General features: G+C 36.8%; 1 protein-coding gene across 1 annotated transcript; it reads left to right on the top strand.

Moving 5' to 3' along the window:
• Positions 1 to 23,127: 23,127 nt before the first annotated feature.
• On the top strand, positions 23,128 to 24,003 carry LOC149261236 (uncharacterized). Its single transcript, XM_089368231.1, has one exon. The coding sequence runs from the start codon at positions 23,128 to 23,130 to the stop codon at positions 24,001 to 24,003; it is 876 nt and encodes a 291-aa protein (XP_089224357.1).
• Positions 24,004 to 72,089: the final 48,086 nt, after the last annotated feature.

Raw genomic sequence — 72,089 nt, forward strand, 5'->3', positions numbered from 1 at the left:
GATAAAGCCCAAAACCAGCAATGCAACGTGAAAAACCCAATGCCCTCTTGCGATATCTCAAATTTTCCCCTTAAAATCTCTGAGATTTAACTGAGTTTTCAATGGCGCATTTAGCGAAACAGTTTAATGACACATTGTTGTAGGTGCATATTTCTTGGATTTAACATCAAAATAAGAATACACAGTAATATCAAATGACATACAACGCAAACTATGAATGAGTTGATGATCTAAAACTTTATATCAAAATTATGAGATACACTTAAGTTTTCTTTGCACAACTTAGGGACGTTTATTGGGATCACTGGTATAAATTTATTGTTTTCCAACTATAATTGGACCACAAAATTATATTTCATATTTACCAGTGTTTCGGTAGTTTCTTTGTTATCTTAGGTTCCTTGTAGCGTGATAAATAAATATTTGGGTGAGGTTCTTCAGTTGATGCCTTGGTCGGCAGTCTCAAAAATATAATGTAAATTTAAGAAGACGGATCCATCTCAATACTGACTGTTACGCAACTTCAAGCTTAGACGTCACGCAAACTATCTTCCCACGGACCCGCAACAACCTACACCCTGCGAAATTCGACCTCAAAAGAACCGGAATTCAAGACCGCCGCACATAAACTTTCAGGAAAGCCAGAAACTTTCAGAATTTAGGGAGAGCAGGACATAAACTTCTCAGGAAATCCAAAATTCTAAGAAAATAAGCAAAAAAACGCCATGCTTCACGAGCGACGTTTCAAAACTCTTAGAATACATGGCAAAGGTAATATTTATCAAAAGAAACTACAAACACGATTTGCATGCGGACCCAGAAAACCAAAGTTGACAAATGCCCTCCACAATTCGAACGCGGATTCATATCAAGAAACCTCGAAAAATCAGAACTAATTTCTAATGCTATTCGAATCGCACACCAAGGCAGAAGTAAATTAAGGCTCCGATACCAACTGTTAGACATTCTACAATTTTAACAATGATTCTGCATGCGGAATAAACTCAAAGAATCATTAAACCTTATTGCCCAGGGATACGAGTTACCTCCAGCCATTGGTGATGTATTGATGCAGTCCACAAGCTTCTCCTTTAGCACTCCAGCTTCTGTCCAAGCAAAAGAACACAAAATTCTGAAGGCACTTCCGAGCTCTGCTATCTCAGCTAGATGGTGTAGCATTGAAGGGGGTTAAGATATGAGCTTGGGGACCAACAGATAAACATATAGCTAAGCTTCCATCAAGCTTCTAAAAGCTATGTGTTAGAAAAACCACAAATCAAGGTAGAGATGAGATCAAAGTAATGGACCACTTTAGTAGCTCCCAATTATTAATTTAGTAATTGCAGTTGATTTTCTTAACTTAAGGAAACTACTGCAGTTGGTTTCCATAAGTTAAGAAAAGCTGCAACTCCATAAATCAAGGTAGCTTTTGTGTAAAATTAATGGAGCTTAACACAGACAAATGCATCCTCACGCTTTTTTTCATCCCAATTGGCTTCCACACAAGGTCTCTCCATAGGAAGAGAGGAGCGATAGTTCACAACAGCGAATAGTTCACAAATTGCAATGTAATTTTTTATCTCACTGAACACTACATAAATGGAGTATGGGGACAAATTTGCTTCTTCTGAGTCTTCGAAGGATGATACTATTGCTATCAAGCGATGGGACATATTGGTGATATCAAATCCCGTATGTATCCTTATTGATGTATTAATATACCCGTGCCATCAAACCGGTGCAATCTTCATTACAGGGGCATGAAAGCATCCCGACGCCTTTTTTAATCCCAATTGGCTTCCACACAGAAGAGAGCAATGGCTAAACATCGAATGGTTTACAAATTGCCATTTAACTGTAATAAATAACCTCTGACTAAACGCTGGATAGAATAAATAAATATAGTATATTACACAATTGTTTCTAGCTTTGACGTTATAGTTTCAGTTTCGCAAATATATTAAGTACTATGCACTAAGCTAATGAAATCTAGTGGCAAATATATTAAGTACCATGCACTAAGTTAATGATTGGTTCAATGTTTTTCATCTTGTCTATTGAATATCACTTTATGACCTACTTGTATCAAAGAAAGTTGGTTATGATTAGATTCATTGTGTTTACATTATCAACCCAATAAACACACTAATCTGTTTATAGATATCAACACAATGGATTGATAACATGTTCCATACTAGCTTGATCTTCAGTGTCAATAAATAGCACATTAAATAATTAAGTTGGTCATGTGGCATATTAGTGTGATCTTCAGTCTAATGGCATTTGAAGTTGGTCATGTGGCATATTAGTGTGATCTTAAGTCTAATGGCATTTGAAGTTGGTTATGTTGCATATTAGTGTGATCTTTAGTTTCATTAACTGACACATTAAATTGGCCATAGATAACAACATCTTGAGTCTCAAAGGTACATTTAGTTGGTCATAAATCACATATTAATGTGATTAAACAACTTAATAAATTGGTCCACACGAAGTTATTTGGAAGTAAAGCAAGAGACAAAAGAAAAATAGAAGTCACCTAATAAAACTCTTTTTATGGATGCTACTATCGCATATATGATCCTCAATGATTCATTCTTCTACCACATTAGACACCCGGATCCCCAATTGAAATAATCAATTAACATAGTGTCTTCTTAGGTTGACCCCTTCACACCAAATCTTCTTAATGAAATGCCACACCCACTAATACATCCACTAGTTTAAGGTTTCATGCCAAAGGAAGCTCTCAACTACCACAATTTTCTCGCAAATAACTCATTCCTCCAATTTCTAGAAAAGCCTCCCAGTTTAAAGAAAAAGTTGAACCACCATAATATTATTTCACACCCACCATAGGTTTTTGGGTTTCATGGTCATCATAGCCATTTCATTAGAAAATAGAAAATTAATCATTGTTTGCATTCCTTTTTTGTTGTTGTTGTTGTATATATATGTGCATGTGTTTATTTATTTAATTATATAAATTAAATATATTGTGTGTTTTCATGACATGTTACTATTAAGCTAGGTGGTGAAATGTGGGTTGGATCAAGTTGCAATTCAATATGATACAACAAATGATTATATTGTACATTTTATAATAAAACGCGGTACCATGAAGCATAACTGAATGATGTAGGAGCATCCAACTGAAAAAGGCAACAGCTGGGATTTTTTGTTTGTTTGTTTGTTTGTTTTTTTGTTTTGTTTTTTTGGTTTTGTTTTGTTTTGTTTTTTGTTTTGTTTTGTTTTGTTTTGTTTTTTGTTTTGTTTTGTTTTGTTTTGTTTTTTTTTGTTTTCTTTTTTGCTGGAAAGAAAGAAAAACAATTTGAGTTTTTTTTTTTTTTTTTTTTAAATTAAGGCTAACTTAGCCATTGTTCTTTAAAAATTAGGCAAGCAAGTCAAGATAGGATTAGTTAGGAGCATGTTTAAAGAAACTGTTAGATAACTGAAAGGTAACTGAGGAACAGTTCCTTAACTGTAAAGAAACGGCTAGTAATGCATTGAAAAAGAAAAACCAGGGCCTGATTGAGGGGTTGCCATCCAGAGAGAAGAGAGAACTCAGGATTTGTAAATTATAATTGTCTTGAATATCTATAAAAGCAAATGAATCTAGTACCTGTCATTAAGGAAGCAAGACAATTTTTTATTTTCTTGTGCATAAATGTTTCAGACATTGTACTGAAAGTAAAACAGTGAAATAACTCATTAAGAAGCCGAATGGCATCAACAAGAATATTGTGACAGAAGGCATCTCAAACCAGGAACCAGACAAAGGCAAAACCAACATGTACAATACATTTTTTCTTTCCTCAACAAAAAAAAAAACAGGTACTTTTATATTCAGCATTCAAGCATTCCTGTACATTCATTGTGTTTCCCATTTAACAGTTCATTGTACAAAATATATAACCCAAAAACCGTGGAGGGTTCCGAAACCCATGAAAACCAAAAACTACAATTCATAGGTCCAGACTAGTCAAACAACGAGGGCATGAAAACCCCAGAAACCACACACATACATGGAGGAATCGAAACCGCAAGGGTTATACCCAACTAAAGACAGAGTAAGCAACAGAGCAAGCAAAATAAAGATATAGCCACGGAAAGACCCTACCCAGGTTTTCCCTAAGCTTGCAAAAACTCCCAAGGATGAGGCCGTGGAGCAGTGTTCCCCTGGAATGACCTGCACACCACCACAAAACAGGGCAGTAGTCAAGTAGGGCCACGAGACCAACAATACAGTGAAACAAATTAACCAAAAGGGAGTGAGGATTTACCTGGAGAAGGTCTGATTCCGCGATGATGGACGAGAGCCGAGACTCGCAACAGAGGGTTTCTCCCAATAGAAATGCCATGAGAGAGTTTTTCCTGCTCACCAAGGAGCTAGAAGGTTAGAGACTTAAAAACGAAAGGAGGAAATGAAACTGTTTCAAGAAATTTTCTTGAGAATGAGTTTGCTGAGCCATCCTGTGTAGTAGCAAGGCGAGAACCTGTGTTTGCAGAGCCAAATCATCACCAGACCCAACATCAAGAAAACAATCATCGCAAAACAGAGAAGAGACAAAGTATGAGCTGGGTGATAGAGATAAATCGACTTGCAGGTGGGAAATCGACCTGAAACCCTGCAAGAACCAGTGAAGTAAACCACCACAGGGATTAAGCAAAGGCACGACGCTAACAAACCACCACAGGGAACAAGCAAGGCACATCACTAACAAACCACCATATGGGACAAGCAAGGAACAATGCTTACCAACCATCACAAGAACCAGACGAAAGCACCGAGCACCCATAGAGCTGAACCAGACCACGAAAATGCAAGAATGAATTCCAAATACCCTCAGTAAGTGTGATAGACCGTGTTTACAAACTCAAGGCCAGTACAAAGGGCAAGCCGAAAAACATAAATTGTATTAAAACCTCACACCAAAACCCTGCCACTGTTTTAAATTCGAAAAACAATAAGAGTTAAATGGTTGCTGCTACTTGTCCCTCCTCGGGATCGCCACCAATTTTTGGTATCAAAGCAGTTTGTTCCTTTCTCTCAGTAAAGATGGAGGTAGGAAGAAGGGGTCGAGGATGAGCCATCAGAAGAGTAGTAGATGACGGGTTACGAGAAGAAATTAGGACTTTAACTACACGTTTTGCAACAATGGAAGAAAGAAGGCGTAGATATCCAGAAGGTGGGGATGACAGTGAGGAGGAAAACACAGCCACTACGGATGGGTCAGATGAAGAAGGACTAGAGATTAAACTATTGAGGTCAGTTTTTTTGGCTAGTAGCAAGACAAGACTGAAGCTCTCTAATTATGATGGCAGTTTGTCCACAGAGGCATTGTTAGACTCGATAAGTGAATTAGGTAAATATTTTGAATATGAAGAAATCAGCGAAGACAAGAGGATCAGGTTTGCTTTCACCAAGTTGAAGGGACATGCAGCACTATGGTGGGATAGTGTACAGGAAGAAAGGAGGAGATTGAACAAACCATTGATTAAAAAATGGGACAAGATGATTGCTAGAATGAAGAGCAAATTTCTGCCTAAATATTATCAAATTGCCCTTTATAGACAAGTACAGAACCTGAGGCAAAGAATGATGACCGTAAAGGAATATATTGAAGAATTTTATAAAGTAAACCTGAGAGATAGCTATGTTGAAGATACCCCTGAGAAAACAGTGAGGTTTGTAAATGGTCTAAAAATGGAGATCCTAGACGAAATTAGTATTCTTTCCCCTAAGACCATAGAGGAAGCCTATCAGAGTGCTTTGAAGGCGGAGGAAAAGATTGCTAGGAAACAGAATGCTAGAAGAGGACGTGGTTTTGGCAGAGGTTGGGGATAGACCTTTGGCAGAGGTAGGACTGCCAACAAAATGAAGAGGGCAGTAGTTCGAATACTTCGGGACAAACTGAAAGGGAAGGTAACACCAAAGGAGGAAGGTCATACCAACGAGGAAGAGGTAATGGCAGAGGCAAAGGAAATGCCTATCAGTGTTACAAGTGTCACAAGTGGGGACACGAGTCCTTTGAATGTCCTGAAAATGAACAAAATGGGTAGAGGGGAGCATATGTCACTTAGCCTGATGAAGCCTTGGTGTTGAACATGGTATTATTGAAACCAGCGAAGGAAGTAGCTGATCAAACACAGAGGAAAGCATTTTTCCGAACTATATGCAAGTCGCATGGGAAATCCTGCAAAGTAATCATAGACAGTGGAGGTACTGATAATCTGGTAGCTACTGAAATAGTGGGGAAATAGGGTTTGAAGAAGTTGAAGCACCCAACTCCATATAGGGTGTCTTTGTTGCAGAAAGGTCAAAAACTGTTGGTCGATGAGCAGTGCGAAGTATAGTTTCATATTGGCAAGTACAAGGACAAGGTGACTTGAAATATCATGCCTATGGGCGTGTGACATATTCTGTTGGGCAGACCATGGAAGTATGATAGGAAGGTCATCCATGACAGGGAAACAAATTGTTACAAGTTCGTTAAATATGGGATAAAGCATACACTAGTGCCCATGAAGGAAGAGGATGTTGTAGAAAGCAGTGGGACAAAAGCATTACTGTTAGGTGGAAAAGAGTTTTTGTGATAGATGGAGGATGATGAGGTAAAATATGCAGTTTTGCAAAGGCCAAAACCAATATTGATCCATACTGAAGTCACTGACTTACTTAAAGAGATATAGGACATGATGCAGGAATTTAGTGATATTGTAGTAGACGATTTATCAGACAAATTGCCACCAAAACGGAGCATTAGTCACCATATTGATTTTATTCTAGGAGCCAATTTGCCAAACAAGGCTGCTTACCGGATGAGTCCGAAGGACAATGAAGAAATCAGGAAGCAGGTGCAGGAGTTGTTGGATAAAGGATTGATTTGGGAAAGTTTAAGCCCTTGTGCAGTTTCGACCGTTTTAGCTCCCAAGAAAGGAGGTGAGTGGCGAATGTGCACCGATTCCCGGGCAATTAACAAGATCACTATTAGGTACAGGTTTCCTTTACCTCGGATGGATGATATGATGTATTGCTTGAGTGGAGAAGCATACTTTTCAAAGATAGACCTGAAAAGCGGCTACCACCAAATCGAGATTCGAGAAGGTGATGAGTGGAAGACGACTTTCAAGAGTAATGAAGGCTTATATGAATGGCTGGTTATGCCATTTGGATTGAGAAATTCCCCCAACACGTTCATGCATTTGATGAACGAGATGCTGAAGGAATTCATTGGTAAATTTGTGATTGTATATCTGGATGATATACTTATATTCAACAAGACGAAGGAAGAGCATTTTCGACATGTGAGGTATGTATTGGAAAAATTGCAACAAAATAAATTACTGATAAATTTGAAGAAATGTTCTTTTTTCAAGAAAGAGTTAATTTATTTGGGATTTGTGATTTCCGAGAATGAACTAAAAATGGATCCGGAAAAGGTTGCAGCCATAGTTAGCTGGCCGTCTCCCAAAAGTTTGTTTGAGGTATGGAGTTTTCATGGATTGGCGAGTTTTTATCGGAAGTTTATTAAAAATTTCAGTGGGATTTGTGCACCCATGGTGGACACCATTAAGAAGGAAAATCAGCCTTTTCATTGGACAAAAACAACAGAGAAGAGTTTTCAGCTGCTCAAAAGAAAGATTACTGAAAAACCAATTTTGAGATTACTGGACTTTAACAAACTTTTTCAAGTTCGTTGTGATGCCAGTGGAATAGCCATTGGTGCAGTACTCAGCCAAGAAGACAAGCTAGTAGCCCGCTTCAGTGAGAAACTAAATGAAAGTAGGTAGAAGTACACGTCTTATGATAAGGAATTTTATGCAGTGGTTCAAGCGCTAAAGCATTGGAGACATTATCTACTAGCCAATGAATTTTTCTTATTTTCAGACAATTCTGCATTATAGTATATTATGCAGTAGCATAAGCTAAACCATAAACATGCGAAGTGGTTAGAGTACCTACAGAGTTTTACATTTGTGTTGAAACACATCAGCGGTGAAGCCAACAAAGTGGTAGATGCATTAAGCAGGAGGAATTTGATCCTATAGGAAAGTATGCTACAAGTATTAGGATTCGGACATCTTAAGGACTTGTATGAAACAGATGCATATTTTAAGGAAGCCTATGAAGCTTGCCAAAATCCATTGTTGAGAGATAACAGTTCATGGCTGGACTATAATATGCAGGAAGGGTTTCTGTTCAAAGCAGGGCAGTTGTGTATTCCAGAACGTTCTATGAGAGAGAATTTAATCCAGGAAAAGCATAATGGAGGTTTAGACGGGCATTTTGGCATAGACAAGACCTTGGATCAGTTGAGCCACTTTACCTGTTGGTCGAAGATGTGTAGAGATGTAAAGAGGTTTGTGACTAGATGCAAAGTGTGTTAGCTTGCAAAGGGAATAGCTAGAACACAGGGTTGTATACGCCCTTACCTATTCCGAACACACCATGGGACTCAGTCAGTTTAGACTTTGTCTTAGGTCTGCCGAAGATACAACGAGGATTCGATTCCATCATGGTGGTGGTGGATCATTTCACCAAAATGGCACATTTCATTCTATGCAGGAAAACCAGTGATTCCACACACGTAGCACTTTTGTTCTTCACAGAGATAGTTAGAATACGTGGCTTGCCGAAATCTATTATTTTGGACCGAGACATAAAGTTTACATGTCATTTTTGGTGGAACTTATGGAAAAAATTAGACACCAAACTGAAGTTCAGCTCAGCTTATCATCCGAAGACTGATGACCAAATCAAAGTGGTGAACTAAAGTCTGGGAAATATATTAAGGAGTTTGGTTGGAGAAAATTCTCGACAGTGGGATCATGTGCTTGCACAAGCGAAATTTGCTTATAACGATTCGCCCAATAGAAGCACGAGCAGTAGTCCTTTCCAGATCCTATACGGAATGCACCCATGTGGAGTACATGAGTTGCAGGATTTAAGTCAGTTGGAGCATAGGAGTGCTGATGGCAAAGATTTCACAAGGGCAATCAACGATCTTCATGAACAGGTGAGATTAAAATTACAAGATAGTAGTCAAAGATACAAACAAAAAGCAGATTTGAAAAGGAGGGAGGTACAATTCAACGTAGGAGACCTGGTATTAGCACACTTATGCAAGGAGAGGTTTCCTAAAGGTGAATGCAAGAAGTTAAAATGGAAGAAAATTAGGCCTTGTAGGATTCTTTGGAAGTTTTCTGCAAATACTTATGAATTGCAATTACCCCCAGGTATAGGAATTTCACCCATTTTTAATGTGGTAGATCTATACCCCTACATTGCATCAAATGAAGAAGACGATTCGAAAAGACAAACATGGGACACCCATAATGAGAATGATTCGTGGATTAAACAAATGCCCCCAACAAATCCTTTAGAGATCGAATAGATCCTAGACACCCAGGTGACTAGACGGACTTGAAGGAAAGAATATTTGAGGTACCTAGTCAAGTGGAACGGTCATCCTATTGAAGATAGTTCTTGGTTAGATGTTGGCAAGATTCAAAGCACCGAGTACTCCATTGAAGAGTTCATGGACAAGAGCCGTGAGTTTAATTTACCCCGAGAGCTTGATGCAGGAGCATCCGACTGAAAAAGGCGACAACTAGGAAATGTTTTATTTTTTATTTTGTTGGAAAGAAAGAAAAACATTTTGAGTTTCTATTTTATTTAAATTAAGGATGACTCATCCACTTTTCTTTAAAAATTATGCAAGCAAGTCAAGATACGATTAGTTAGGAGCATGTTTAAAGAAACTGTTAGATAACTGAAAGGTAACTGAGGTTCAGTTCCTCAACTGTAAAGAAAGTGCTAGTAATGCATTGAAAAAGAAAAACCAAGGCCTGATTGAGGGGCTGCCATCCAGAGAGAAGATAGAACTTAGGATTTGTAAATTACAATTGTCTTGAATATCTATAAAAGTAAATGAATCTAGTACCTGTCATTAAGGAAGCAAGACATCTTTTTATTTTCTTGTGCATAAATTTTTTAGACATTGTATTGAAAGAAAAACAGTGAAATAACTCATTAAGAAGCTGAATGGAATCGACAAGAATCTTGTGACAGAAGGCATCTCAGACCAGGAACCAGACAAAGGCAAAACCAACATATATAATACATTTTTTCTTTCCTCAACAAAAAAAAACCAGGTACTTTTATATTCAACATTCAAGCATTCCTGTACATTCATTTTGTTTCCCGTTTAACAGTTCATTGTACAAAATATATAACCCAAAAATCGTGGAGGGTTCCGAAACCCATGAAAACCGAAAACTACAATTCACAGGCCCAGGCTAGTCAAACAATGAGGGCACGAAAACCCCTGAAACCACACACATACACGGAGGAATCGAAACCGCAAGGGTTATACCCAACTAAAGACGGAGTAAGCAACAGAGCAAGAAAAAGAAAGATACAACCAAGGAAAGACTCTACCCAGGTTTTCCCTAAGTTTGCGAAAACTCCCAAGGACGAGGCCATGGAGCAGCGTTCCCCTAGAATGACTTGCACACCACCACAGAACAGGGCAACAGTCAAGTAGGGCCATGAGACCAACAATACAGTGAAACAGATTAACCAGAAAGGAGCAAGGATTTACCTGGAGAATGTCTGATTCTGCGATGGTGGATGACAGTAGAGACTCACAACAAATGGTTTCTCCCAATAAAAATACCATGAGAGAATTTTGCCTGTTCACCAAGGAGCTAGAGAGTTAGAGACTTAAAAACGAAAGGAGGAAATGAAATCAAAACAAGAAAATTACCTAAGAACGAGTTCACTGATCCATCCAGTGCAGTATCAAGGTGAGAACCTGTGTTTGCAGAGCCAAATCAGCACCAGACCCAATATCAAGAAAACAATCATCGCAAAACAGAGCAGAGAAAAAGTATGAGCCGGGTGAAAGAGATAAATCGACTTGCAGGTGGGAAATCGACCTGAAACCCTCCAAGAACCCGCGACGTAAACCACCACAGGGAGTAAGCAAAGACACGACGCTAATAAACCACCACAGGGAACAAGCAAGGCACAACACTAACAAACTACCATACAGGACAAGTAAGGCACAACGCTTACCAACCATCACAAGCACCAAGCGAAAGCATCGAGCACCCATAGAGTCGAACCAAACCATGACAATGCAAGAATAATTCCAAATACCCTCGGCAGGTGTGATATACCGTGTTTGCAAACCCGAGTCCAGTACGAAGGGCAGGCCGAAAAACATAAATCACATTAAAACCTCACACCAAAACCCTGCCACTGTTTTAAATTCGAAAAACGATAAGAGTTAAACGGTTGCTGCTACGTGTCCCTCCTTGGGATCGCCACCACTGATACATCCATGGATATTGCAAAAATAAATTAAACATAAAAAATCATAATTATGAACATGATAAAGAAATCTAAATGAATACACTGCTTAATTAACTCAATTACATATAAGACATAAGAAATGCTACTAATTTATATTCATATACTCATTATCTATTTGTATATGCTTATCCTTGATCTATATTAGTAGTTTAAGTTGGTCATTTATAACTACATTAGTTACATTTGCTCAAATTTCCTATTATTTAGCTTATAGAAAATGTCGTGCTTTACTTTTTTGGTTACATAAGCACAAACTTATCATTAAGGTATGCACCAATTACATGTAATGACAACTAGCCTAACCGATAGGGATATGTGGAAATTTGTAGGGCCCTTTATCTCTCATCTACTTCTTTTACCAGAACGGCTACATATTGGTTTGCTTTCTCATGTTATATAATTGTCTTGCAAACATTAATATGGGTGTTATTCTTCTACAACCCTATCCATGTATTTCACATTAATATGGGCATTATTCTCCTACAATATTATCTTATATTTCACAACCACTTCCTAATCCTAATCTTAGGAAACCCCATTATAACAATATTAATTTATGAATTTACTTGAATCTCTCTCTCTCTCTCTCTCTCTCTCTCTCTCTCTCTCTCTCTATATATATATATATATATATAGCTAAATTTCTATAGAGGAGAATTCCATGAATTCTTTTTAGATGCCCTATTTAGCCTTGAATTCATACTTTGTTGTTAAGAAGCCTCCATGTTGGGAATATATACCCAAGAGAATCATCAAATTATAACAAATATAAAATATATAATAATCATTAATAATAACAATAATAATAATAATAGTAGTAGTTAAATAAACTAAGAGATACAACTATTTTTCATTAGGACTAGTCAATGCTTAGATGTATATCATCATAAGGTTTGATGTAACACCATGTAACCATTACCAATTATATATGGTTTATGTTATATGCATTTTAACCATGTTTTGTTATCATGTTGGATATTTCATACATGAACAATTGTTCATTGCATTGGTATCAAAACTCTTTCTAAGGAACTTCTATTGATTATGGTCTTTGGTAATAATTATTGAAATTCATTTAATTCAAGATCCTTAACCACAAACTAACCTTCAACCATTTTAAATTTAGATTTTTGGTTGAAGAAATATTATCTATGGTACAAATATTTGAAAATAAAATGAGAATCATGCTAATATAAATCAAAACTACCATTGAGGATTAAATCAAACAACATTACAATGTTCTCGTTAATATATTGTGCAAATAAGACAAAGAAAAGGGGATCACATATTCTAAGTAAAAGCTTGTACAACTATTTTTTAATTGTGACTATCACATGTGCCACAACTATGAAGGTTTCATGCTCAAAAAGGAATCTATAAGGTTTTCATAGATGTCTGGATATTGGGATCTTGATGGATCCTAGTGCCCACTTTCGTCACTTGACATATTTTGGATTCTTGTTTGCTGCACTTGATAGATCCATATTATGCATTATCAACATATCTTGGTGCTTGGATTCTCCAAGACTTAAGAGATATTAGTTATCTACTTCCATCACTTAACATATCCCACTAGTAGTCCTTCCAAACTTATGCCCCTTTCTCTAGCAGATAATCATGGCTCTTGTCATACCATATGACTAGGTTCTATGGAAAAACACTCCAATCCAAAAATTTATAAACTTAGCCCCAAATTTTCTAAGTTAATTGTAGGCTTCTGATTGATTTTATTAGTATATTTTAGGGATTGATTTTTGATCTCAATAAGGAAAAAAATTTCCAAAATGACTTTTTATCGTACAAAAACCATCACTAGCCTATGAAGGCATCCAAAAATCCTTGACTCAACCATTTACTAGTACTTAATTTAATGGAGTCAAAATATTTAATTGTTCATAGTTTGCTCCACCCTCTCCTAAACCAAATAAAACAGGCTTGTAGCCCCAATATAATACCAATTAAAAGCCAACATCAGTGCCTACCTTCACAAGGAACATAATCTTTCTAAGGTACAAATATCAAAATACCTACAAATATTCTTAACCTAGAATAGGGATACCTTTCAATAGTTCAACCATACAATAGTCCAAACAAGGATACAATACAATTTTTCAATCCCACAACTAGCTTAGTAAAGGAAAAGCACAACCACCACTAGCCCACCTCTAACATTTCAAGAGAATTTCCACCATTTAAGATCTCTTCAATGAGCTCTTTAACACCTTACATTCAATGTTCTCTAAAGGGTATTTCCTCAAAATATCCACTTTAAAGTCAAGGATTTCAATCTTAGGTCTAGGTCCACATCATCAATAGGACCCTTTGATAATAAAAAATAGATTTAGATATTCTTTAGCCTATCTATAGTAAACCAAGCTCCCAGTTTGAGATTCACTAAGATTCCTTCACAACCAACCAACCATCTTGTTTGTCCAAGAAGTTGAGGGTATAACATCCCTTGTATTATTAGTCATAACATCTTACTTGACAAAAGGTATATTAGAATGATAAAAATTCAAATAATCAATACTAAGTATCTCTTAGTCCCATGCTCAAAATCATGAAAAACACATCATAAAATCAAATTAAGATCACCAAGTAGGCATATAAATATTACATAGTCATCACAACAAATTTACCACTTCATACCAAGATCCTACATCACATAGACCAAAATTCGATTCAACAGCTAAGCACATAAATATACACAGTTTATCAAAATCATTTATATTTCCAAGAATATGATTTATGCCACAAATTTACAGTAAGAAAAGGGAACTTATCTAATCAATATTGAATGATGCCTACAACTGACAAAGAGTGAGCCATCTTCCACCCCGCCATCGGCTCAATTGTTTATTATATCCTTTGAAACTGACCATCCTTGAGCTAGACCGTGAAGCCATGAGGGAATTTCTCACTTATTCATTATAGGGTGGAGTCATGAAAGGAAATCTCCTTCATCCAAATAGAAATTATTATATTGTATTGTAACCTATAGACACACAACCTGTTATGAAACTAGCTCAAGAAAAGATAGAAAAGATAAATCCACGCCTTAGAATTCAGCCTCTTCAAGGGGGCAACCTCCTTTACATTACATAAATGAACAATTCTTGGATGATACAAATGACAAAACCTCCTTTCTATATATAGGAGTCTAAGGAGTCACAATATAATCCAGCCGACCTAACAATAATAATATAAAGCCACAAAAATAACAATAGAGGGATTCTAAGGGGCACATAAATAACAATATGGGGGTAATAGGGGCACAACAATATAAATAAGGGGCATAACTACAATAGTAATGGGGTAATCACTAGTATTATAGGGACCCAACATGCCCCTCTCCTTCAAAAAAGTGTTGTCCTCAACGCTTGAGCAGTTCTGGATACTTCTGCATAAAATTCTCATCCTCCCATGTGGAATATTCAGCGGATAAGTTCTTCCACTTGATAAGATACTCTGAAATTGATCGATTTCGTAGCTGTCGAGTTCTTGTTTCTGTGACTGCTTCCAGTTCCAATATAATTTTTCCTTCCTCATCAAGTTATGGCAATATTGTTTGAACTGGGAGCTTGTCGCCTATAACATTCTTTAAACATGAAACATGGAAAACTGGGTGCAATCGAGAAGCTGCAGGAAGCTCCAATTTGTATGCCATAGTACCAATCTTTTCCAACACCTTGTACGGACCATAATACTTTGGTGATAATTTATTATCCTTCTTAGCTTGCTTTAGGGACATTTGCTTATATGGTTGTAGCCGTAGGAATACCCAATCACCTACATCAAAACTTCTTTCACTGCGATGTTGATCTGCTTGTTGTTTCATTCTATTTTGTGCCAACATGAGGTTATCCTTTAAGAGTTGGAGGACTTGTTGTTGATGTTCGATGTGGTGTTCCACTGCCCGAACCTTAGAATTTTCTCTTAAATATGATGTGATTGATGGTGGTTGGTACCCATAAAGTGCCATAAATGGGGTCATTTTTGTTGCTGTATGGAAGGAAGTGTTATACCACCATTCAGCCAGAGGCAACCATTTGACCCATTGTGTCTGTTTATCAGATACAAAGCAACGAAGATATCCTTCCAAACATTTGTTTACTATCTCGGTTTTCCCATCAGATTGAGGATGATAAGATGAGCTATGAGCTAACTGAGTACCAAGACAAGAAAATAATTCTGTCCAAAAATTTCCAGTGAAAATGGGATCTCTGTCACTTACAATAATCTTTGGGTTTCCATGTAGCTTTTGAACTGTTTCCATAAATGCAGTAGAAACTGTACTGGCTTTAAATGGATGTGATAATGCACAAAAGTGTGCATACTTGGTAAGTCTGTCAACTACCACCATGATGACACTCGTTCCCTCAGACTTGGGTAAACCTGTGATAAAATCCATTGAAACCTCCTCCCAACGTTGGCTTGGAATGGATAAAGGTTGTAATAGACCCGGTGTCTTAATCGTTTCAACTTTATTTTGTTGGCAAACCAAACATTCCACCACAAACTTTTGAATATCTGATTTAAGGCCATCCCAAAAAAATTCCTTCTTAACCCTGTGGTAAGTTTTTAAAAATCCCGAGTGCCCTCCTAAGGGAGAAGTGTGCAATTCCATAAGAATCTTTTGTTTTAGCTTGGAATTCTTACAGAGGTATAAGCGATCTTTGTACCATAACGAATCATTTTTCCAGCTAAATGTATTAGAATTACTGGAATCTTGTTGTAGCTTTTGAATAAGTGCCCACACTTCTTCGTCATTCTTCCATTCCTCCTTTGCTTCGTTTATCCAATCTGGTTGGATAATAGAGATGGCACACAACAATCCTTCCATATCCTCATCCTTTCTTGAGAGTGCATCTACCACCACATTTTTCTTCCCTTTTTTGTAGATGATTTCAAAGTCATAACCCAACATCTTTGTGACCCACTTTTGTTGCTCTTCAGAGGATAATCTTTGTTCTAAAAAGTATTTAAGGCTATCATGATCCGTTTTTACCTTGAAGTGTCTTCCCATTAGGTAGGGTCGCCATTTCTTAAGTGCATGGAGTATTGCCAACATTTCCTTCTCATAAATAGCTTTGCTTAAAAACTTTCCCTTGATTGGACGACTTTCAAAAGCAATGGGTCTTTCATCTTGCATTAAAACAGCACCAATTCCATTTCCTGAAGCATCACATTCCACAATAAAGGTTTTTGTGAAGTCCGGTGTAGCTAAGACCGGTGCTTTGCACATTGCCTCTTTAAGATGTTTAAAGGCCTTTGTTGCTTCCGGAGTCCATGAAAATGAATATTTCTTCAATAATGTTGTTAGAGGTGCTGCTATTCTCCCATAATTCTTAACGAACTTGCGATAATACCCTGTCAACCCAAGAAATCCTCGCAGATGCTTTATGGATGTGGGAATTTTCCATTCCTTAATGGCTTTAATTTTGCTAGGGTCTATCTTAACTCCTTCATGAGATACAATATGACCCAAATATTCCACCTCCTGGACTCCAAAGAAACATTTGGATCTTTTTGCATATAATTGTTTCTCCTCCAATAGTTGTAGCACCTTGTCAACATGTTCAACATGCTCCTTCCAAGACTTGTTGTAGATTAGTATATCATCAAAAAATACTAACACAAATTTTCTAAGGAATGGTTTGAAAATTGAATTCATCAAACCTTGAAATGTTGAAGGTGCATTGGTAAGGCCAAAAGGCATGACCAAAAATTCATAATGACCCTCATGAGTTCTAAATGCCGTTTTCGGAATGTCTTCAATCTTCATTCTGATTTGATGATATCTCGAACGAAGATCCAACTTGGTGAAGTAAATTGATCCATGCAATTCATCCAGTAATTCATCAATGACAGGAATGGGGAACTTATCTTTAATAGTGAGCTTGTTGAGCTCCCTATAATCTGGACACATGCGCCATGATCCATCCTTCTTGTGCACCAATACTACTGGAGCTGAGAAAGAACTTTGACTCGGTTGAATTATACCAGCCTCTAGCATTTCTGCAACCATATGTTCAATTTCACTTTTTTGGACATATGGATATCTGTACGGCCTGATGTTTGGAGGAACACTTCCTGGAATCAGATGAATAGCATGATCATGATCACGCATAGGTGGGAGACCTTTGGGAGTCTCAAATACCTTGGAATGATTGTCCAGGACTTTTTGGAGATCTGGAGAAATAGATGATTCCAATGTGGAAACATCTAGCGAACATAATTGTGCAATGACACCTCTTTGCTCCTTTTTTAGAAGCTTTGTCATGCCATTAGAGCTGATTATCTTTCCTGGTTTCCCTGCAATACCCCTTAATTCAACTTCCTTTCCTTCCACAGAAAATTTCATGAAAAGTTCTTGAAAATTAAAAGCTATTGTACCCAAGGATTGTAGCCATTGGACTCCTAGTACAACATCAGCACCTCCCATTGGAATGGAAAGCATTGGGCTAGTCAATACATATTCTCCCATGGATAGCTTGATATTATGGCACTTTCCAGAAAAAATTATTGTTCCTCCATTTGCAATCATCACTTGACACTCTGGTGCTGGATATAGGAAGCAATTCAATTCTTTTGCTACCCTACAATGAATAAAATTGTGGGTGCTTCCTGAATCAATCAACACTATTACCTTTTTCTTCTTGATTTGTCCTTCTATCTTGATGGTTTGAGGAGTGGTAATTCCCGCCAATGCATTACAAGATATGGTCGGATTTATTTGTTCTTCATATAGGCTTTGTTCCACGCCTTAGAATTCAACCTCTTCGAGGGGGCAACCTCCTTTACATTACATAAATGAACAATTCTTGGATGATACAAATGACAAAACCTCCTTTATATATATAGGAGTCTAAGGAGTCACAATATAATCCAGCCGACCTAACAATAATAATATAAAGCCACATAATAAACAATAGAGGGATTCTAAGGGGCACATAAATAACAATATGGGGGTAATAGGGGCACAACAATATAAATAAGGGGTATAACTACAATAGTAATGTGGTAATCACTAGTATTATAGGGACCCAACACAACCTACTATCATTCACCATGTTTCCATTATGGGATTTCACAACAGAAATGGAGTCCTCTTATTCAGACGTTCCTCAATACTTCCCCCTTTTCAGTTCTTTTTGTGGTTGTATAATAAAAATTCCTTAGAAATATCTAGCCTCTACTTCATGTTAAAGACTTTAACACTAAACTATCTCACCAAATCAAGTGATTCATAGTTAAACACAAGTTTTTTTGTCTCACAAGGTTTTTTTCTACCTTTTATTAAGAGCCACAATCTTTGAACCCTTTTGTGGTCGAGTTTCTATTTCCATGGGTTTCTCTAGTTCACAATTTTCCTTTCCCTACAAGAGCCTCCTCCACCCTTGCTCCTATATGTACACCTTATTCTCTCTTTGTCTCTCAACCAACCACCCTTACTTTTTAATGCTTTTCCCTTTCACTTTCCTTCATAAGTTTCATCTTTTTTTATGGATTTTGTGTCATATTTTCCAATTGTAGTTAGATTAGAAACTTTTTTCAGACCCTATAAGTATTTTAATTGCATTATTCCCATACCTTGAATAAGACAGTTTGGGTACAATATAAATATTTTCATAAATATGGAAGTTACTGCCACATCCTCCCCATTAGATATTTTCTTTGGAACATTGACAGTTGATCCAGAACCTCTGATTTACCAGAATTACACAAGATATTTTCTTCACGTGATGTTGGTAGAATTGCATGAAAGAGCATGTAAAAACCATTTATGCAAACACTTAAATGAGAAACAACATAAAGGAGACCATAAATAAAATGCACACAATGTTTGGTAATGGAGTTCGTCCAATGTGGTCTACCTCTCTGGGCCCTGTTTCAGTAATGGGAGGCCGCTTCATTCATCTCATAAAAAAGAAAGGAAAGTTACTACATGGAAAAATACATAATTATACCTCCATTCCTGGGACTGATTTGAAATTTGACTGCTCAAATGACAACAATCACAACAATAACAAGTTCCTCTCGTCCTCCTGAGACTTTTGACTCTAAACATGACCTACTCCTAAAAGGCACATTCTTGTCTCGAACTTTGTGCCCAACAATTAATGAAGAAGGTGAGTTGCTGCCATGAACTATGAAATATAATGCTCGGATACAAAAACTGACTGCACCAATGAAATCCTTGCAAATTTCTAAGCAAAATGCGTATAAACTCAACTATATTCCACCACCATCATCTCTGGACCCCTATAGAATATTCAAGATTCCACAAAAATGAGAATATACTTAAAATAATCCATTAAAATATTCTTTAATATATGATTTAAGAATATTCCTAGAATATTCTTGAGATTCATGTTTGTATTGGCTTGCATGCACCCTCCTCTCTCATGTGTTCTCCCTGGTTCCCCTCGAACCATCTGAATAGCAATTTATAGAAAAAGTGTGAGAGTGGATAAGATAAATTGTGTGTTTGGCATAATGGTAGCAACAATCATATTAAGATATTTGTTGTTGGGGAGGTTTTAGGTTCAAAACCCACGAACTCCCAATTTTGGATTTAATATATTTTTAAAGCCTAATTTTGGTTTTAATATAGTTTTCAAACCATATAATATATGGTAAATGTATGTCCACATTGGTTACAATTTAGAATCCTACATATATCTCCAAAACCTCTGAAGCTCACATACCAATGAATTATCGAGAACCTAGTAACTTTTAGGCTCAACAATATTATCAATTCCGGTTTGTGGTCGAGGAGCGACAGGAGCAGGAGCGACGGGAGCGGGAGTGACTCGGGACGACGGGAGCGCCATAACCGGGTCCAACCAGCATTCGCCTCACAAGGATCGAGCAATCAACAGCATCCGCCTCACAGGCCCATTGAGTGGTCCACTAACACGCCAATTAGCTGCCACCGGAGAGAAGTTAGCCAACCAGCAGTCTGCAGTCACCGATTCCAGGCTCAATGAGCGGCTGACCACTGGAATCCCCCTCTAGCCACGTTCTAGCCCTCCTTCAGCTACAGAGCTAGCACGTAGCAGGAGATGCCACCGTTCTCACCGTTCTCTCTCCTTTTCGCACACCTCGCCCTCATGCTCAACACAGACAGGACACATGTCGGCATGCATGCCTACTCCTACGTCGATTGAAATCTTATAAATCGTTGGTTTAATCCTCCCCGGGAGTTTTTTTCTCGGCCTCGTTCCGTATCGTCCCCTCTCCTGCAGTGGGGGACTCTGCAAATCGACGATGAACTGGTTTTTCTACCCGTGTTCTCTAGCGCTCTTGGACGTGGTCATGGTCGCTCGCGCCCGCTGTCCAGGTCTGTAATCTCCCTCCTCTCCATGTTTCTTTCTCGTACTTTATTCTAGAATTATTGCTATTCTGAGTGCATCATCATTCTGCTGAACTTTCCATTTTCTGGTTTTTTTCCTGGAGCGTTATGATGATAAAAGCACTCTTGCACAAATTTAGGAACCTCATAGTTTTCTACAAGCCGTGTAAAGATGTCAGATTTAGGATAGGTGAATGGTGGTGCATCCTTCATTTCTATTGCTGCTGTTTTGCATGTAATGAATCTTCTGCTCTGTAGTTTGTTCTTCTCAGAGGTCATGGTTTCGAGCTCTCACAGAGTTCTGTAATGTTTTTCCGCTTCCTCCCTGCCGGAAACGATGGTCGGAATTCACTCGGCGTCGATTTACCCGGCGTTTGAATTTTCAAACGATTGTGGGAATCGATAATTTGATCCTCACATGCCTGGAACTGTTCTTGAATTCAATTCCATATCTCTGCCATATCCTATAGATGCTGATCTGGAGGCCTGATGACGAACCTTCTTCTTCACATCTGACATTCTCAGCTGATCATCACCTGCCCATGTACTTGCATTTATTCCTATAGGCGTTTCTTGTGCTTTATTCACCTACTCTTGATCATTCTATATCTTTCCTCAGGTGTCAGTACAACCCTCATCCTCCCTTTACAATAAAGGGTCTCTGTACCACCCTCTTCTGTTCTTCTATCCTCATACGTGCCAAATCCAAGGAAAGATTTTTGGCTACGCATGGAGGGTGGTTCTGACTCGACTGCCACCAAGGCCCTCATAAAAGCCGCTATGGAGGCTGAATTGGCATGGGAGCATGCCATCTCACATGACGGTTGGCAAGATACTTTGGCTGAGGTGGCCGTCAAACCGGCTCATTGCAAAAGTGATTGGAGACCAGCCCCCTCTAATAGAAAAGGCATGTCGAAGCAAAAGGATAATCCTCCTCATATCTGGTATAATAAGTCGCACATCCCAGCAAAGACTTCTGCCCCGCCAACAACAATCAAAATTGACAGCACCCACCTTACAGAAAGGATTGAAAGCCTCCAAAACCTTGCCCTCATTGGCAGATGGCACTTCCCTGCCATGAATGATGCAGACATGCGACAATGGATAGCCATTCACTGGAAGCCTGTTATAGGTTATATCCCTGTTATTTCTAATCTTATGAAAGAATGGTATTGCTTTCACTTCCTTGCTGCAGGTGATGCCGATGCCATTCTGAAGAAACCTTGGGTGTTTAAAAGAAGTTTCCTTACACTCTACAGATGGTATATCGGGTTCGACCCACTGAAAAATACTCCTTCCAACAATCTCATATGGGCTAAGCTCCCAAATCTTCCTTTAGAACTATGGTCTAAGGAATCTCTTGAGGAGATTGGCAACGCCCTGGGCCGATTCATCTATGTTGATCCCTGGGTTTTGGGTGAAAAGGATAAAAGGATTGCCTGGGTCCTCATAGAAAAATTCTACAAAGGGGGTTTCCCAGAATATATTGAAATTGACTGGAGGGACCAGATAATAAAACAGAGGTTGGATTTCCGTGGCATTCCTTTTAGATGTGCTGCATGTCATAAGATAGGCCATCTGATCAAAAACTCTCCTAAGCATAAGCGCTTTAAACACAGGTTCCTCCGTCAAAAGGTTCATAGTTTCCCTCCTTCGGCCAACTTATCTTCCACTGACCTATTGGACGACCATCTTCCCGATCCTTCTATCCCTAGGACCTCCTCACAGGACCCTCCTATTTTTTCTATGCCTGGTAGCTTCCCAGACAGCCCCCGGCTTTCCACTGCCGCCCTATCCCTGAACCTCGTAACGATGCTGCGATCCCTTCCCCTGCTCCCCTGAATGCTACTGATTTCTCTTTTGGATCAATTCCCATCCCCATCTCTTCTTCCCCCCCTTCACCTGATAAAAATCCTCCCTCCCTGTCTAAAGGAAAAGCCCCTTGTCCTTCCGTCACCCCTGTTAACTCCCCCATCTCTTCGCCTATCAATCAGTCTGATAGCGATCTGGACTTCCTCCTTAGCAGAAAATCTCTTGAACTTGAACCCCTAACTATTCATAAACCTAGGCTACAGGCTATTCCCATCATCAGTCCGGAATCGGGGAAGAATATTACTGTCCGGAAAAAGTCCCGCGGAGGCAGCAGACACTTCAGAGGGAGAACCACTGTCACCGATAGTGGAGTCAGGAATCTTTCTTTAACTGAAGTCCCTATTTATGGTCTTCCGGATCCTCAGCCTCTTAGAGCACAGGTGGCTGGCGAGTCATCTAAATGACTCACATCATATCCTTGAATATCAGGGGCCTTGGCGTTGACCCCAAATTTCTAACGCTGAAGCGCTTTTTCCATCTCTCTAGACCTGGGATCATTCTCATCCAAGAAACAATGCATAGCTGCGAGGCATCTGTCTCATATTTCAGGAAGTTGTTACCATCTTGGTATATGGTAGCTACTGAGGCAAATGGGCTTTCGGGAGGTCTCGCGACTCTCTGGGATCCTGCTCGGATTAGAGCTAAAGCATACAAATGCTTTGCGGGGATTATCATTTCTGCTTCCATCAAGGGAAAAGACTCTCCTATCAATATCCTTAATATCTATGTGCCTTATAAAAACAGAGCTCCATTCTGGGGGAGACTTTTTACCTCAGAGATTCTTGATATAGATCAATTAATCATTGCCGGTGACTTAAACTTTACTCTGAGCTCTGACGAATGCTGGGGGAAATGCAGGAAATCAGACTCACTTGCAGACTGCATAAAGAACTATCTCCTAAACAAGAATTTGGTGGACGTTGTCCCTGGAGAAATGAAGCCTACCTGGTCGAATGGCAGGTCTGATAAGGCATACATCGCAAAACGGATTGATCACTTTCTGGTGCATATCAGCCTTATAGACAAATTTGGCATGCCTCGATCTTCTGTGGAGAATGTTTTAGTGTCAGACCATAGACCTATAATGCTATCTTGGATTGAGAAGGGGTTTCAAAAAGGATATCCATTTAAGTTCAATCGATCTCTCCTACAGGATCCAGCCTTCAATGAGCTCATTGTAAAAGCTTGGAAAGAGATGTCTTCTCAATCTGCTTCTTCGCCTTTCCTTACCTTTCGTGACAAAATGGCAATTATAAAGAGGTCCGTAAAGAATTGGGAGACGCGGAAAAATGCTGATGATTTCTATTCAACAGGAATTGGATCTCATTCTGAAAAATGCAGATTCTACCTCCCTCTCCTTTTCTATGAAATGCAGAATTCACGACCTTGAAAGGAAAAAATTCGAGCTCCTCAAACAAGAAGAAACATTCTGGCGGCTTAAAAGCAGAGCTACTTGGCTTCAGGAAGGCGACAAAAATACCAAGTTTTTCCACAAGTATGCAAGTGCCCGACGTGACAAAAATCACATTTGGAATATAAAAAATGAAGTCGGAGATTCCTTTGTATCTCAGCAAGACATCACTAGGGAGGCTGTTAACTATTTTAGGAAGCAGTACAACAGAAGGCATGATGCTGCTTTCCGCGACATTCTGTGGGGTATAGAGCTGACCCCCCAAATGTTCAACGATGCCGACAATGAGATGTTGTATAAGCCTGTGACAGAAGAGGAACTTCATGGGATCCTGAAATCTTTCAAGAAACACAAAGAGATAAAAGGGGATGCTCCCCTCAGTCAATTTCTGAATGAAGCTAAAAAGAAAAACAAAAGAGAATATGTTATGAAACTAGCTCAAGAAAAGATAGAAAAGATAGATCAATGCCTTAGAATTCAGCCTCTTCGAGGGAGCAACCTCCTTTACATTACATAAATGAACAATTCTTCGATGATACAAATGAAAAGACCTCCTTTCTATATATAGGAGTCTAAGGGGTCATAACATAATTAGAGCCGACATAACAATAATAATGTAAGGGCACAATAATAACAATAGTGGGCTTCTTATGGGGCACAATAGTAACAATATGGGCACTACATGGGTACATCAATATAATAAGTGGGTTGTACTAATAATAATAAGGGGTTACACTAATAGTATAGGGGGCTAACATACCCCTCTCCTTCAGAAAGTGTTGTCCTCAACGCTTGAGTAGTTCTTGATGCTTCTGTATAAAATTCTTGTCCTCCCATGTGGAATCTTCAGCGGGTAAGTTCTTCCACTTGATGAGATACTCTGAAATTGATCGATTTCGTAGCTGTCAGGTTCTTATTTCTGTGACTGCTCCAGGTTCCAATATGATTTTTCCTACCTCTTCAATTTCTGGCAATATTGTTTGAATTGGGATCTTTTGCAACTTTTGAATAAGTGGCCATACTTCTTCGTCCATATTCCATTCATACTTTGCTTCTTTTATCCAATCCAGTTGGATAATAGAAATAGCACAAAACAATGCTTCCATATCCTCATCCTTGAAGAGTCTTCCAATTTGGTAAGGTCGCCATTTTTTAAGTGCATGTAGTATTGCCAACATTTCCTTCTCATAAATAGCTTGCTTGAGATGTAGCAGTAAAAATACCCAATCAAAACATTTTTCACTACAATTTTGATCTACCTTTTGTTTCGTTTGATTTTGCACTGAAGTGGCGTTATCCTTTAAAATTTGGAGAACTTGTTGTTGATGCTTGGTGTGATCTTTCACTGCTTGAACCTTTTTCTTCTTGATATGTCCTTCTATCTCTAGAGTTTGAGGAGTGGTAATTTCTTCCAATCCTTTACAAGATATGTTCGGATTCATTTCTTGATGCTCGATGTGATCTTTCACTTCTTGAACATTTTTCTTTTTGATATGTCCTTCTATCTTGATAGTTTGAGGCGTAGTAATTTCGACCAATGAATTACAAGGTATGGTTGGATTCATTTCTTCTTTCTTGGTGTGATCTTTCACTTCTTGCACCTTTTTCTTCTTGATATGTCCTTCTATCTTGAGAGTTTGAGGAGTGGTAATTCTTGCCAATGCTTTACAAGATATGGTCTGATTCATTTCTTCTTTTTCTGGGGTGGGGTCCTGGTGTATATCTTCTTCTTTTGATGTTTCTTGATCCTTTTCTTCCTCCTCTTCATATTCTATATAAAATAATTTCTTCTCAGCACACTTATGACCTTTAGTGCATTTGCTATCACAATTGTAACAAAGCCCTTTTTCTCTTTTTTCTTCCAATTGTTGTGGTGTAACCCTTGTAGGTTGTGGAAGGCTAGGAGAAACAACACTTCCATATTTATAGTTGTGAGGGGTAGACTTCCTTGTTGCTATAATTTTACTTTCCAATATGTCACAAATCCCTTTTACTCTTTCCAATTGTTGTGGTGTTTCTCTAAAGAAGGTGTTGCTCTTCGTATCCTCATAATGTGCTATCATTTCCTCCGTGAGAATTGACCATGTAACAAGTTGTTTACGAGAACAAAGCCCTTTATACCATAAAAATTGATCTGGTTCTAAATATGAAGATGCAATACATACCTTTTTTAACAGTGGTACACCATGTAGATCAAAATATTGCTCCATCTGAAGTATCCAATTTACCAGATCCTTGCATCAAACTTCCTCATCTTGATTTTTCTTGATTCTAGGACCTCGATCTTGAAACGACTGTAACTCTGTAATTTCCAATCATCTAGTTCTGAATTTGTGACATATAGTAGCTCTCTGTGTCATCTTTCCAATTCCACCAGTCTGATCCAAATTGGATTCTCCAAGAAAGAGTTATGCACAATCTCCCAAGATGACCTGATTATAGACCTTTCTAGAAGAGTGAACTTGTATGAAGTACCACGTGTAAAATTTTTGATCTTTGGTTTTAAAAAAGATATACAAGAAACTAAATTCTGACCTCTTTCTATACCTTCTTACGAAATTTCAATCTGATTCCCACAGAGAAAGTTATGACGATTTTCCCCAGGTCACCTGTTTTGAATGTAATTCAGGAGTCTACAAAAGACCAACTTCCTCAGATCATATCTCCGCAAATATCACGCGAAAAGCTCTGAAATTCGGACCCAATGTTCAGCGTAATTTCTTCTCAAATGGGTTTTTGTTGTGACTTCTGAAACGTCACAGAAAAAAAGTTATAGCGAAAATTCCACGATGACCTGTTTGGAGCAGCGAAACCCTAGAATGCAAAGCTCCGATACCAAATGTTATGAAACCAGCTCAAGAAAAGATAGAAAAGATAGATCAACGCCTTAGAATTCAGCCTCTTCGAGGGAGAAACCTCCTTTACATTACATAAATGAAAAATTCTTCGATGATACAAATGAAAAGACCTCCTTTCTATATATAGGAGTCTAAGGGGTCATAACATAATTAAAGCCGACATAACAATAATAATGTAAGGGCACAATAATAACAATAGTGGGCTTCTTATGGGGCACAATAGTAACAATATGAGCACTATATGGGTACATCAATATAATAAGGGGGTTGTACTAATAATAATAAGGGGCTACACTAATAGTATAGGGGGCTAACAGAATATGTTAGAAGAAAGGAATCTAGTGAACTTGCAAAACAACTAGAGATGGTAAATGAGAACCAAAGAGAAATGTAGAAACAAGGAAACAAAAGGAAAATTATATAAAAAATAATGATCCCAAACAAAAACTAAGGAGAAGAAAAAGGATTTATAAGCGTTTATATGAGAAGAAAATTCGAGGACCTCCAGAGATCATCGATATGGATGAATGAGACAATGTTGAGATGGAGGTGATAGCAGAACCTCCATCTTATCAAAGTCCAACAAGAAAGACTCTTGAGATCAATATTTCTCAACAATAGGTCTATAATTACTTAGAGAATCTAGAACAAAGGATGCAACAAAAGGTAAATTCTCCTATAGAAACTGAGTTTTATGAATATCCTTTACATTCTGATGTTCCTATGACCGATCCTAGTACTTCTCATAAAGACCAAAACACTGTTGATGCCTTAAAACAAAAGTTTATGAATTGGAGTTGTTGAATAGACATATAAAAAATGAAAATGAAGTTTTGAAAGCTCCGAATGAGAACATGTTGCTAAGGATGTGTTACTGGTATAAAAAGAGCCAAAAACTTAAGGCAAATAACAAGGGTCTTAGACAGAAAGTTAACTAGTTACAAGGAAAGCTTTTGATGAGGAAGCCCTAGTGGTCGCTGAATGTACAGAGTAAAAGGACATCAAAAAACTTGGATGTTTTGATCCAAGCATCAAAGATGGTTCACTGACAGGAAATCCATTCAGTTTTTCAATTTTGTGCATGAGGACTTCAAACATATTCAACGTAGCAGGATGTTGGATCCCTAAATTGTCCTCATTTTGACACCCTTTTTCCCTTTCTTTTCACTTATTCCATATATTTTTTTGCTATATCTACAAGTTGTAAGGTCATCTAGGGCAATAACATAAGATACCATCCATTCATAATTCATAATTTGTTATTTCTTTGTGAAATTTATTAAAATATTGCTTTAGCTATCGAAATGTACTTTTTCCATAGCTAATCAGAATTTCTACACTTAAGTCTAAGGTTGAGCAGATTCTCAAGAATTTGGAGACAAACAGGATACATGGATAAGTGCCAAATGTCTAATGCAAGGATATCCACTTATCATGCTTACTTGAAAGATCATAAAATTTGAGAATTTGATTTGTCAAAGCAAAAGTAAAGCATAGTCTGTTTGCATGACAGGCTTCAAGGGAATCAATTTCATCATAAATTAAGTGTGGAATCAAGCGAGCGAGAGTCAAGCTTTGAAGATGATGATGTGTTGATATCTGTTGATCGAGAACCTTCATGATTTTCTCTCCTGGTAGCAAATCATGAAGAATATTATTTCTGTTTAATTAGGAAACTTAAGTGTCGACTGAGGAACTTGCCTCTCGGCGTTTTTTTCTTAGAAACTATTGGCTAAAGAATAGTATAAAATGCATCGATCTAAAGCAAAGATAATCAAGTTTTTACCTCTATAATTATTATTAATTTATGAGGCTTTATTCTAGAAAATGCAATTATTCCGTTCCTATACAAATGCATTGGTGATCTAATTTATTTATTTGAGTTTTCACGCCTCGCGCTCACTAGGAGGACCCCTTAACAAGTTGTGAGATAGTCTAGTAGTGTTTGATTTCATTCTTCTTTGGTCATTCTTTTAAATTGGTTTTCAATTACTTATATGCCTTTTAGTTTGGTTGATGTTATGTTTTCATGAATAGTTTATTCATTATCACTTTGATTGCAACAGGTTGAGCGCTCAACATTAAATATAAAAACACCAAAAACATTTCTTTTATTAGTTTGTTTCTTTAAATTCCTTGCTTAGTCTGAGATTTAATGTAGTGTTTGGATTGGTTATCATTAAAGATGCACACAATAGTAATATGTAAAGACTTTTAGTTTAGATCACTGATTTTTAATTCAATTATATCCTTTGAAGTTAGTTTCAATTCTGCTTTATAGTTAGATTTTCTTATGCGTTCTTAGAATATAATTGATTTCAAAGCACTTAAGGTAGTTTCATTTCAAGTTAAGTAGAATAGATTTATTTCAAGTTGAATATCACAAACTTTCAATTATGTTCAATAGAATAGCCTTCAATTTAGATCAATAACATAAATTCTCAATCCCTTCAATAGTTTAACTTTTCAATTCCTGCCCATAGAATAGTTTGATGTGATTACTTGCATTCCAGCATAAGTTGTTTTCAATTTTATCTCAATTCAAAAGGTCTTATAGAAAAACATGTATGTACACTTAATAATAATTAGTCTTGAATAAATTAAGATTTACAACTCACATTTAGTTTTCATATTTTGATTAAAAGCAAAATCCTAGCATATATTGTGCACATACACTTCACAAGTAAAAAAACCCTGTTCGATAATTTAATGAAGTAATAATAAAAAATTAAATTACCCAACACTCTTCCCCAGGTACTGAGGAACCTCAAACAAAATCAATTCAGAAACTTGCAAAAAGATATGACTTTTCATTAATTTAGAAAACTATCATTACATAAAATGGAAATGTAAAAGCTAAAAATATGCAAAGTAACAATATGGCTCTCTTCTCCAAAAAAAGTAGGCATCCTTTATAGGATTTTATCTTTTATAAAAAATGTGAGGAGAAACCTCCTCAATACGAGGCCTATATTTACCTACAAAATCTCTAGAATCATGGTGATTGTCCCCCTAGGGTTTGTTGCACAACCAATTTTCCTTTAATTGTTGATAGCTTCATTTTTCTAGTGATCTTGTAGGTTTATATTGACATTTGATGGGATAGGGCCCCTCCCTTCATGATAGGCTACTAGTGGAACACTTATGACTTAAAAAAAATTTCCACAATAGGATGCCAAGGCTTCCAAAGATCACAAAATTCAGAAGTATGGTTAAATCCCTTCGTCGCCCATTTTAACATAAGGAAGAACATGTAAAGTAGCAAAATGCAAAATAATCAAGGTTAGAAGCACATGTATTACTAGGTGACAAAGATTATATACGGGCATTTAAAAGTGTAGTTCAAGGGACCATTAAATATGTTGGCACTGATATGTTGGGCATTGTTTACCGAGGCCACAAATTCGCCTAGAAAGTTATTTTTGCTAGAATCTAGCAATTTATTTTTTTCAAAAAATATGATCATAGGAGTGTTTGAATTATTTTTTTGATAGTGGAAATGGATTCAAAATCATCAAAACTCCATGGGCACCCAAAATCCTGAAGTTTGACAACTGCAACCTAGATTTCCCAAAAAGATTGCCAGATTTTGGCAAAAATCATGCCATAATTTCCACTATTTTCTCGGTGAATTTGTGGCCTTGATAGAATACTCTCTTTTATGTTTTTGTGGATCAACATTCACAAATAATGCGGGATAACATACAATAGAGGAGTATTTTATGGTCATAAAAGTGATTCTATAATTCCATAAGATAAACATATCCCATGGTTGTTTGACACATGGTCACCCACTTATCAACCAATGTTCAAAGGGATAACATACATTTAAGAGCACCTGCGATTTTATAATTGCAGGCACAATTCAAATATGGCCTAATACAAAATTATTTGACCCAAACAACAACCAATGTGGGATAACATATGAAGATAGGAGATTTCATAGTCTTAAAAATAATTTAATGACACCAAAAAATAGATAGATTTCATTGTTTTTTGAGACATGATGACCTACAAAACATGTACCCTCAAGGAGGAAGGGAATACCAACCAAGCAATCATATTCACCTTTTATCTAATCAACTAACATAGTAGCAAACACGACTACCTTCTAATTGCCCCCATTCATATAACGATCATAATATGTTAAAACTTACACATTATTACAAATAAATGTTAACAACCAATATAAAAAAAATAAAAAATTATAATTGCATCAATAATTATAAAACTAGTTATTATTCTACAGATATACACCCACAACCCATAAAGTATTAGATAAACCATGAGATTCAAGGTTCGAATCCCACAGGTGAAGCCAAGGTTCAAATCCTTGTGAGTCAAGCCTACTTAAGAAAAACACATACATCCACATAATCAATGATGAAAGAAATCAATGTCCCAAAAGCATTTATACTCACCTTACACGAAAACAATGATTATATTAGAAAACATCACTCCTTTATAAATGTGCTATATTATAAAGTTGTAAAATAAAGACAATCATTGATAAAGTATTTTATCATATTATAAAGTTCTAAATTAGAAAACATCTTTAAAACAATTAAGGTGGAATCCATAAGTGCATGGATATAATAAATCCTCTTTTAAAGTTTAAAACTAGTGCTATATAGTAGCTAGTACCCATCACTTAGTTTAAATATAGTTAAATTAAAGTAAATATATTGAATTCAAGTTAGTTTAAAGATTGACTTCAGTTAATTTAGGTTTTACTGATTGGTAAATTGAGGTATTTAGAACCACTTACTGCTAATTGTAGTTCTACATTGTGAAGGTGGATAATCAATTTATGGTTTGAATTAATTTTCACTTAATTATTAATGAATTTATCTCATTTTATTTGTTTATGAATAAATTGTTTTAATTCAAGTAATACAATTATAAACTTGTTAACTAACAATATTTATTTGAATTTGTTAATTAATAATATTTATTATAAAAGTAATCTCAATATTATAAAATAACTAAGTTACATTTTAATTAATTAACGGTTAATAAGATTTCATTTTTTTATTATTAGTCTTTGGTAGGGCAAGACTCTAATAATCTATTTGCTAAGATTTGAACCAATTATATTGGAGATAAATAATTTTAAATATTAATAAAATTCAATCCATAATGTTAAATAATGGAGAAGATACAAATTATTTTGGTAAAAAACCAAAGTAATACCCAGTCAAAAGAAAGATTGGATGTCTAATACATGCTTAGGGCAGATATAATAATGTTAATTTAGATCTTATTCAAAGATTTGTATACAATACAATATTAGTATTAGCTTGTTATTAGCAATATAACTTGGTTGTATTTTTTAATTTTAATTATTTAAAGCAAAATTAATAGCATTGTCCAATTTAACTATTAACTGAACATGCAATAGTTAACATAATTTCTTTTATGTGATTTCTACTGAAAGACTTTACTTAATAAATAATAACCATTATTGTGCTTTATGTTCATTGAATGAAGTTATTTATGTTAATCTCTTATATTAGCAAATGATTACCTACTTCTTTTTTTAACATGGTTGGTTATTTTTATATTATAAAATGAACAGAAGAAGGACTAAGTCCTATTACATTCCAGTTGCAAAAGGTCTTTACTAGAGGAACAAAAGGGGAACGCAGTCCCTACCTCTTCATGTGAGACCTTGTTTCTAAAGTACTGAAAATTAAAAACACATATTGTCTGACAAACTACCCAAGCAACAAGCAAAATTTACAAAGCATTGATGGAAGAAAGCATGACGATCACCAAAATTGGTTCACAGAGTCCTCTTGTTGCTGTCCCTTCTTTTTACTGTATCTGGAGGAAGCTTCACCCTGCTCGCTTTGGTTCAGAGAGTTGATGTAGTCAACTGCATCCTCAAGATGCTTGCATTTGTCCTTCAACTCTTCAATATTTGCTCTTTGTTTTTCAATTTCATTTTGTTTGTAGTTATTTATGCTCTTCATATCTGAACAAAGATCTTTGAGTGTTTGAATAAATCGACCTATCATGAATCTGTTGGCACGACACATTGCACAACTCTCGTTCTTTTCCACTTTTTCTAAGGGGTTGCAAGACATCTTTGCTGGCCTGTCAACTATATTACTCTTTTGTTCTCGGTTTTTGGACTGATAGCGTCTGTGCTTTATTTTATGATGGCCTTCTAGTAGATTTCTTTGGTCTCTCTTCTTTTCTTTTGAAGAGTTCCTTTCAGTATTCCAATAAGACTGCTTTCTCTTGCTGATACTGGGGACTTTGCTGATCTGCTTCTGAGGAATGGGCAAGCAAGGAGTAATAGGCTCAGGCCTTATAAACTAAAAATTACAAATGTAAGGGATGCTAAGGGGGCACGTGAAGTTTGAGAGAACTGACCAAAAGTAAAACGCAGTGGCTACTCTAAATTTTTGCAAGGGACCGAGAGCGCAGTTATGAAGGATGATAGAGGTTGGAGCCGAAATAGGGAGATCACACTGTTTGAGAAAACAATGGTGCAATATTCTATTAGGATGAGCCTGGATCTGATCAGGATCAGGAAGATCAATGGGCTAAAAAGAAAGAGTTATGGGAGGAGTGGATTGAAAAAAGGTGAGAAACAGAGCCTCTGAAAATAGGGGCCTGTAGACTCTTAACACAATGACAACCTTGCAATTAGTATCAGCTTGCATAACAGAACAATTTCTACAGTGATTATTTCCTTTGATAATTTTATCAGCTTGCTTACCTTTGCTCACCTCCTGCGTTTTGAGATTGATCCTTAGGTTGCTGACCACTCTTGGCACGCCTCCTACCCGAGCCTTAGAATCCAAGCACTCTTTTTTTCTTGAAGTTCGATGCTCTCTAACTTCTATTTCCCAGTGCTATCTCTGATAATGGAGGTTCCTATGCTTGTGATTCTTTTTATAGACTTGTCTAAGCATGCTGAGCTCATGACTCATCTCGGCCTTCTCGTGTATATCCCCCTGACTACCGCGCTTGCCCGAATTTCTATTCAGATCAGAGTGACCACTGTCATGACTGATATGACCTTTAGCTACTATGTTCTGTTCATGGAGATGATTTTTGCTCTAGTTCCAGTCGCAATGCATCCTTTTCTTCATTATGAGGATTTTCTTCACTATACGAGAAGGATTAACTAAGATTTTTCTGCCTATTATGTGCAGGTGTATCTCCTGCTTCTTATTTGTATTTTGATTCCTTGATTCAATTGATTTGATGTGATTAACTATACTTTGAGACTTAGACCATTCCTCCTGAGGGGACAAATTAAGGGATTGCTTGTTCATAAATGTCTTGGTTTTCTTTCACCATTCCGACTCTCCTGTCCACTGCCTTGTTGGGCAGTGAGTCAGCCTCCTTATTTTGGGTTTTGAGGACATTTTTAAAGACAACATTCCCCAAATTCTTTATGTTGTCCAAAATTCGTTGTCTAATTTTATTTAATGCTACATTTTTGAGGTCTTTGCCTGCTTCCATTGTTGCTATTATAATTGCTGAGTCGCCAATTATTATAGGATCTTTTAACTGATATTTTTTGAGGATATTGGTACCCATTAACAAACTGTATGCCTCTGCCCTGTTGTTTGTCATTGTTCCTAGCCCCCATTCATATGTTGCTATTGTCTCCCCTTTCGGATCTAGAATTAATCCACTTGCCCCTGCTCTTCCTGGGTTGTTCTTTGAAGCTCCATCGAAGAAGAGAATATGTTTTCTTTGAATTTTGATCCATTCCTCCATCTCCATGTCGTTCCCACGAAGCTTCCAATCTCTGATTTTTCCTCCTACCTTCTTTAGGGATTGGCTCCTCGCAGAGCCTTCAATGAGCGCTTTGCAATACGAATCCTTTTCTTCTTGCTGCAAACTGTTTAGATCCATACTTGGTACTCCATTTGCACTTATCATTTCCGAAATTTGACCCCATGTCTTAGCTAGAATGGTCCCTATATTTGGCTTTTGGCCTTTGAAGATACACTTATTCCTGGCAAGCCAAAGATGCCAGTAAAGAGTGGAGGGAAGGCACTTCCAGATTTGACTTATGACATTTTTTTTTCTTTGCATATGGGTAACTTTGCTCCCAATTTTTGTTTAGAGTTGTTAGTTGCTCTATTGTGTTAATGCTCATTTCTAGAGGACTGATAATTTGCTTCCAGTATTGTCTTGCAATAATGCAATTCAGGAATAAGTGTTGAATACTTTCTTCTTCTCTTTGGCACATGACGCATATGGAGGGGCCTTGGAAGTATTTTTTCCTTAAATTTTCCGCTATAAGAATCTTTCCTTTTAGTAAAGTCCATGCAAAATTTATTATTGTGGGTAGGCATTCATTCTTCCATGTTGCTGTCCATAGGTTCCAATTTTCATAATTGTTGTAATTTTGTAGGAAGTTGTAGCCTGATTTTACTGTAAATTTTACTCCATTTGGGTCCCATATATAATTATCTTGGCTCTCTTTATTTATGGGGGCTGCTCCTACAAATAGAAGCTGCAATTCTTCCCACTGATTTTTCAGTGTGTCTGGGAGTGACTGCACTCTCCAAGCTGTCTAGCCATTTTGTTCCCAATCAGAGATGGAATATAATGAAGTTGTACCTTTCTCCTACATCCATTCTTTCAGTCCTCTTAAATTTTGGTGATGGTTCAAAGGGGCTGCTCCCATGATTCTGTCATCCCAAATAGAAGTAGATTTCCCATTCCCCGAATTCTTGGAGATTTGGTCTCCAACTTGTGGGATAATTTTTTTGATGAGTTTCCAGAATTGGGTACAAGGACGGTCTGGGATTATTTCGGTGAGAATCTTTGACCACTGCCAATTGAGGTATTTCCTTGATAGTGCTTTGCTCCATCGTTGATCCTTTCCATTTAACATTATCCAAACTATTTTGGATTGCAGGTTTCTGTGGAGTGGTTTTTGAGAGATTGGATTCGGATAATCCACAGTGTTCATCTTTTTCTTTTTTGTCGACGTTTCGAGTCTAGAGCAAGACTCATCATCAGGACTTGGTGTACAGAGAAGAGGAAAAAGAGTTTGTGATTATCCAAACTAACTTGATCCAGAGTGCATTGTTTGTTAAGCCTGGAATCCTGATTGAGACACCTCCTTTTTCAAATGGGAGAGTCACTTGATCCCATCAGACAAGACTAAATTTTTTGGATTCTTGCTTTCCTCCTTACCATAAGAAGCCTCTAATAATTAATTCCATTTCTTTGTGTGCACTTGCCAGTGCCATAATTATGGCATACTGATATATTAGCAAGGCTGAGAGGAGTGCTTTGATTAATATTGATCTTCTTGCCAGATTTAGCCACGTCATTCCCCAACTTTAAATTTTCCCCCTCATTTTTTCTATTTGTTTGTTCCAAACCTCTACCTTAACCATTTCTTTTGCCAATGGTAATCCAAGCTATGTAAAATGGTTCCATTTTAGTTGAACCGGGATATCCATTATTTGTAAGATCCTCTGCATTATGTTAATTGGTACGTTCCAAGTGTAGATTCTGCATTTCTTATTATTAAGAAGGCCTCCTAAAACTTAAAGGAAATCATTTATAACTTTTTTAAACCACCTGGATAATATGCTAGAGGCTCCCCCAATGAGAAGAGTGTCATCAGCAAAGAGCGAGTGGTTTATTTCTTTAACCCCTCTAGTGATTCTAATACCTGTAATTTTCCCTTTTTCTCTTTGATGTTCAAGCTGAATACTCAGCGTTTCAGCCATTAAGATGTAGAGGAAAGGGGAAAGCGGGCACCCTTGTCTCAGTCCTCTTGTGCTTCGAAAATAGCTACTTGGCCTCCCATTGATCAACGGTGCTATCCAGGGGGTGGAGATGCATGCCATAACACTATCTATGAACTTGGGAGAAAAGCCAAACTTTTGAAGGATGACCACAAGATAATTATGATTTACTCTATTGAAAGCATTGGCCATATCCAGCTTTATGACCATGCCCTTTTCCTTTCTTTGAAAACTACTATGTATGGCCTCCTGCACTATAATTACATTGCCAATAATCTGCCTTTTTGGGACAAAACCTCCTTGGTTTTCTAAGATGATGCAAGGTAGAATTCTTTTCAGTCTATTAGCCAAGATTTCATGATGATTTTGTAGGAAGATTTGCATAGCGAGATTGGCCTGTATCTATCAAAAGAGATAGGATTTGGTTCTTTAGGAATGAGAGCCAAGTGTGAAGCTTTGGTATTTTCTCTCACTTTATTTTTTTTGAAAACGTTTTTTTATCATTCTCACTAAGTTTTTTTTTATTGTTACCCAATGGTTCTTGTAGAAGGCAATTGTGAAAGCATCCGGCCCTGGAGCATTTTCCGGGTGCATGCTCCAAATTGCCTCTCTTATTTTCTCCTCTGTGACCTCTTTCTCTAGATCTTTGTTTTGTTGTTCGTTGATTTTGTTGCTAGTTTGCTGAAGGAAGTCTTCGTTGTCCACTTGCTGGTCCCCTACGGAGAGGAGGTTTTTATAATAGTTATGAGTTGTATTTTTAATTTCTTCCATTCCCCTTATTTCCTATCCTTCCACTTGAATTTTGTCGATTTGATTACCTACTCTTCTTATCTTTAAGTTGTTATGAAAAAAGAGGTGTTTTTATCCCTCACTTTTAGCCATAAACATCTTGACTTTTGCCTAATTTCCTCCTCCTCTTGCCTGTTTTGCTTGTATAGATCCAAGAAAATTTCTTTTTCATGAGCATACTCTTGCTCACTATCTTGCTTATTTTCTTTTGTCTTGTTCATATTTTCAAGTTTCTCTTGTAGTTCTATTTTTTTTAATTTTTTTCCTTGAGAGCATTTTCTCTTGCCCATGCTTTTAGTTGAAATTTTAAAATTTTCAGCTTAGTTTCCCATACATAATCGGGGGAGCCTATTATAGTGGTTTCCTAGCTTTCCCTTATTAGCTTGTTGAAATCTTCCTTGTTGTCCCACATTTTTTTGCATTTGAAAGGAATCGGACCTTGATTCTCCAGCCTATCCAAGATCAACACAACATGATTATGGTCAGAAGCTGAAGCATGCACTATTTTGCTTTTAACTATGGAAAAGGCTGCTGCTATATTTTCTTGAATCAAGATTCTATCTAATCTTTCCTTTATGTTGTGTGCACCCGTTCTTTTATTGCTCCACGTGAATTTTCCATTACTTGGAGGTATATCCAGAAGTTTGTGCTCTTCTATGAGTTCTTCCAGTGCTGCTCTTGAGGGATGGCTGAAATAGTTGCCTCCCAGCTTTTCATCTATATTTCTAATCAAATTTAGGTCCCCTCCTATAATTAATTTTCCTCTTTACCCTTCTTGTGCTTCTTCTTTTACTGATTTCCAACAATTAGCTTTATCTCTATAGTGGTTTGGAGAGTATATATTTATGAAGGTAAATTCTTCATTTGTACTCTTATTTTTTAGATATGTTCTTACCCAATAATTATTGATTTTTTGTTTGGCAAGTTCCCATTTCCATTTGTTCCACAATGTACATATACCGCCTGAGGCTCCATTGGAATCTATGGCTGTTCCATCAATTTTTTTTTGAGTTTGAATCATTTTTTGAACTTCTTGATTGCTGACTTTGGTCTCTTGGATCATAAGAATGTCTAGTTATTCTTGTTTTATTATATCTCATACTGCATTGATTTTAAAAGCGGATCCTATACCCCTGCTATTCCAAGAGACCGTAATCATTATTTACTGTGTTTGTGGTGAGTCCGTCCCTTTTCCTTTTGCTGATTTTTTCTCCACTTCCCTTCTGTTTGCCGATAAAGGAGTCCATTGGCTGTTGAGTGCCTATGGCCATTTCCTTTGCTACTGCCTCATCCCTTATTTCTTTGTTGAATTTCCTTCCTACTTTTTTCGGCTGATCCCATGCTTGGGTGTTTTCTTTTGCTTTGTTTCTTGTTTGAATTCGTTCGACTGTGGGTGGAGGGGAGGATGGGCTCTGGGTGGGGGATGAGATGATGGCTAATGCATTAACTTGGGAAGGAGAATGAGTGGATGACAACTCTTCACCTAGGAGTTCGAATGGGTTAGAGGAAGGGTTTGCTGGAGGGGCCGTATTTATTGGGGGGATTGAGGTTGATGCATTGGTTTCATGGGGCTGAGAGGAGTTCGGAGCAGCTTGTTTATTATGGGGTTTCTTTATTTTTACTTGTTCCCAAGTGTCTTCTTGTGCTTCAACATTCTCAGCATTCTTTACTTCTTTTAGTTTACTACATCTATTTGCAAAATGATCGTATTCATGGCATAGCTTGCATTTGAATGGGCTTTGTTCATAGTCCAGCTGCTGGATGTGTGTCTATTGATCCACCTTGATTTTTATAGCCTCCGATAGCCCTTTTCCCAGATCTACTTCCACTCAGATTCTAGCACAGGCATGCATATTATCTTTTGGCTCACATCTATCTATGTACTTTCCAACCGCATTTCCGATGGCTTTCTCCGACTCATCGCCCCAACAGTGAAGGGGGAGATGAGGCAACGTAACCCAGACCAGAAAAACGCTTGGGATATCCATTTCGGATCAAAATATGGTGACCATATATTCAGATATAAGCCCCTTGAGTCCATAAAATAGGGTCCATTTCTAAATATTAAGTTCCTATCTTCCTTGGTTTCGAATAAGAAAGTAAAATATCCCCTTCCACAGAACCTTATGGCTATTTTTACTTGTATATTTGCACTCCAGTTTCTCTCAACCTATTTTTGAACTGCTCTAGGAGAAGGCCACAACCCTGTAAATTGTCCCACCAAGCCACGTTTAGATAAAGAGATAACAACTTTTCTGGGGAGTGTTGGAGGTAATGAGATCTCTGATATGTCTACTAACTTCTTCACAAATTTACTAGAGGTTGGCCTGCCTTCTGGAGCTCCATTTTATGCTATTAGAGATGCAAATGCTGCTTCTTGATCATCTATCCCTTGCTGGGAGGAAGAATCTCCCCCCACTGAGAGGGGCATTGTGAGGAAGAACTCAACAGCAAGAGGCTACCAAGAGATGAGGAGAGAGTAGAAAGCTGCACAGGAAGAACGAACACATCATATCAAAGGGAAGACCGAGCTCGGGGGAGCTCAGCAGCAGGAGGCTGTCAAGCGGAGACGCTGCATGAGGCAACGATGGCTGCTAGGTCAGACCTACACGCGCGAGGAAAAAATCATCTCAAAATTGTTATAAGAGATTCAATATAAATGATTACCTACTTCAATAAATGTACTTTAATAATGGTAGAAAATGAACCTTGTGGAAGGCTTGTAAACGCTAATTGCCCAGAAAGTTATGGAAATTCCGGTCATATTTAGAGGAAATTCGGCAAGGATTTTTATAAATCAAATTATAGTTGTTAAACTCAAAATTTTAGGTGTCCTAGACATTTTTGATGGTGCTGAATCCATTTCCACCATAAAAAAACAAAATTCAAACACTGCCTTTACAAGATTTTTTGAAATTTTTTTGCTCGGATTCCAGCCACTTTTAACTGTCTGGTCAATTCCTCCGCCTCGTTAGACGACTCCTTTTCCAATTATTGAAGTAGATTTACATCAGTGATGTGATGTCACCTTATCCCACGCCTTTGGCGTTGTTAAATGCCAATACTAAGAGATAGTAAACACCATGAATAGTAGCTGGGTGCATTCATCCAGCTTTTGGAATGTTTAAATGCTGACAGGTATTGCAGTATAAAATCACTTTAATTACTTTTACAGTTGGTTTTTCACTTTCATTTGCTATCGAGCATGTTCGTTCCAGTCTTGGACTGCAAAGTGTAGAGTATGTTTTATTAATTAAATTAATGATAGGAGTATATTGAAATTTTTTCTAGTGATCATTATATAATAAAATTTTAAAGATTTGAAGCAACAATATTTCACATTTTAAAGATCTGAACCAACAATATTTCAGATATATGAATTTAAATATTATTTAAAAATAATAAATTTAAATTTATGATTAATATAAATTTATAATTTTAATCAGCGCATAAATTTCAAATTTTTTTAGTTAAAAAAAAAGTAATACTTGGTTAATGCAAAATTGAATGTGTAATATCTTGCATGTGATATATATAATAATACCATATAAGGTTTTTGAATGGTTAACATATTTTTCTTCAACAATATTTTTTTTGAAATGGGAAAAAGTTACCCGTGTTTCTAAAAGTGTGTAATGTTCTCACTTTGGTTCTGGGGACGAGGGAAATTTAATTGGTAAGCCCTGTGAAAATGAAGTATTATGTACTACATTTTAGGTTCAAATTTTTTTGACTTACTTGTGTGTGGAAGGGGCATACATAGGAATCTAACCTATATTATGATTAGGACAATGTGGTATTGTTTCTATATATATAGAGGATGAGTTTGGATACGGTCAATACTAATATTAAATGGAGTAATAATTTATTTAATTATAAAATGTTGTTATAAAAGATTGTGAAAAGCTTTGATAAGTTTGGATGATGCATCCCATCACTCCCACCTCTAACCCTATCACTAATTTATTATATTAGTAAGATATATTTCTTCTTTATAATTGTCATGAAGACTTAACTTCAACACTACTTAACTCCAACAATAATCTATTATATTAATAACATATATTCATACAAACCAAAAACACCTATAAATAATATCATACAACATATTAGTGACTATAAATAAATAAAAACACTCATGAATTTATAATTAGTATTGCGTGTAGTTTAATTAATAGATGAAATGACATTTTTCTATTCAGTTTATTTGGTCAATTTTTCTCAATAAATTTAAGTTTTTTTAATGTGAGAAGTTCCAATGTCTTTGGGCTTAAGAGTTTCAAAAATACATTTTAAACAACAATAAAAAATATCTTGCTCGAAATTATATCTATTTTGCCTATTAGTTAGACTGCTTCATTAACATCATGTCTTCTTCTGAATTAACTACTAAGTGTGGTTATATTTGCCATGACTAAAGTAAACTTTGACTCTAAAGCAATGCGTCTCTTCATATATCTTATATAGTAGAAAAATCTATTATAACTTAGTTGCTAAATCAATGGTGAGAATAATCCTCATTGGTTGGTATATGTAAATAGTGACTTAGCACCCTTGAATTATTCAAAAAAAACCATGTATCTAAATAACAAATCTTTAATCCATTAAAGAATAGACTTTCACTTTTACCAAATACTTTCACTTTTACCAAATACTTTTTGATCTTAAATAATTAAGATATTTCCTCCCCTCCCAAAAAAAACTAACTCTTTTCCAATCGGCAAAACTGGTTATTTTATGGAAATGTATTTCCAAGATATTTAAGTGGAAAGCAAAACACAATCATATATATTTTAATTTCAAAACAATTAAAAAGCAAACCTCAATCCTTCTCACCGTGATCTGCCACGTTTTACACGCGGATCTCTCACGTTTTACGCATGATTACACAAATATCTCTCGCCTTTTAAACACGGCTTACCGCGCCTTCCACACGGCCCACAGACCACAGATCACAGCCGTTCATGCCTATAAAACCTAAGGAGAGACAGCAAATTGTGGAAATGGACTCCAATGGAGTCTAATGCCAACCATGGGATTCGATATGGAAGCGGCAGTGAATGGTTTTGCCGCTACACTTTCTCCAACAAACTCTGTAAATGGACTTCAGTGGAGCCGAAAGCCAACTATGGGATTCGATATGGAAGCCGCCATGGTTGGTGTTGCAGCGTTACAGTGTGCAGGAAGGAAGGAATGGGGAGAAAATACAACATCAATGAGATATAAGAGAAAAGAATTGAAACGACTAATTCTCTTATCATTTGAGGCCGACGAAGACTCGTATTAATTTGTTACATTCTCCAGTTTTTATTAACATGTTTGCAGTTTACAGCTTGTTATATGCGCTCTGGTTGCAAGTTTCAGAGAAAGAAATGTTCAGACAAATGCATCCTCACGCCTTTTTTGATCCCAATTGGCTTCCGCACAAGGTCTCTCCACAGGAAGAGAGGAGCGGTAGTTCACAACAGCCAATAGTTCACAAATTGCAATGTAATTTTTCATCTCACTGAACACTACATAATTGGAGTATGGGGACAAATTTACTTCTTCTGAGTCTTCGAAGGATGATACTATCGCTATCAAGCGATGGGACATAGTGGTGATATTAAATCCCGTATGTATCCTTATTGATGTATTAATATACCCGTGCCATCAAACCGGTGTAATCTTCATTACAGGGGCATGAAAGCATCCCGACGCCTTTTTAAATCCCAATTGGCTTCCACACAGAAGAGAGCAATGGCTAAACATCGAATGGTTTACAAATTGCCATTTCACTGTAATAAATAATCTCTGACTAAACGCTGGATAGAATAAATAAATAGAGTATATTACACAATTGTTTCTAGCTTTGAGGTTATAGTTTCAGTTCCGCAAATATATTAAGTCTTATGCACTAAGTTAATGAAATCTAGTGCCAAATATATTATGTACCATGCACTAAGTTAATGCTTGGTTTCAAGTTTTTTCATCTTGTACATTGAATATCACTTTATTACCTACTTGTATTAAAGAAAATTGGTTATGGTTAGATTCATTGTGTTTACATTATCAACCCAATAAACACACTAATCTGTTTATAGATATCAACACAATGGATTGATAACATGTTCCATACTAGCTTGATCTTCAGTGTCAATAAATAGCACATTAAATAATTAAGTTGGTCATGTGGCATATTAGTGTGATCTTCAGTCTAATGGCATTTGAAGTTGGTTATGTTGCATATTAGTGTGATCTTTAATTTCATTAACTAACACTAGTCATGTGGTATATTAATGTGATCTTCAATCTAATTGCATTTGAAGTTGGTTATGTTGCATATTAGTGTGATCTTTAGTTTCATTAACTGGCACATTAAATTGGCCACGGAAATTGGCCATGGATAACAACATCTTGAGTCTCAAAGGTACATTCAGTTGGTCATAAATCACATATTAATGTGATTAAACAACTTAATAAATTGGTCCACACGAAGTTATTTGGAAGTGTAGTTGCAATTGCAACCAGTTATCTTCAAACAACATTTAGTGTAAAAGACAAGTCTTACATAACCTTGAATACTTGATAGAATATTTGGTAGCCAACAATTAATATGATAAAAAGGTAATTCATTGTGATAAGTGGTAGTCTTTGCAACATGTAAGCAATTTTTTTGGTTGCCTATCTTGTTTGAAAATAGTTTTTGCCTATAATCATCCATGTGTAAAAGAAACATTGTGTTATGTGATTCAAAGTTTTTGTTATGGTCATCATAACTTTCGAATCTCCCCTCATTGTCTTGTGTAATTCATAGTTTTGATATTATGGTAATGTAACTCTCTAGTCTTCCCTCTACTTTGAAAATGTATTTGAAAATGAATTTTAACAATTTTTATGATAGGAAATTATATATCGGTAATCCACATTTTTTGTCCATATCTTAAGTATGTCAAGATCTTAATTGCTCAAAGTAAAGCAAGAGACAAAACAAAAATAGAATTCACCTAATAAAACCCTTTTTATAGATGCTACTATCGCATATATGATCCTCAATGATTCATTCTTCTACCACATTAGACACCTGGATCCCCAATTGAAATAATACATTAACATAGTTTCTTCTTAGGTTGACCCCTTGACACCAAATCTTCTTAATGAAATGCCACGCCTGCTAATACATCAACTAGTTTAAGGTTTCATGCTAAAGGAAGCTCTCAACTACCACAATTTTCTCTCAAATAACTCATTCCTCCAATTCCTAGAAAAGCCTCTCAGTTTAAAGAAAAAGTTGAACCGCCATAATATTATTTCACACCCACCATAGGTTTTTGGGTTTCATGGTCATGACAGCCATTTCATTAGAAAATAGAAAATTAATCATTGTTTTCATTCCTTTTTTGTTGTTGTTGTATATATATGTGCGTGTGTTTATTTATTTAATTATATAAATTAAATATATTGTGTGTTTTCATGACATGTTACTATTAAGCTAGGTGGTGCAATGTGGGTTGGATCAAGTTGCAATTCAATATGATACAACAAATGATTATATTGTACATTTTATAATAAAATGCTGTACCATGAAGCATAACTGATTGATGTAGGAGCATTTGACTGAAAAATGCAACAGCTGGGATTTTTTTTTTTTTTTTTGTTTTCTTGTTTGTTTGTTTGTTTGCTTTTTTTGTTTGTTTTTTTGTTTTGTTTTTTTTTGTTTTGTTTTTTTTGTTTTGTTTGTTTTGTTTTGTTTGTTTTTTTTTTTTTTTTTTTTTTTCGCTGGAAAGAAAGAAAAACATTTTGAGTTTTTGTTTTATTTTCTTTTATTTAAATTAAGGCTAACTCAGCCATTGTTCTTTAAAAATTAGGCAAGCAAGTCAAGATAGGATTAGTTAGGAGCATGTTTAAAGAAACTGTTAGATAACTGAAAGGTAACTGAGGAACAGTTCCTCAACTGTAAAGAAACTGCTAGTAATGCATTGAAAAAGAAAAACCAGGGCCTGATTAAGGGGCTGCCATCCAGAGAGAAGAGAGAACTCAGGATTTGTAAATTATAATTGTCTTGAATATCTATAAAAGCAAATGAATCTAGTACCTGTCATTAAGGAAGCAAGACAATTTTTTATTTTCTTGTGCATAAATGTTTCAGACATTGTACTGAAAGCAAAATAGTGAAATAAATCATTAAGAAGCCGAATGGCATCAACAAGAATCTTGTGATAGAAGGCATCTCAAACCAGGAAGCAAACAAAGGCAAAACCAACATATATAATACATTTTTTCTTTCCTCAACAAAAAAAAACCATGTACTTTTATATTCAGCATTCAAGCATTCCTGTACATTCATTTTGTTTCCCATTTAACAATTCATTGTACAAAATATATAACCCAAAAACCATGGAGGGTTTCGAAACCCATGAAAACCAAAAACTACAATTCATATGCCCAGACTAGTCAAACAACGAGGGCATGAAAACCCCTGAAACCACACACATACATGGAGGAATCGAAACCGCAAGGGTTATACCCAACTAAAGACAGAGTCAGCAACAGAGCAAGCAAAATAAAGATACAACCACAGAAAGACCCTACCCAGGTTTTCCCTAAGCCTGCGAAAACTCCCAAGGATGAGGCCATGGAGCAGTGTTCCCCTAGAATGACCTGCACACCACCACAAAATAGGGCAGTAGTCAAGTAGGGCCACAAGACCAACAATACAGTGAAACAGATTAACCAAAAGGGAGCAAGGATTTACCTGGAGAAGGTCTGAATCCGCGACGGTGGACGAGAGTCGAGACTCGCAACAGAGGGTTTCTCCCAACAGAAATGCCATGAGAGAGTTTTCCCTGCTCACCAAGGAGATAAAAGGTTAGAGACTTAAAAACGAAAGGAGGAAATGAAACCGTTTCAAGAAATTTTCTTGAGAATGAGTTTGTTGAGCCGTCCCGTGCAGTAGCAAGGCGAGAACCTGCGTTTGCAGAGCCAAATCATCACCAGACCCAACATCAAGAAAATAATCATCGCAAAACAGAGCAAAGACAAAGTATGAGCTGGGTGATAGAGATAAATCGACTTGCAGGTGGGAAATCGACATGAAACCCTGCAAGAACCAGTGAAGTAAACCACCACAAGGAGTAAGCAAAGGCACGACGCTAACAAACCACCATAGAGATCAAGCAAGGCACATCACTAACAAACCACCATATGGGACAAGCAAGGCACAATGCTTACCAACCATCACAAGAACCAGACGAAAGCACCGAGCACCCATAGAGCCGAACCAGACCACGAAAATGCAAGAATGAATTCCAAATACCCTCAGTAGGTGTGATAGACCGTGTTTACAAACTCGAGGCCAGTACAAAGGGCAGGCCGAAAAACATAAATCATATTAAAACCTCACACCAAAACCCTGCCACTGTTTTAAATTCGAAAAACGATAAGAGTTAAACGATCGCTGCTACTTGTCCCTCCTTGGGATCACCACCAATTTTTGGTATCAGAGCGGGTTGTTCCTTTCTCTCAGTAAAGATGGAGGTAGGAAGAAGGGGTCGAGGAAGAGCCATTAGAAGAGTAGCAGATGAAGGGTTACGAGAAGAAATTAGGACTTTAACTACACGTTCGGCGGCAATGGAAGAAAGAAGGCATAGATATTCGGAAGGTGGGGATGACAGTGAGGAGGAAAACACAGCCACTACGGATGGGTCAGATGAAGAAGGACTAGAGATTAGACTATTGAGGTCAGTTTTGTTGGCTAGCAGCAAGACAAGACCAGAGCTCTCTAATTATGATGGTAGTTTGTCCACAGAGGCATTGTTAGACTGGATAAGTGAATTAGATAAATATTTTGAATATGAAGAAATCAGCGAAGACAAGAGGATCAGGTTTGCTGTCACCAAGTTGAAGGTACATGTAGCACTATGTTGGGACAGTGTACAGGCAGAAAGGAGGAGATTGAACAAACCATTGGTTAAAAAATGGGACAAGATGATTGCTAGAATGAAGAGAAAATTTCTGCCTAAAGATTATCAAATTGCCCTTTATAGACAAGTACAGAACCTGAGGCAAAGAATGATGACCGTAAAGGAATATATTGAAGAATTTTATAAAGTAAACCTGAGAGATAATTATGTTGAAGATACCCCTGAGAAAACAGTGAGGTTTGTAAATGGTCTACAGATGGAGATCCTAGACGAAATTAGTATTCTTTCCCCTAAGACCATAGAGGAAGCCTATCAGAGTGCTTTGAAGGCAGAGGAAAAGATTGCTAGGAAACAGAATGCTAGAAGAGGACGTGGTTCTGGCAGAGGTTGTGGATAGACCTTTGGCAGAGGCAGGACTGCCAACAAAATGAAGAGGGCAGTAGTTCAAATACTTCGGGACAGACTGAAAGGGAAGGTAACACCAAAGGAGGAAGGTCATACCAACGAGGAAGAGGTAATGGCAGAGGCAAAGGAAATGCCTATCAGTGTTACAAGTGTCACAAGTGGGGACACGGGTCCTTTGAATGTCCTGAAAATGAACAAACTGGGTAGAGGGGAGCATATGTCACTTAGCCTGATGAAGCCTTGGTGTTGAACAAGGTATTATTGAAACCAGCGAAGGAAGTAGCTGATCAGACACAGAGGAAAGCATTTTTCCGGACTGTATGCAAGTCGCATGGGAAATCCTGCAAATTAATCATAGACAGTGGAGGTACTGATAATCTGGTAGCTACTGAAATGGTGGGGAAATAGGGTTTGAAGAAGTTGAAGCACCCAACTCCATATAGGGTGTCTTTGTTGCAGAAAGGTCACCAACTATTGGTCGATGAGCAGTGCGAAGTATAGTTTCATATTGGCAAGTACAAGGACAAGGTGACTTGCAATATCATGCCTATGGGCGTGTGCCATATTCTGTTGGGAAGACCATGGCAGTATGATAGGAAGGTCATCCATGACAGGGAAACAAATTGTTACAAGTTTGTTAAAGATGGGATAAAGCATACACTAGTGCCCATGAAGGAAGAGGATGTTGTAGAAAGTAGTGGGACAAAAGCATTACTGTTAGGTGGAAAAGGGTTTTTGTGACAGATGGAGGACGATGAGGTAAAATATGCAGTTGTGCAAAGGCCAAAACCAATATTGATCCATACTGAAGTCACTGACTTACTTAAAGAGATACAGGACATGCTGCAGGAATTTAGTGATATTGTAGTAGACGATTTACTGGACAAATTGCCACCAAAGCGAAGCATTAGTCACCATATTGATTTTATTCTAGGAGCCAATTTGCCAAACAAGGCTGCTTACTGGATGAGTCTGAAGGACAATGAAGAAATCAGGAAGCAGGTGCAGGAGTTGTTGGATAAAGGATTGATTTGGCAAAGTTTAAGCCCTGGTGCAGTTTTGACTGTTTTAGCTCCCAAGAAAGGAGGTGAGTGGCGAATGTGCACCGATTCCTAGGAAATTAACAAGATCACTATCAGGTACATGTTTCCTTTACCTCGGATGTGATATGATGTATTGCTTGAGTGGAGAAGCATACTTTTCTAAGATAGACCTGAAAAGAGGCTACCACCAACGGGATTCGAGAAGGTGATGAGTGGAAGACGACTTTCAAGAATAATGAAGGCTTATATGAATGGATGGTTATGCCATTTAGATTGAGAAATGCCCCCAACACGTTCATGCACTTGATGAACGAGATGCTGAAGGAATTCATTGGTAAATTTGCGATTGTATATCTGGATGATATACTTATATTGAACAAGACGAAGGAAGAGCATTTTCGACATGTGAGGTATGTATTGGAAAAATTGCAACAAAATAAATTACTGATAAATTTGAAGAAATGTTCCTTTTTCAAGAAAGAGTTAATTTATTTGGGATTTGTGATTTCCGAGAATGAACTGAAAATGGATCCGGAAAAGGTTACAGCCATAGTTAGCTGGCCGTCTCCCAAAAGTTTGTTTGAGGTATGGAGTTTTCATGGATTGACGAGTTTTTATCGGAAGTTTATTAAAAATTTCAGTGGGATTTGTGCACCCATGGTGGACACCATTAAGAAGGCAAATCAGCCTTTTCATTGGACAGAAACGACAGAGAAGAGTTTTGAGCTGCTCAAAAGAAAGATTACTGAAAAACCAATTTTTGAGATTACTGGACTTTAACAAACTTTTTCAAGTTTGTTGTGATGCCAGTGGAATAGCCATTGGTGCAGTACTCAGGCAAGAAGACAAGCCAGTAGCCCACTTTAGTGAGAAACTAAATGAAAGTAGGCAGAAGTACACGTCTTATGATAAGGAATTTTATGCAGTGGTTCAAGCGCTAAAGCATTGGAGACATTATTTACTGGCCAATGAATTTGTCTTATTTTCAGACAGTTCTGCATTATAGTATATTATGTAGTAGCATAAGCTAAACCATAAACATGCGAAGTGGGTAGAGTACCTCCAGAGTTTTACATTTGCATTGAAACACATCAGCGGTCAAGCCAACAAAGTGGTAGATGAATTAAGCAGGAGGAATTTGATCCTATAGGAAATTATGCTACAAGTATTAGGATTCGGACATCTTAAGGACTTGTAGGAAATAGATGCATATTTTAAGGAAGCCTATGAAGCTTGCCAAAATCCATTGTTGAGAGATAACAGTTCATGGCTGGACTATAATATGCAGGAAGGGTTGTTGTTCAAAGTAGGGCAGTTGTGTATTCCAAAACGTTCTATGAGAGAGAATTTAATCCAGGAAAAGCATAATGGAGGTTTAGCCGGGTATTTTGGCATAGAAAAGACCTTGGATCAGTTGAGCCACTTTAACTGTTGGCCGAAGATGCGTAGAGATGTAAAGAGGTTTGTGACTAGATGAAAAGTGTGTCAGCTTGCAAAGGGAATAGCCAGAACACAGGGTTGTATATGCCCTTACCTATTCCAAACAGACCATGGGACTCAGTCAGTTTAGACTTTGTCTTAGGTCTGCCGAAGATACAACGAGGATTCGATTCCATCATGGTGGTGGTGGATCGTTTCACCAAAATGGCACATTTCATTCTATGCAGGAAAACCAGTGATGCCACACACGTAGCACTTTTGTTCTTCACAGAGATAGTTAGAATACGTGGCTTGCCGAAATCTATTATTTCGGAACGAGACGTAAAGTTTACATGTCATTTTTGGTGGGCCTTATGGAAAAAATTAGACACCAAACTGAAGTTCAGCTCAATTTATCATCCGTGGACCGATGACCAAATCGAAGTGGTGAACTAAAGTCTGGGAAATCTATTAAGGAGTTTGGTTGGAGAAAATTCTCGACAGTGGGATCGTGTGCTTGCATAAGCGAAATTTGCTTATAACGATTCGCCCAACAGAAGCACGAGCAGTAGTCCTTTCCAGATCCTATACGGAATGCACCCATGTGGAGTACATGAGTTGCAGGATTTAAGTCAGTTGGAGCGTAGGAGTGCTGATGGCAAAGATTTCGCAAAGGCAATCAACGATCTTCATGAACAGGTGAAATTAAAATTACAAGATAGTAGCCAAAGATACAAACAAAAAGAAGATTTGAAAAGGAGGGAGGTACAATTCAATGTAGGAGACCTGGTATTAGCACAATTATGCAAGGAGAGGTTTCCTAAAGGTGAATACAAGAAGTTAAAATGGAAGAAAATTGGGCCTTGTAGGATTCTTCAGAAGTTTTCTGCAAACACTTATGAATTGCAATTACCCCCAGGTATAGGAATTTCACCCATTTTTAATGTGGCAGATCTGTACCCCAACATTGCATCATATGAAGAAGACGGTTCGAAAAGATGAACACGAGACACCCAGAATGAGAATGATTCGTGGATTAAACAAATGCCCCCAACAAATCCTTTAGAGATCGAATAGATCCTACACACCCAGGTGACCAGACGGACTTGAAGGAAAGAATATTTGAGGTACCTAGTCAAGTGGAATGTTCATCCTATTGAAGATAGTTCTTGGTTAGATGCTGGCTAGATTGAAAGCACCGAGTACTCCATTGAAGAGTTCATGGACAAGAGCCATGAGTTTAATTTACCCCGAGAGCCTGATGCAGGAGCATCCGACTGAAAAAGGCGACAGTTAGGAATTTTTTTTTTTTTTTTTGGAAAGAAAGAAAAACATTTTGAGTTTCTGTTTTATTTAAATTAAGGATGACTCATCCATTGTTCTTTAAAAATTATGCAAGCAAGTCAAGATACGATTAGTTAGGAGCATGTTTAAATAAACTGTTAGATAACTGAAAGGTAACTGAGGTTCAGTTCCTCAACTATAAAGAAAGTGCTAGTAATGCATTGAAAAAGAAAAACCAGGGCCTGATTGAGGGGCTGCCATCCAGAGAGAAGAGAGGACTTAGGATTTGTAAATTACAATTGTCTTGAATATCTATAAAAGCAAATGAATCTAGTACCTATCATTAAGGAAGCAAGACAATTTTTTATTTTCTTGTGCATAAATTTTTTAGACATTGTATTGAAAGAAAAACAATGAAATAACTCATTAAGAAGCTGAATGGCATCGACAAGAATCTTGTGATAGAAGGCATCTCAGACCAGGAACTAGACAAAGGAAAAACCAACATATATAATACATTTTTTCTTTCCTCAACAAAAAAAAACTAGGTACTTTTATATTCAACATTCAAGCATTCCTGTACATTCATTTTGTTTCCCATTTAACAGTTCATTGTACAAAATATATAACCCAAAAACCGTGGAGGGTTTTGAAACCCATGAAAACCGAAAACTACAATTCACAGGCCCAGGCTAGTCAAACAGTGAGGGCATGAAAACCCTTGAAATGACACACATACACGGAGGAATCAAAACCCCAAGGGTTATACCCAACTAAAGACGGAGTAAGCAATAGAGCAAGAAAAAGAAAGATACAACCAAGGAAAGACTCTACCCAGGTTTTCCCTAAGTCTGCGAAAACTCCCAAGGACGAGGCCATGGAGCAGCGTTCCCCTGGAATGACCTGCACACCACCACAGAACAGGGCAATAGTCAAGTAGTGCCATGAGACCAACAATACAGTGAAACAGATTAACCAGAAAGGAGCGAGCATTTACCTGGAGAATGTCTGATTCTGCGATGGTGGATGACAGCTGAGACTCACAAAAAATGGTTTCTCCCAATAGAAATGCCATGAGAGAGTTTTGCCTACTCACCAAGGAGCTAGAGAGTTAGAGACTTAAAAACGAAAGGAGGAAATGAAACCAGAACAAGAAAATTACCTAAGAACGAGTTCACTGAGCCGTCCAGTGCAGTATCAAGGTGAGAACCTGTGTTTGCAGAGCCAAATCATCACCAGACCCAACATCAAGAAAACAATCATCGCAAAACAGAGCAGAGACAAAGTATGAGCCGGGTGACAGAGATAAATCGACTTGCAGGTGGGAAATCAACCTGAAACCCTCCAAGAACCAGCGAAGTAAACCACCACAGGGAGTAAGCAAAGGCACGACGCTAACAAACCACCACAGGGAACAAGCAAGGCACAACACTAACAAACCACCATACAGGACAAGCAAGGCACAACGCTTACCAACCATCACAAGAACCAGGTGAAAGCACCGAGCACCCATAGAGCCGAACCAGACCATGACAATGCAAGAATGAATTCCAAATACCCTCGGCAGGTGTGATAGACTGTGTTTGCAAACCCGAGGCCAGTACGAAGGGTAGGCCGAAAAACATAAATCACATTAAAACCTCACACCAAAACCCTGCCACTGTTTTAAATTCGAAAAACGATAAGAGTTAAACGGTCGCTGCTACGTGTCCCTCCTCGGGATCGCCACCACTGATACATCCATGGATATTGCTAAAGTAAATTAAACATAAAAAAAACCATAATTATGAACATGATAAAGAAATCTAAAATGAATACACTACTTAATTAACTCAATTACATATAAGACATAAGAAATGCTACTAATTTATATTCATATACTCATTATCTATTTGTATATGCTTATCCTTGATCTATATTAGTAGTTTAAGTTGGTCATTTATAACTACATTAGTTACATTTGCTCAAATTCCCTATTATTTATCTTATAGCAAATGTCGTGCTTTACTTTTTTGGTTACATAAGCACAAACGTATCATTAAGGTATGCACCAATTACATGTAATGACAACTAGCTTAACCTATAGGGATGTGTGGAAATTTGTAGTGCCCTTTATCTCTCAGCTACTTCTTTTACCAGAACGGCTACATATTGGTTTGCTTTCTCATGTTATATAATTGTCTTGCAAACATTAATATGGGTGTTATTCTTCTACAACCCTATGCATGGATTTCACATTAATATGGGCATTATTCTCCTACAATATTATCTTGTATTTCACAACCCCTTCCTAATCCTAATCTTAGGAAACCCCATTATAACAATATTAATTTATGAATTTACTTGAAACTCTCTCTCTCTCTCTCTCTCTCTCTCTCTCTCTCTCTCTCTCTCTCTCTCTCTATATATATATATATATATATATATAGCTAAATTTCTATAGAGGAGAATTCCATGAATTCTTTTTAGATGCCCTATTTAGCCTTGAATTCATACTTTGTTGTTAAGAAGCCTCCATGTTGGGAATATATACCCAAGAGAATCATCAAGTTATAACAAATATAAAATATATAATAAGCATTAATAATAACAATAATAATAATAATAGTAGTTAAATAAACTAAGAGATACAACTATTTTTCATTATGACTAGTCAATGCTTAGATGTATATCATCATAAGGTTTGATGTAACACCATGTAACCATTACCAATTATATATGGTTTATGTTATATGCATTTTAACCATGTTTTGTTATCATGTTGGATATTTCATACATGAACAATTGTTCATTGCATTGGTATCAAAACTCTTTCTAAGGAACTTCTATTGATTATGGTCTTTGGTAATAATTATTGAAATTCATTTAATTCAAGATCCTTAACCACAAACTAACCTTCAACCATTTTAAATTTAGATTTTTGGTTGAAGAAATATTATCTATGGTACAAATATTTGAAAAGAGAATGAGAATCATGCTAATATAAATCAAAACTACCATTGAGGATTAAATCAAACAACATTACTATGTTCTCGTTAATATATTGTGCAAATAAGACAAAGAAAAGGGGATCACATATTCTAGGTAAAAGCTTGTACAACTATTTTTTAATTGTGACTATCACATGTGCCACAACTATGAAGGTTTCATGCTCAAAAAGGAATCTATAAGGTTTTCGTAGATGTCTGGATATTGGGATCTTGATGGATCCTAGTTCCCACTTTCGTCACTTGACATATTTTGGATTCTTGTTTGCTACACTTGATAGATCCATATTATGCATTATCAACATATCTTGGTGTTTGGATTCTCCAAGACTTAAGAGATATTAGTTATCTACTTCCATCACTTAACATATCCCACTAGCAGTCCTTCCAAACTTATGCCCCTTTCTCTAGCAGATAATCATGGCTCTTGTCATACCATATGACTAGGTTCTATGGAAAAACACTCCAATCCAAAAATTTATAAACTTAGCCCCAAATTTTCTAAGTTAATTGTAGGCTTCTGATTGATTTTATTAGTATATTTTAGGGATTGATTTTTGATCTCAATAAGGAAAAAAATTTCCAAAATGACTTTTGATCGTACAAAAACCATCACTAGCCTATGAAGGCATCCAAAAATCCTTGACTCAACCATTTACTAGTACTTAATTTAATGGAGTCAAAATATTTAATTGTTCATAGTTTGCTCTCACCCTCTCCTAAACCAAATAAAAACAGGCTTGTAGCCCCAATACAATACCAATTAAAAGCCAACATCAGTGCCTACCTTCACAAGGAACATAATCTTTCTAAGGTACAAATATCAAAAGACCTATAAATATTCTTAACCTAGAATAGGGATACCTTTCAATAGTTCAACCATACAATACTCCAAACAAGGATACAATACAATTTTTCAATCCCACAACTGGCTTAGTAAAGGAAAAGCACAATCACCACTAGCCCACCTCTAACATTTCAAGAGAATTTCCACCATTTAAGATCTCTTCAATGAGCTCTTTAACACCTCACATACAATGTTCTCTAAAGGGTATTTCCTCAAAATATCCACTTTAAAGTCAAGGATTTCAATCTTAGGTCTAGGTCCACATCATCAATAGGACCCTTTGATAATAAAAAATATATTTAGATATTCTTTAGCCTATCTATAGTAAACCAAGATCCCAGGTTTGAGATTCACTAAGATTCCTTCACAACCAACCAACCATCTTGTTTGTCCAAGAAGTTGAGGGGATAACATCCCTTGTATTATTAGTCATAACATCTTACTTGAAAAAAGGTATATTAGAATGATAAAAATTCAAATAATCAATACTAAGTATCTCTTAGTCCCATGCTCAAAATCATGAAAAACACATCATAAAATCACATCAAGATCACCAAGTAGGCATATAAATATTACATAGTCATCACAACAAATTTACCACTTCATACCAAGATCCTACATCACATAGACCAAAATTCGATTCAACAGCTAAGCACATAAATATACACAGTTTATCAAATTCATTTATATTTCCACGAATATGATTTATGCCACAAATTTACAGTAAGAAAAGGGAACTTATCTAATCAATATTGAATGATGCCTACAACTGACAAAGAGTGAGCCATGTTCCACCCCGCCATCAGCTCAATTGTTTATTATATCCTTTGAAACTGACCATCCTTGAGCTAGACCATGAAGCCATGAGGGAATTTCTCACTTATTGATTATAGGGTGGAGTCATGAAAGGAAATCTCCTTCATCCACATATAAATTATTATATTGTATTGTAACCTATAGACACACAACCTACTATCATTCACCATGTTTCCATGATGGGATTTCACAAGACAAAGGGAGTCCTCTTATTCAGACGTTCCTCAATACTTCCCCCTTTTCATTTCTTTTTTCAGTTGTATAATAAAAATTCCTTAGAAATATCTAGCCTCTAGTTCATGTTAAAGACTTTAACACTAAATTATCTCACCAAATCAAGTGATTCATAGTTAAACACAAGTTTTTTTGTCTCACAAGGTTTTTTTCTACCTTTTATTAAGAGCCACAATCTTTGAACCCTTTTGTGGTCGAGTTTCTATTTCCATGGGTTTCTCTAGTTCACACTTTTCCTTTCTCTACAAGAGCCTCCTCCACCCATGCTCCTATATGTACACCTTATTCTCTCTTTGTCTCTCAACCAACCACCCTTACTTTTGAATGCTTTTCCCTTTCACTTTCCTTCATAAGTTTCATCTTTTTTTATGGATTTTGTGTCATATTTTCCAATTGTAGTTAGATTAGAAAAAAATTTCAGACCCTAGAAGTATTTTAATTGCATTATTCCCATACCTTGAATAAGACAGTTTGGGTACAATATAAATATTTGCATAAATATGGAAGTTACTGCCACATCCTCCCCATTAGATATTTTCTTTGGAACATTGACAGTTGACCCAGAACCTCTGATTTACCAGAATTATCCAAGATATTTTCTTCATGTGATGTTGGTAGAATTGCATGAAAGAGCATGTAAAAACCATTTATGCAAACACTTAAATAAGAAACAACATAAAGGAGACCATAAATAAAATGCACACAATGCTTGATAATGGAGTTCGTCCAATGTGGACTACATCTCTGGGCCTTGTTTCAGTAATGGGAGGCCGCTTCATTCATCTCATAAAAAAGAAAGGAAAGTTACTACATGGAAAAATACATAATTATACCTCTATTCCTGGGACTGATTTGAAATTTGACTACTCAAATGACAACAATCACAACAATAACAAGTTCCTCTCATCCTCTTGAGACTTTTGACTCTAAACATGACCTACTCCTAAAAGGCACATTCTTGTCTCGAACTTTGTGCCCAACAATTAATGAAGAAGGTGAGTTGATGCAATGAACCATGAAATATAATGCTCGGATACAAAAACTGACTGCACCAGTGCAATCCTTGCAAATTTCTGAGCAAAATGAGTATAAACTCAACTATATTCCACCACCATCATCTCTGGACCCCTAGAGAATATTCAAGATTCCACAAAAATGAGAATATACTTAAAATAATCCATTAAAATATTCTTTAACATATGATTTAAGAATATTCCTAGAATATTCTTGAGATTCATGTTTGTATTGGCTTGCATGCACCCTCCTCTCTCATGTGTTCTCCCTGGTTCCCCTCGAACCATCTGAATAACAATTTATAGAAAAAGTGTGAGAGTGAATAAGATAAATTGTGTGTTTGGCATAATGGTAGCAACGATCATATTAAGATATTTGTTGTTGGGGAGGTTTTAGGTTCAAAACCCACGAACTCCCAATTTTGGCTTTAATATATTTTTAAAGCCTAATTTTGGTTTTAATATAGTTTTCAAACCATATAATATATGGTAAATGTATGTCCACATTGTAACGACACCCCAAACCATGCAAATGAAACAAAAATGAAGGGTGCACCATTCCAAGGCCACTTGGGCCTAATTTCAGATGCCATGTGGCACCATGTGATTGGGCCATGTGGCAGGTTCTCATTGGTCCACATCATATGCCACCTTCACCACCTACTTTCCATGTGTCAACTTGTGGTGATGCCACGTCGCTTTCTTGTGGGTCCACATGGTTTATTGACTGGGATGCCACATAATTTTTGTGGATCCTACCTGGCCTACTGAATTTAATGCCACATGGAAGCCTATGGGAGTTCCACGTGGAACCCTAGGTTGACATTGATTTTTGCCTAGTTTGACCAAAACCTTGACTAGCCATAACTTTGTCATACAAACTCAAATTGAGGTTTTGTTTGCATTGTTGGAATTGACTCGCTGAGATATACAAACTGGTATTGGTTTCACTGTGATTCAAATACTTTTATTTTTTAGGCTTTCCAGAGCCACCTAGATCATTCCTCCCCAAAAAAGGACTTTTATTCCTCCAAAAGTATAAACAATACTGCAATCATGATATGCATGACAAATGTCTCTGAAAGGCCACACTTTCTTCTCCTTCACTTTTGTACTTCAGAATTTAGAGTGATGAAATCAGCACCTATATCCATATGCCAAGATGTAGATGCCAATACATCTACCAACTTTGAAAGATTCCAAATAAGACTATACTTGCCAAGAGTTTATAGCACACTCATGGTCAAGTCTCACTGCAAAATCCATACCGTATGCTATCCAACTAAAGGCAAAAATATCATGATGCAACATTCATAAGTGATGTTATATTCTTCATCATTTTTAAAAACATTTTCGAAACATGTTGTAGTGTCCTATCTAGGGTGCTAGATTAGGCTATATTTATTATCGACCAGGATAAGTAGACTTCGAGGCATGCGTCTACAATCTATAGACATAAAGGATTCCTAACTAAGTGTTCATGATGGTAGGTTACAGAACTTCTTTACGGAAGGTTGAGGTATGCTCCCTATCACCTGGACACTCAGGTCACTCAATTCATCTACCTATTCTAAAAAAAACATTGTGCATTACTTAAACCAAGATTTCAATCCCCTTACGAGGATGTTGTGCATAAAACCCTTGTTCAGTGAATACTCAGCATTCAATGTTTATCATTCATGAAAGATTGAAACATACTGAAATCATAAGCACACTTAAAATTCAAATACATGAGAAACAGGGTTCATGAAGCTGCTTTTAAAAATAACGAAAGATCACATCCCTTACAGGATACAGTTCAACGATCTCAGCGATGAATCCTTCAAGCCACCATCATAAACTTCACTCATACGAATTGCTAATTAAATCAACGAAAGCATAAACCAAACTCTAATCACTGTGCATACAGAAGTTGCTAATAAAATAAAATGACAGTATACCCATTCCACGCAGGGCCCGTCCATGTTTCAAAGGTATACTGGACTGCGCTCAAGCAACTATAGAATCAACGCAATAACAAAATCGTGACTGCAACTGAGTTCTGGTATTAAGTTCAAAAGCTCTGTTTTTCAAAACGACACAGATAACAACTAACCAACAACACATAAATGTGTTTACATATGTCTTTTAAAAAAACTAACACCGTTTACATTTTGGAATGAATGTACATTCGTTATACGGCTGTTGCCGCTTTTGTTATGGAATAGTTTTTAAGTTGTTTCCGTTCTGAACCGATTTCAAAAAGGAACAAAACTAAATCGGTTTAGAACCCTATGTTGTTGCTGCTTTTGTCGCCAACATGTTGTGCTTTGACCATCATTGACCGGGCATTCAGGAGTGTTGGTTCTGCTGTAGGATAGGTGTTCGTCCATGCTTGTACATTCTATTTTTCATCCCTACCCTTTGCTTTAGCTTAGCTGTCATGCCATATGTCAAACAATAAACCAATTACAAGATGTTGTAGCTTCCTGTAGTCTTTTTATCAAAAATCCCTAATTCTTTAACATAAAACTCATAAATCAAATTTAATGCATCTAACAACTATAATACTGTTAACTAATCAATTTCAAGGGGTCTAAGAGATGTATGAAGGAAAAAGGTAGGCAAACGATATGTTTCAAGAGGAAAAAGGAGGTCATGGAATGGTACCAACACATGTGATTTACAATGGTTGTCATGCTCAACTACTTAAAAAGGCTACCCATCTCTTACCTAACCAGGCTAATGGGATTTATTCCTTCATAGGTACTTTCATATGCTTCCTATTCTTCTTTGGGTGTAACTTTGGATGGAGCTTCCAACATGTGGCTCCTTGATGTCCACCCTTGTTGCAATGGTTTGCAATGGTTATTCTTTCTCAAGGTTTTCTCCAGAATATGTCAAAAGATGTGATAGGTGTCAAAGAATGAGAAGGCCCATTCAATCATATGAGATGCAAGTACATCCTCAAGTACTCATATATCCTTTTGAAAAATTGTCTCTAGACTTTGTTAGTCCAATCAATCCTATTTCCAAACAAAATAAGTGCATTCTTGTTTGCACATATTATGTTACAAAATGGGTAGAAGCTAAGCCACTTCCTTTTGCTACTGAAAATATGTAGTTACATTTCTTTTTGAGGATATTTTCACTCATTTTGGTGTCCCAAGGGAATTGTGACAGATTAAGCTACTTAATTCACATCTAATTTGGTGTGGAAAATTATGGTAAAATAAAAAATCAAGCATCGAAAATCCATTCCATGCCATCCACAAGCCAATAGGTAGGTGGAATATACCAATGAGGTACTCAAAGCTATACTTACCAAGACTATACACTTACACAGAAGAGACTAGGAAGAAAGGCTTCCAAAGGCATACCACACCACATTGAGAAACACTACTTGACATACTCGCTATGAGGTTTTCCATGGGAAGCAAGTCTTGCTTCCAATTGAATTCCAAGTGGATACCTTTAAAATAAGAACAAAGTTGGCGCTTAATCTATCTAAAGCTCAAAAATAGACATTTGCAAAGCTAAATGAGCTAGATGAGAAGCAATAAGATGCCATACAATGAAGAAACATAATCCAACAACAAAGAACCAAGTGGCATGACAAATTCATCAAAGTAAAGAAATTCGAGCCAGGTGATTAGGCTCTTCTTTTTTATTGTAAATTCAAATATTTTCGAGGGAAATTTCAGACACATTGGCTTGGTCCCTATCAAAAATACATTATTTTTTATAACGTGGTAGTTATAATTAGGACTATTGATGAAGAAAATACCACCTTCCTTGTTAATGGGCATAGGCTGAAATTATATCATAATCCATTTACAAGAGAGGAATTTGTTAAACATATGCAAGATAATTCTGATTTGGAGTTGGTAAAAAAATGAGATTCTCCTTCCCTACCATCAAAATAATTGTAATTTCTTTTTCTCAAAAGGAAAACAAATAAAACAAAAGAGAAAAAAACTAAATAATAATAATAATAATAAAACATAGGTATGAAAACCAACATTGTTGGCATTCCTATACAGAAAACCTTAGCTGAAAACTAGGGGACGCTTGGCAAGTTTGATTCTCAAATTTCCCTTTTCTTTTCCCCATTTTTCCTTTGCTCCACTTTCTTTCTTTGAGGTTCTAATAAAATTTTGAAGAATTTGTTTCTCTTTTAGAAAAACATAACTCTCAACATTCATCAACATCATAAAAAAAGATCATCATCAACAACCTTTAAGAAAATAATAAAGAAGTTGTAGAATCTACAACATTTTGTTGCTAATTTTACATTTTGCAGCCAATGACAATATTGCAAGCATTTTTTACTAGCAAGCATTCACAAGGCATCATGAACTTGCAAAGAAGGAAAACTTAAGTACATCAAAGGTACGCACATAGGATATTAAGTCAATTTTCATTAAATAAATTAATAGATCTATGAGTTTATCGAATGTTTATGATACATATTTTAAAATGATGACCCAAATCATGACCTTACACATAACTTCCATCACATGTGAATCATTCAAAATATCCTGACTTATAATGTTCCTACAAAATTGGATTTGTTGAATAGTAGGAGATCATTAATAAAAGAGGAAGAGTTTCACCAAAATTTAACCACCACTTTTACAACCCATTTCACTCCAACGCTACCATCACCAAACCATTGCATTCATACATTTATCCATTCATCCCTGTCAAAAGAGGCAATTCGGGGACACAATGTCTCTACCAAAATGTGTTATTTTTTATTTGAGACGAATGGAACAAATTTCCTCAGCACTTACCCACAAGTTAAAGATCAATTGCATAGGTGGGGTGGCTTAAATTCTTTGAGAAGTTTGATGGTTATGAAGCTCAAGCCACCAAAACATTTTCCAGAGTGTTTGATGGAGTGGAAGATGAGATTGGAGATATAACATTGAAAATCACAAAATCCTTCATAACATAGGTGATAAAGCTCCCAACATATGGTGAAAGTTGGTTTAAGAATCAAAGACGTAAGTATGAACAATGGAATACCTTCTTTCACAATCTAGGTATGGACACTTTGTTAGGAAAAATACTGAGAGGGGCGAGGGGGAGTGAATCAATTTTTTAATCCACTTTAACTTTTCATTTCATATTCTAAATTATGTACATGTTCTTTCTACAACTAGTGTATGTTTGTGACTTTAGTAAAGGAAAATAACATATATCCAGTTTATTTAAATTTCATAACTTCCATCAGTGAGTTAAATTAACCATTGCATTATTAATTCATTAACCATCTAGTATGGAGTAAAGAACATATAAATCGAAACACACATAGAACACCAATATTTTAGGTGGAAACCTAATGTGGGAGAAAACCACCACTGTCATAAGTTCTTACCATCTCTCAGGCACCCACCTGCAGGAGGCTACAACCTCCACTCAACACCCATTGGAAAGGAGCCACAACCCCCTAAACTCATTTATTGACTCCTACACGGAGGGAGATCCTACCCCCACACTGAAGGTTGCAATCCTCGACACCTTTCATGGACCACATTCCATAATATTTCATACTGAATCCACTTGACTCAAAACATCAAAACATGTAGGCCACCTTTCATAAAATTTTCACATTGGACCCACATCCAACATTAAGCCCAATATCAAGTAATAAATCTGAAACCAAATAATGAATCAATACTCCAATCACTGTACCAACTGAATCACTATACCATCAACAAACCAATCACTAAATCCCATCAACTGTCATTAACTAGTAGCAGTAAAAAACGTGACTAGATTTAACTTCAAATTGTATACGCTACTATTTATAATAAAGCACACATATATACCTGTTTCCTCTATCTAATCCTATGTACAAATATCAAATTACTGACTACTAAAATCTCTGTCAAATTAAATCATTGTGTTAGTCATTGAATACTAAATCACAACAGATACTTCAATACTGACTGATTGAAAAACCCAATCATAATGCAACATCATCACTAATACCAAGTCACAATCTAATCAACCAATCAACATTGGCAGAAAACATGATCAAGACATCATTGATAGACAACAACAAATAAAACAAAACTGATCAAATGTCATCACTTAGCAGCACTGCAAAACCTAACTCATATACGCGACTACAATAAGACAAATCAACATATGTATGCACTTACCATGCACAACACCCATGTATATATTTCAACATTCTGAATAAATTATCACAAAAATTATACACGATAGTTTTGAACCAAATTTGCATATGTATGCAGCTATTCAGAAACAAACATGCATACATATATGAAACTTTTCACTGCAAACACAATTCCGATTCTATAAACCTTACTGTTGTAACTATAGACTTTTGAATAATTCATTTAGATTAGAACATCACTTTAATCACAGATCCATCATTATTAGTTACTTTGACATTTGCAACAAGTAAATCAATCAAGCATATATGTCAACATATTTTCTGATCTTCCAGATATGAGTCTTCTCCTTGCTCCCTGGTGCACACCTATTCCAGATCAAATCATACATGAATAAACCATTTATTTTCACACCTAGCACCTTGATCTCCATCTCCTTATATATTTTTTTCCTTATCCAATACCTTAGGTAAATCCTTTAGTAATGTCATTAGTATTCCTTGACGAGATCAAATGAATTTTGTCGCTACAATTACTATGGGTCAATACCATGCTAAGACCCCTGGTATCCAGAATTCCATGGTTTGGATTTTGCACATGAATTTTACTCACAGGTTCTGTGTATGTAGCCAACCCTTCTTCATAGGAACTGTGTATACTTTCACAAACTTTAATTTTTTCATTCATCTATCACTGAATTGTCATTTCTCTATCCATAACCTCTGTAGTATTTGTACCAATCTGCATGAGTATCATATTATCATAATGTTGAAATAAAATACATATTTATGAATCAAGTTTCCATCAAGGAACACATTAGCCATAATGCCAACAATCTCCCCCTTTGGACATGATGGAAACCACTTTGGTTTTTGGACACCACCTACAAATACACATGCAAACACCAAGTCTTCTCTCAAAACACACCAAGATTCTCTTGAAGCATTGTCTTCCAAACACTAAGCTTTTATCCCCATTTGACATCAAGGGAAAAGGGGTGATCTAGGCTTAATGAAGTTTTTCCCTCGTAGTGCTAATTGTAGTAGTTTTGATCGGCTAAATATGAATCATGAATGTTGCATATTGATCATGCTCCCCTTGAGAATATGTTGAACCTTATGAAGATATTCAATAGAGTACAATACTTTATGACTTTACCAAATATGACCTTTCTTATAACCAATGACTCATGATTACATCAAACACCCATCATATTTGGTTTACATATTGGACCCAAATTTTACATCAATGTCCCAAAATAATGGGATTATATACATAGCATGACTTGATCTCAATATCCATACATGACTGAATTTTACAATTATTACAACATGGGTCTTTTCATGACCTTTACATCAAGAGACATATATGAAACTTATAACCAAAACTAGGGACCTCAATAATGAGGTAACAAAGACCATGATAGTCATCAACAACCAGCATGCACCATATAAGAATCTACAACACAAACATCTGATTTCAGCAACATAGATGTCATAGTGAACATCCTCATCATCAACATGTAAGGTAAGATAGTGTAGGCATCAATCTCTCCAATATCATCAACATGTGTCCAAGTATGCAATGTTTCTAAGCATGACCAATCAACTGTAGCATAGGATTGTGCAATCAAGCTTTGTCATAAACGCATCCCCTTGACCTCATGCCATCAAGGTCAACATGCTCTCTCCACATATAAGAAGATCCATAATCCATAAGTAGCATATACATCATCATAGATAGCATATACATCATAGGTAACATATTCATGCATCAACAACATGTGAGCAAACAATGAGAAATTCTAATATCATCAAGCAACATATTTAGTGATCATACATATCTTCCTTATCAATATAATAATAAGACACCATTAATAGCTTCACCAAAATTTAACTCAAGTGGCATATACGTATCATCCATAACGTTACCACATGCAACACATGCATCATTGATGACATAATGACAACAACATATAAATATTCTCATCAATGTCAACAAACAGTAAGTCATGAACTCATCATCATCAACCAATGTCAGATACGCAAAGCCTAATAGAGACCATAATGCCAACAATGAATGATTAGAAGTATAAAATATTCTCCCCCTGAACTTGTGCCAACTCTTCATCATCAATTCTGATATTATACCCATCTCATCAATAAGCAAAAGCATCAAAGAACCATTTAAACAACAATAATATATGATTTTGCAACTACTCATAAACTCATCATGAACAAATGATCATTTCTAAGCAGCATATGGGCACTATTAACAAACTATAGTAAACCAATGTCAGTGTCAGAGTGCCAATAATCAACTGATAAAAACTCATGAGAAGCTCCCCTTGAATTTGTGCCATTGTTTATTCATCACAAAGAAACATACACGACTGTCTAGACCAAAAACTGTGTATATATGTGACTGTTTTTCATAAGATATGTGTACAAAATATAAACTGTTGATTCTTTTAGCCACACCTCCCCCTAAACATGTCATGTTTGTTCTTGTTCATTGTTACTTCATCAGGATTAATGTCAATAATACACATCATCAAAAGAATATCAAAACAACATAGGGAATCATCAAGATACGCATGTACAACTCCCTTTGAGATCATAAACCACTGATCCTATGGACCTGATAATCATCACCTATTCTTCATGAGGTTATGTACCTCACATTCACTTCTGCAGTCACTGTTAGATGTATGCTTTATGAGCAATGGACTACAATAGGGACAATCTTACCAACGTCTCTGATTGATGTTATTTCTTCCTCCAAATCTACTTGCAATTTCTAATCATGTGATGGAATTATCCCATCTTCTACTTCCATTCCAAATGCTTGACCTACAATCAATGACCTTATGCCAAAATGAGTTACAAGAAAAACAGTGTCCACGAAACCATCCTTTATGCCTAGGGATTGGTCTTGACTTTGATCTCGAGATTTTCTTTCATATGTGTGACTTGATTTAGGTTTCTTTTGAACAACATTATGCTGGTTATTTTCATGACTTTGTGTACCTGAATCCATGTGACTGTATCCAATGTCTATCTTTATTAGAGGAGAGAGTTATTAATTGATAATCTTGTCTAGAGATTCAGATGCCTTTACCCATTTGTTGATTTTCTCATAATCTTCCCTTAGAGTCACAACTTCATATTCTAATTTTTCACAATGCTTTTCCTTTTCTTGAAGTTGTTTTGCTAAGACTTATGTTCTTCTATTGGTTGCTTCCAATTGCATTCTTAACATGTTTATTTCCTTGACCATACTACTTTATTTTATTTCCAGTTCTTTGTTTTCATTCCTAAGTCTATCAATTTCATTTAATGTTTCCAATAAATCATATTCTTTACAACTATCTAATTCACTAATTGATTGATCTTCAAGAGCCATAAATATCTAGTATCAACTATTAGAATCTGAATCTGAACCTTCTTGATTATCTGATGTGCTTTGACTATCTTCATTAGAGTAAAAAAAATCTTGGCATAAAACTTCTATTTGGCATTTTTCTTGTCAACATCCTTTCCATTTTCATGATTTTCTTTATATGGACATTTGGATGCATAGTGACCTATTCTTCTAGAAGAAAAACATTTAAAGGGAAGCTTAACTTTGAATTTACTAGTTCCCACTTGCAACTTTCTCACGAAATTTTCTTCTTCCTCATCTAAAATGTAGCTTGTATCGTTAGGATTTTATTTTTCTTTCCCTTTTTGTGTGGCTTTGAATGTTGCTTCTATAACACATGATGTATCCCATTTTCTCATCTCAAAAGTTTTCAATATTCCATGGAGATATTCCATAGAGAGATTCTTCAAATCCTACATTTCTTCAATGGAAGAGACTTTGGAATTAAACATTAGTGTTAGGATATAAAAATATTTTCAACAACAATAACATCATTTATTTCATCACCAAGATTTTTCATTGAGTTAACAATCTTGTCTACTATAAGGAAAAAGCTAGCAATGATTTCATCATCATGCATTATAAGAGTCTCATACTGAATTCTATATGTTTGAAGTTTAACACATTTTACCTTAGTGTCACCTTCATAGCTTTAATCAAGCTTATTCCATATTTCCTTTGCAATGTTTAGCTGCATGGCTTTCACAAACTCAGATTCTCCCAAACTTCTCAAGATAACATTAACAACCTTTGCATTGATCTCATATTGCTTATTTCCTACAATATTTGTGGGAATAGAGGTTGGGTATTGATATCCACCTTCAACAATTTCCCATACATCAGCTCCTAGTGCCTGCAAATATGCTCTCATTCTAACTTTCCAAAATACAAAGTTAGTTCCATTAAACAAGGATGGCCTGATAAAAGATACTCCCTCTTTACTATTCATATTAATGGATCTCCCTTTAAGTGATCAAGCTTCTTCAAAGGGACCTGCTCTAATTCCAATTGCTAGGAAAAATATTGGGGGGGAGGGTGAATCAATACTTTAATCCACTTTAGATTTTCATTTCATATTTCGAATTATGTACACTATTGTTTTTTATGCAAGTAACATATTTACACTACTTCAATAAAGAAAAAAAACATATATCGGGTTTATTTAAATTTCATAACTTCCATCACTGACCTAACCTAACCATTGAATTATTAATTTATTAACCATCTAGTATGCAATAAAGAACAGATAAATCACAACACATAAGCAACACACTGTTGACAGTGCTAGACCCACCAACATGTCAGGGGATCTCCTTGGTAAGAAGTCCCAACTAGACCTCAGACTGTTTGGATCAGTAGTCCCAGCAGTGGATAGTATGGTATTTCCTTGACTGCGGTTGCACGCAGAGGTAAGTAAGATGTCCTTGTTGGAAGCAAGGGTGCGACCTTACAGGAAGCCACGAAAGGTGCATGAAAGGCTCCAACACACGGAACAGGAGAGGAGTGTGCTCCTTGGAAGATTGTGATAACATGAAACTTGAAAGCGAACACACGAGATGGAAAGCGGGATAGCCAACGATCTAAAGTGATGAGTTATACCAACAACACGCTTCGATAATATTCATACAAACACATACGAAATAGTCCATACGTACATGTGTAAATTACAACTACATAAATCATTAGAGTAACCAGGATATCCGAACTACAATAAAAATTCATGCATGAAACGTGTTGGCTCTGTTATATTAAAAGAGTGAAAGATCCAATCATACATACAACCATGACAGCCATTAGACCCGATAGCGAACCGTTACAATCGTTGTCACCTGCTCCTCTAAAGAGATGTACTTGCTATGCACTATGGAGAAGCCAAGGATTGTTACAATAAACTCCAAGATTTCTCTAAGTTATACCTATCAGAAGCTTGGCTCCCAAAAGCCTGCATGTGATCGACAACATTTTGTATGCCTATCAAAATGTCTGCTCTCCTAGCACAGCGTTGTTTCCAACCATTAAGATGGACAATTGACTTATGCACGATGATGAACCTAAAGTACAACTTCTGCATGACTGTCTCGAGAGATGATAGTCCATCAAGTATCACTTTCTTCAACTCTACTCTCATGGATGTTGTAGCTTGCTTTTCTCCCTACTTGGCTGCTTGTATCTCCTTAGCCATTCACTCGTTCTCAGCTATCAAGAATCTCACATGTGAACTGGTGGCTTTGGCATATGCCTTTGTAGAATCGGCCAATGCAACTAGATGTCTGTGCACATTGACACGATCACTCATTTTGAAAAATGTGTAGGAGATGCATGGACATCCGAAGTTGGCACTCTGTGCGACTGCACAACTCTGTGTTGTGACTCGTCAAAGGATATGCTGTGTACATCTGCTTCCAGATTGTCCTAGAGGATTTCGGTGTCTCCTTGATCACTTGGGACTTGTTTTGCTCCCGGGTCATGTGAAGAAAGAGGAGTGACCTCTTGTTCTTTGGGCATGAGGTCTATGTCTTGATCTTGCTATGGTTGAACCACATTCGTGTCCATCTATTCCAACATTTGTTCAAACTCTTGAGTGAAGTCCTACTCCGGTGACAACTCACCTCGATTGTTATCTGCCATATGTTCTGATGAATCAATATCCTGTATTGGTGCAGTTTCATCAATGTGTGCATGTTTCACTTCCTATTGTTCTTGTTCATGCTGCGCTTCCTTCTCTCTTCTGTGCAGCTCTTGTTCTTCCCTTAGTTGTTGCTTCACCTCCTACAACTTCTTCTATGTGTCTTCTAGTTTCTGCTTCTCCCTTTGTCTTTGTGAATCCTTTTGTTGTGTTGTCACATCTTTTCCTCAATGTCCAAAGCTTATCTTAATACAAGTGGATCTGCTTTGAACTTGAAGCTTTGCTCAACCTCTGCGCTATCGACAACTTTCCTCTTGCCTTTGTCATGCGTGGGTCTGCTTCCCTCCATTGTTGTTGATGTTGTTGCTATCTGAGATGTTGTTTCCTTATGCACTGCTAACCATTTTATAGCCACTCTGATGGGTTCATTGGGCCTTGAGGATTTGTATCAATATCTCCATGGGTCTTCCTTAGGCCAATGAGATGCCCCGTGGATCCAAGGATGATACACTCTCACATAATGGTCATCTAATAAGCAATGTGGGTCATATGGACTGAAATTTTTTGTGTTGAAGGCGAATCTCTTAAATTCATCCATCTTAGCCTTAGCATGCTTGAGATTTTCAATCTCCTACAATCCGATCCACAAAGGAAGAGAGAACCAAGGTGCCTTCTTCTTCCTATGCAGCTTGGTTGACAACCCTGTCAAGATGTGGTATGAAACCTCTTGCATGACCAGCTTGTCCATGCCAATCTTCGGTAACACATGTGGAGCCTTCTCCATGTTATACACTTGGATGAAGGTGCCAAGGGGTGAGGCATACCAATATTCTATGCTAACTAATGCCTCCATTGTGGCTTGTGACATGCAATTCAGATCCTGCTCAAAGATCATCATGTACACTGGGGTGACGAAGTGGTCTGATAGATGTAGTATAACTCCATAGAAACTGCAATTGGAGAAAAAAATGAAATAGGTGTGTACAAAGGTTTCTAAAGGTGTCCATGCCCAACCCAAACCAGGGAACTGCTAATGGGCACATATTGCATCAAGGTTGTAAGTGGACATGAAAAGCTTTACTTGCTGACCCTTGGGCGGATGTCGGGAATTTGTTACTTGCCCCTTCAGCTGGAAATCCAACATGTTGTACCAATTAAAAGGCCTTCCTTCATTTGCTAGTTGATCCAACACAATCACCCAACTCTGCGTGAAGGTCTTTGTGCTCTCTTGGTTGTATAAGTGACATGTGAAGATGAACAAGAACTGATAGGCCTTATAAAATGTCTTTGTCTTCTATACTTGGTTGGGTGTTGTCCTAAAATTATATGGCTCTCTCACCCAACTCTTCAAGATGTCTCTTGAGTTAGCATTATTGCTGGGACTAGTGAAGAGTGCATCTGTTGTTTTCACTTGTTGCGGCAAGTGATACATCTCCTGAAAGTCTTCTACCCCGAAGGTAGAAAGTTCTGTTCCACTCACACTGCTCAAGACCATTGTCTCTGGATCAATATGTGAGACAATCTAGTGGATCATGTCCGCGCATGGAAACATAGGATACCTGCATGCAACCTGGTACAAGGCTAACTTGCTTATGTTGACATAGACTCCGCGGTCCTCCAGATTCTCCTCAAAGGTGCCTAAGAAGATGTCATTGATGTCCTTCCATTTAATCTTGATCTCTGTCTTTATGAAAAACTTAGTGTCTTCATAGATGGGCAAGCTCATAGAGACTTTCTCGTCCACATCTCCAGTGGTGCTCTCAATAGTGTCCTTTGACCCTGCTCTCTTGGAATCCATTGAAGTTGTACTATTGAGAGACTAATGAACACCTGTGATACCTGGAGACAAAGCAAAACTCATGGCAAGAAATCTATCAGTTGAAAACCAAAAGAAACTTGAGGACTAACGTGGAACACACCTGGGTGACTGGGAAATTTGCGCAATTTTCCTTGGGAGGTTGGGAGACTGGCTGCCAGAACTGCACAGAGCATAGTCTAGACTTCTAGTGAGCTAACTAATTGTTGAAACTATGTAGATCACAATCAAACTTGGCCTATTGAGGACTGAAACTACACAATGCGTAGTTTGAGTCAGCATGACTGTAACCCGAGAAATTGCACTATGCAATTCCGGGGGCCAACAGAGGCAATGGATCTCAGAATTGAACAAAGCACACTTTGGGAGGCTAGTGTGAGGCAAGATTTGCACAATTTCTCAGAGCAAGGAAAGGCCTTCCATCCCAGAAATGCACAGTGCAAGCCGGATAACGCAAGGTCTGAGCCAAGGCAACTCAGACCCGCTGACGGGTGACTGAAAATAGTAAGGACTGAATGAATGTGCGAAGCTGGGTGAAAACATGATTGAATGAACATGCATGAAATCAGTAAGTGCAGTATTCAATAAGATGGTAAAACAACTAACAGTGTGAAGCGAGTCGCCGCAACGACGACCGTTAGTGCGAAAACAATGTCATGCATGCAATAACAAGGAGATGCAATGGAAAAACTGAAACAGTCCTTCTACACGTTAACATGAATTAAAATGACAAAA

This window comes from Pinus tabuliformis, chromosome 6, assembly GCF_031772625.1.
Source record: "Pinus tabuliformis cultivar Carrire ecotype Pingquan chromosome 6, CPIR1, whole genome shotgun sequence".
Lineage (NCBI taxonomy): Eukaryota > Viridiplantae > Streptophyta > Pinopsida > Pinales > Pinaceae > Pinus > Pinus tabuliformis.

Bases quoted from the DNA above. Each gene is read 5' to 3' on its own strand.
- LOC149261236 (XM_089368231.1), top strand. From the start codon at position 23,128: ATGCATAGCTGCGAGGCATCTGTCTCATATTTCAGGAAGTTGTTACCA.